General features: G+C 44.2%; 3 protein-coding genes across 3 annotated transcripts; 1 reads left to right on the top strand and 2 right to left on the bottom strand.

Moving 5' to 3' along the window:
- Positions 1–11,057: 11,057 nt before the first annotated feature.
- On the bottom strand, positions 11,058–13,611 carry fignl1 (fidgetin-like 1). The gene is made up of 2 exons (XM_080535692.1): positions 13,536–13,611; positions 11,058–13,148 (listed from the first exon to the last, which is right to left on the bottom strand). The coding sequence occupies exon 2, from the start codon at positions 13,129–13,131 to the stop codon at positions 11,263–11,265; it is 1,869 nt and encodes a 622-aa protein (XP_080391818.1). The 5' UTR covers positions 13,132–13,148; positions 13,536–13,611; the 3' UTR covers positions 11,058–11,262.
- Positions 13,612–17,027: 3,416 nt separating this feature from the next.
- On the top strand, positions 17,028–26,904 carry LOC308157083 (putative pre-mRNA-splicing factor ATP-dependent RNA helicase DHX32; the record flags this gene model as incomplete). The annotated part of the gene is made up of 11 exons (XM_080530562.1): positions 17,028–17,306; positions 17,655–17,848; positions 18,276–18,651; positions 19,441–19,674; positions 20,316–20,409; positions 20,675–20,824; positions 22,935–23,126; positions 23,598–23,738; positions 24,928–25,118; positions 25,579–25,769; positions 26,721–26,904. 11 exons carry the CDS (start codon positions 17,028–17,030, stop codon positions 26,902–26,904), a joined length of 2,226 nt encoding a protein of 741 aa, XP_080386688.1.
- A 1,942-nt stretch (positions 26,905–28,846) lies between these two features.
- Positions 28,847–47,526, bottom strand: edrf1 (erythroid differentiation regulatory factor 1; the record flags this gene model as incomplete). The annotated part of the gene is made up of 25 exons (XM_080530685.1): positions 28,847–29,416; positions 30,026–30,192; positions 30,476–30,591; positions 32,454–32,607; positions 33,668–33,817; positions 34,261–34,419; positions 34,961–35,187; positions 35,401–35,637; positions 36,052–36,252; positions 36,784–36,972; positions 37,413–37,563; positions 37,737–37,808; positions 38,325–38,609; positions 39,240–39,351; positions 39,566–39,673; positions 39,863–40,014; positions 43,443–43,554; positions 43,979–44,100; positions 44,246–44,350; positions 44,536–44,698; positions 44,887–45,011; positions 46,004–46,129; positions 46,435–46,501; positions 46,673–46,881; positions 47,431–47,526. 25 exons carry the CDS (start codon positions 47,524–47,526, stop codon positions 29,254–29,256), a joined length of 3,768 nt encoding a protein of 1,255 aa, XP_080386811.1. The 3' UTR covers positions 28,847–29,253.
- Between the last annotated feature and the right edge of the window lie 5,855 nt (positions 47,527–53,381).

Genomic DNA, 53,381 nt, shown 5'->3' on the forward strand with positions numbered 1-53,381 from the left:
ATACACTCATGTTATAACTCAATTATAACAGTTGTATCTATCTTAGGGGATTTTTCTCCCTGCTTTGTTTGAATGTTTGTTTTAAACCTCATGTTCTTTTTTATATGAACGTTTTATATATTATTTATGCCGTGTACACAAGCATGTTTCTTTTTGTAATTTATTATAGTCTGGTTCTCCTATGTTGGCTTTGTCGGTAGAATAGTGGAAATACTTCGTTTCCTCTCCACCATTCATCAAATGTGTTTGAGTTTAATAAATGACTGAACAAAGATGTTATTTACTGATTGATTTTTGTGTTTGTCTGGACACGAGGTTTTCTGATGAGTCCCAGCTTGTTACATTCATCGGTGCCCAGTGTACAGATTATCACAGTGTACAGATTATGTTACACTTAATTTGGACGGATCTTATAAAAATACAAATTAAAAAGTCAAATTGTTTCATATATGTTTGAAATAAAAGATATCTTACATAAACACAACACAATAGTTTCAATTCCAATGTTTATTGTCATGTGCTGGGAGACATCATCCACTGTGAAAGATACCAGTAATTGGCACGTTTTACTTTGCACTGCCAACAATATCTTTATTTCCCCACTAGACACAACCAATGTCATTAGCAACTTTCTTTTTTCCTTTTCTTTTGTTTTGCACTATTCAATTTCTGGATATTTAATTGGCAACAATATTACTTCCATATTCTTTTGCTAAACCTAAAGATATATTTATATATCTATGCTAGATGAAAAAAAGAAATATAGAATAAAAGACACTTAACCCCCTTAATGCAACCCCCCCCCCCCCCCTTTCCCAAACTTTATTAAGCTCACACTGTATGTCAGTCAATCAAGTTGCAGCTACTAGACCTAACTGTCAAAGGAAAACAACGAGACTGTGAATGATTGACATTCGTATTCCTGGCAAAAATAAACCATTTTTTTAAAAGTAAAAACACTGCGGTCAACTTCATTTATGCTGAATATATGAATATTACATTGCATTTAGGCATTTTTTATAACTGATGATGGACACCAATATTGATTTGCTATATCCATAAGGCCACATTTAGCCAATATAAAGCATTTGCATCTGTTCCAGTATTGTACATGTTCAGAATGGAATAGAATAGCACACACACTTATTTGGGTTATAGTATTATTAGGGAGGATGTTGTTGTTTGGAAATTCAAATAGAATTTCATTGCTGCAGATTTCCAAGAAACGTCCGCCCTTCTCCTTTAAAGAGAAGTTATAGTTCTTAGTTGTTCTAAATTATGCAGTCTCAGTCAGAGACCAAACACAGTGCAAAACCAGAATTGAACAGCCTAAAACAGCGCAAAAAACGTTTTTATTTTTTTAAATCTGTTTATTAGGTTTTGCAATTATTCAGGAAAACATAAACAATCATATGTCTGCATCGCTGCCCTCCCACATAACGATGTTGCTTATATGTTGTTGTTTGATGTCCTATGCACCAACCTCACCAAGTATATAATAAATATATTTATTATATTATATTATTAATATACTTACTGCAATAAAAACTGAAACGAACAGAAATGAACAGCAACACATTAGAACAGTCAAGCAGAGAAAGGAGTGCGAGGCACACACAGATGACTGCCAGGACAATGAAAATGAAGGAGCAAAGTATTAGAACACAAAGTTCAAGGGTCTAAAAATGCTACCTGAGAGTGGAGCACATCCAAACAAAGGACCAGAGAAAGGATTGTAAGCAGGGACTCAGAGAAGTACTGAATGGACAGCTAGTGCCGTACACAGAGGACCAGAAGCAGAGAGCTGTTACACCAAGGATCAGGCACTGGAGCATGAGGCTGGGGCCAGGGCTCAGAGGACCAGGCCTGCCAGGAGAGAGAGAGAGGCCGGCCCAGGAGCTCATCAGCGCCGTGCAAGGACAACCATGTCCAGATGGTTGCTATGTGACTCTGTGGAAACGGGAAGCAGCTGTGGCCAGCGCCGAGCCCCCACGCTTCACTGGGACCTAACAAGGGACGGAGGATAATCTGGCCAACAAAGCTGTCCCCTGCCAGAATCCCAAATCTCACTTCCCCCTTTCGGCCAGTTTACTGAAATACTCCACCACTTAATAGTCAGAGTAAACCAGTCCATCAGGGAGGATGGGATCCTGTTTGACCTTGCCAGATTATGTCCACTAGAGGAAGAAAATCAATGGAAAAAGTGTTTGTAGTTGTAGGCTACATAGATGAGTAGTTTATAACTCATTTAGAGTTCTTCAGAACTTGAGGGGAAACATTTATCATGAATGACCATTCAGCAAACCAGTATAATTCTATTCAATAGTGCATAAGAAACACTATTCCCCTACCAATTCACAGTATACAGGGATTAAAGCAAAACATCTCCTGACTGATTTTTTTTTCAGGCCAAATCATATTCTTATTTTTACCTCCACTATATTTGTTTCTAATAGTGTTAGCGTTTTCAGCTGATTTTGCATGACAGTGCCTGCTTCAGAAAAGATTATTCACTATCAGGCTAAATCCAAACTTTGATTTGATTGCAATCTTGATTAGGCTTTTTTTTTTACACTTTTTTTGTTTTCCTTAGAATGATAATAATATAGCATTTTACACTATAGACTGATAGAATGATCATAGAATGATAACAATTTTAACAAATAACAAAGTTAATTTTTTCAGTAAATTTTTCCCCCTTAGAATGATAATAATATATCATATTATACTATAGAATGATTTTAAGTTTAACATTTTTTTTAAAGAAAAATGTTTCACTTCATTTATTTTTTCCTTAGAATGATAATAAATATCATTTTATACTATATAGAATCATCATAGACTGATAAAAATATACGGTCCCTTATTTCATTTTTTTTAACTTTATTTTTTTCCCTTAGAATGATAATAATATATCATTTTATACTATAGAATGATAGAATGATCATAGAATGATAAAAATGATGAAAAAAAAAAGTTTAAAAAATGAAAAAAAGAACATTATACTATGTTATTTTTAAAAGATTTTTTCACTTCATTTATTTTTTCCTTAGAATGATAATCAAATCAAATCAAATCAAATTTTATTTGTATAGCGCATTTCTTACAAGATGCAACTCAATGCGCTTCACACAATGAACATTTTCAGTCAATCAGTCAATCAATCAATCAATACTGACAGAGCCGCGAGCAGGCAAAAGTAAAAACCTGTACACTATGTAGCCAGGAAAATTCCCTTGCAGCCCTCTACACATAGAGCGACTACTAGCCAGTTTGCCTACCAGTACCCAGCGGTGGGCCCCCACACCCCCCCCCGGGGAGCCCCCGCCGCCCCACCACCAGCACACCCGGCCCAGCCAAGCAAGCACAGACCAAAGAGGCCCAAGGACGGCCAAGCAGGTGCCCAGGCGGCGGAACAGACCAGGCACACGGGGCAGCCGGGGGGCCCCAAGGGGAGGCCAAGGACCACCGGCACAAAGCAAGCAAGCAAGGGCAAAAAACCTGTACACCATGTATCCAGGAAAAGTTCCTTGCATATAATCGGCGTACACACTGTCCATACATTTAGTGTTATATCTGCATCGTTCTGCATCCAGCATGGTCACAGGTCCTGCCAAAAGAGAATCTTAAGCACAGTTATGATGCAACAACACAATAAAGACAATAAAGATGACAGCAATACAACCTGATGGTGGTCCTGGTACACCCTTGTACCGGTTCCAGTACTGCTCTAGGTGCTACTGGGAGCTGACAGTGCCTCATCAGCACCCGGGTCCATTTTTCTGTCAACACAAATCTCAAAACACGAGTATGGTGTAATGGCCTAGTGATCCTAGTTCTATAATGTCCAATGTCTCCCTTAGTAGCAAAAGGCGACATTGAATATTGATTGATTGATTGATTGATTGATTGATTGAAAACCTTTATTGTCCCCAATGGGGAAATTTTGTTGTCAAACAGCTCAGTTAGGGCAGAAAACATTCAGTACAGAAAACAGAAAAACATTCAATAAAAAAACATAAAACAGTGCAGGCTCAATAAGTAAAAAGTTCCAAAAGTTCCATCTCCAGGTCTCCCCCACCCTGCAGGGCCTGGTTGTAGAGTCGGAGTGCAGCTGGAATAAAGGACTGTCCAAATCTTTTTGTACTTTGACGGGGGAGAACAAATCTGTGGCTGAACTTGCTCCTCATCCCTGCCAGCTCGCAGTACATCGGGTGGGAGGGATTGGCCAGCATGGCCGCCAGTTTTTTCCCCATCCTCTGTTCTGCCACCACCTCTAGGCTGTCCAGCCCGGTCCCCACCACAGAGCTGGCCTTCTTCACCAGTTTGTTTAGCTTCGCAGCATCCCTGGCACAGATGTTTCCACCCCAGCAGGCCACGGCGAAGAACAGAACGCTGGCAACCACCGACTGATAAAACATTTGCAGCAGCTTGTTGCAGACACCGAAAGACCTCAGCCTTCTCAGGAAAAACAGTCTGCTCTGCCCTTTCCTGAGAAGAGCCTCGGTGTTGTCAGTCCAGTCCAGTTTGTTATTAATTTGTACTCCCAGGTACCTGTAGGAGTCCACCCTCTCGACTTCCACCCCCTTGATGGTGATGGGGGCTGGGGTCCTTCTCTTCCTCCTAAAATCCACCACCAACTCCTTTGTTTTGCTGGTGTTAAGCAAAAGGTAGTTGGTGTCGCACCACTGCACGAAGCTCTCCACCAGGGCCCTGTACTCCTCATCCCTGTCGTCTGTGATGTAACCGACGATAGAGGAGTCATCCGAAAACTTCTGCAGGTGGCACTGGTCGGAGCTAAACTGGAAGTCGGAGGTATAGAGGGTGAAGAGAAAGGGTGACAGAACAGTTCCCTGGGGGGCACCGGTGTTGCACACCACCACCTCAGACTGACAGCCCTGCAGTCTCACATACTGACGCCTGTCTGTGAGGTAGTTGTGGATCCAAGCCGTCAGGGAGTCCTCCACACACATCACTGCTAGTTTGTCAGCCAGCAGTGATGGCTTGATAGTGTTAAATGCACTGGAGAAGTCGAAGAACATGGTCCTCACCATGCTCTGTGGCCTCTCCAGGTGTGTGTAGGCCCTGTGCAGCATGTAAATGATGGCGTCCTCCACCCCCATGCTCTCCTGGTATGCAAACTGCCGGGGGTCCAGGAAGTCCTTCACCTGGGGCTTAAGGTGTTGCAGCACTAGCCTCTCCAGGATCTTCATGACCTGTGGTGTCAGGGCGACAGGTCTGTAGTCGTTTGGGGTGCTGGGCCGTCCCTTCTTTGGCACTGGGACGATGCAAGAGGTCTTCCAGAGCTGTGGCACCCTCCTCAGTCTTAGAGATAGACTGAAGAGATGTTGGAATGTGTCCGCCAGCTCTCCAGCACACACCTTCAGAACCCTGGGGTTGATGTTGTCTGGACCTCTGGACTTGTTCACATTCACCCTGGAAAGCTGCCTTCTCACCTGCTCAGATGTTATAAAGCTGTGAGTACCGGTGTCTCCAGGTGTGAAGCATGCTCCCTGGCTCCTGGTGTTGGTAAGGGGAGGCAGTTGCTGCTGGGGTGCTGCTGGGGTGTCAGGGGGAGTGGGGGCTACTGTTGCCAGGGGTGCGGTACATTGGAGAGGGGAGGAGAGGGTCGGGGGCTGTGGGGGGTGACAGGGGGATGGGGGGGGTGACAGGGTCGGGGGCTGGGTCGGGGGCTGTGACAGGGTCGGGGGCTGGGTCGGGGGCTGTGACAGGGTCGGGGGCTGGGTCGGGGGCTGTGACAGGGTCGGGGGCTGGGTCGGGGGCTGTGACAGGGTCGGGGGCTGGGTCGGGGGCTGTGACAGGGTCGGGGGCTGTGACAGGGTCGGGGGCTGTGGGGGGTGGCAGGGGGATGGTTGGTCAAACCTGTTAAAGAAGCAGTTCAGGTCATCTGCCTGCTCTCGGGTCCCCTCCACCACAGGATGTGGCTGCTTGTGGCCCGTGATCTTCTTGAAGCCCTTCCACACCTCCTTGGAGCTGTAAGTAGGTTTTGAGGTCACGCTTAAAAAAGTCCTGAGTTTTAGACAACCTCAGGCCCTCAGGTAGGGTGTTCCACAATCTAGGAGCATATATGCTAAAAGCTGATCCTCCAAATCTCTTTGTCCTAGCCTCTGGCACTATTAAAAGTTCCGTGCCACTAGACCTTAGGGGTCTAGCTGGTGTGTATCTTATGAGCATGTCCACCATGTAATTGGGTGCATCGCAGTGGAGTGATTTATAGACTAGTAAAAGGATCTTAAAGTCTATTCTATAACTGACAGGGAGCCAGTGTAGTGATCTCAAGACAGGTGTGATGTGCGCTCTTCGTTTGGTCCTAGTAAGGACACGAGCAGCAGCATTCTGAACTATTTGTAGTCTATTAATCATTTTTTTGGGGAGACCTGTCAGGAGAGCATTACAGTAATCTAGCCTACTAGTAACAAACGCATGCATTAATTTTTCGGTGTCTGCCTGGGAGAGAAATGATTGTACCTTAGTGATGTTTCTTAGATGGTTGAAGGATGTATCTCGAATCGACTTCCATACTCCTAAAGTATAACATGATATATTATTATCATTCTAAGGAAAAAATAAATTAAGTGAAAAAATATGAAAAAATAACATAGAACTATGTTCTTTTTTTCACTAATTTGTTTTTTTAATCATTTTTATCATTCTATGATCATTCTATATCATACTATATGATGTATAGTATGATAATACTATATCAAACTATACTATATCATACTATAATACTAAGGGTATACTACGGGGAAAAATTATAAAGTGAAAAAATGCTGAAAAAAAGAACATAGTAAACTATGTTGTTTTTTTTAGTGTTTTTTCCACTTTATTCTTTTTTTCCTGAGTATGATAATAATATATCAAACTATACTATATCATACTATAATACTGTAACGATCCTATATGAGGCCCGTTAACAGCTCCTCGAAGGGAGTTAACTCGCTTGGTGTTGTGGTTAGCGCAGCCGGCGGTTATGCGGGAGGTCGGGGTTCGACTCCCGCATGGGGCGAGTTACACTACCAAGTTCCCGTTCGCTACAATGTATCGAAACACCATATAGAACAAAGGCAAATGTGAAGCATTACAGGTAAAAGAAAAAAATGTCAACATTTGAAATGTAATGATCCTGTATGAGGCCCGTTAACAGCTCCTCCAAGGGAGTTAACTCTCTTGGTGTTGTGGTTAGCGCGGCCGGTGGTTATGCGGGAGATCGGGGTTCGATCCCCCCGCATGGGGCGAGTTACACTACCAGTTCTCGTTCGCTACAATACTAAGGAAAATAATAATAAAGTGAAAAAATGAAGGAAAAAAAAGAACATAGTATATACTATATATATACATATATATATACTATATTTCCTTCACGTCATTCTTTTTTCCCTGAGTATGATAATACTATATCAAACTATGTTACGTCCGTAGTGTGTTTGTGTGTGTGTTCTGTTTGTTTCCTGTGTTTCTCTCAGGTGATTGTCCTTCCTCCTGCCATGGTGACGGCATGATTGGGCACACCTGTGCGCAATCCTCAATCAAGGGTGGAGGGAGGATAAAAGCCTGGGAGAGACACTCAGTTGGTGCCAGTGGGCCATTCCATAACTTCAGTGTTGTGTGCGCGGTTAAAACTTTAATTCTGTTACTGTGGTCTGTTACTGTGTGTTCAGCTGTAGTATCGTTCTGTGTTTGAGTTAAAGTCTGTCACTTTGTGTTCTTCTATAGTTTGCTACTGTGTGTTCTTCTATACTATAGTATAGTTCTGTTTGTTTCTAGTTAGCGAACATTCGGAAAGTATCGTAACTCGTACTTTCATTCCGCGTATCGCGTATCGCATGGTTATCACGCCGCCTCGTGAAAATTCAGTCCCGAACGACTCGTCGCTAAAAGGAAAAACAACACGTTTCTTTTCTCTGAAGCTTTCAAACGTTCAGACGTTTGTTTTACAGCTTCATTATCGCACCTCGACCCCTGACCCAGGGAATATGGTTGGGAATTCTATTAGAAAAAGACAATCAAAATAATGAGCTATTTAAAGTGATAGCCTACAACATCCTCTACCATGGTTGAAATTGAGGACAGTGACAACAGCAGTCAAGAGAGCAGTGATGATGATGATTAAGCTTGTAGCATAAATAAATGCTTAGGCTGTAACTTTTTGTTGAAAAGTTGATTTCAGTGTTTACAGAACAAAGCAGTGCTTAAAGAGATGTCAGTTGATTTCATTGTGTTTAAAGGAGTCTGACAGACTGTCATGCTTAAAGAGCAGTCATTTGATTTTGCATTTGTTTCTTTTGTTTTGCACACAATAATTTGTTCGTTCATCTTTATTTATGAATAAATGTCGTTTTGCTAATATAAGTTATCCATGTATCCCTTTTTTATCCATCCTACGGGTCGTGACTCGCGAGCTCGGGGAGCACCAAGCAGCATCCCTAGGTGCTCCTCTGAGCACTGGCCCCAAAAAGTTATGTGCACCCCTGACTATATCATACTATAATACTAAGGAAAAAAATTATAAAGTGAAAAAATGATGAAAAAAAATGTTTTTTTGTGTTTTTTTCACTTTATTCTTTTTTACTGAGTATGATAATAATATATCAAACTATACTATACCATATAATACTAAGGAAAAAAATTATAAAGTGAAAAAAAGAACATAAACTGTGTTTTTTTTCACTTAATTCTTTTTTTCCTGAGTATGATAATACTATATCAAACTATAATATACAATACTAAGGAAAAAAATTATAAAGTGAAAAAAAGATGGAAAAAAAGAACATAGTAAACTATGTTGTTTTTTTGTTTTTTTCACTTAATTCTTTTTTTCCTGAGTATGATAATAATATATAAAACTATACTATATAATACTAAGGAAAAAAACAATAAAGTGAAAAAAATATGGAAAAAAAGAACATAATACTATATCAAACTATATATCATAAGGAAAAGAATAATAAAGTGAAAAAAAGTTTTCCTTTATTGTAATACAAAAGCACATGGACACACACATTTATAATATGATATATAGTATAGTATGTTGTATGATATATTATGATGTAGTATAGTAAGCGTCACAAAAAAACATAGTATAGTATGCATGATGTAGTCATACTATACTATGTTTTTTTGTGTGACGCTGACTATATTACATCATATATCATACTATACTATAACACTTGGGTTATCCCAGGATCTATACAACTGATCATGCCCTTAAATCATATCTACAGTATACAGTCCCCAGACTGAGTCCTCAATACATGTGGAGAAGAAATCTGAGGGGCTGCATAATGGTACACTTCATGTCCGACCGCATGGGCTATGGGTGGCCATGATCAAAGCCCCAACTAGGATGAGTGAAAGGGCTTGTAAGGCTAGTAAGAATGACAAGTATAAATCAACAAGAATTTAGCCAATCTTCAACAATCATGCAAGGGTAACTTTTCCTTTGTATGGTATACTGTAGGTCACATTTTAACTAAAAGCCCAATCTTATCTCACCATTTCTGGGCTTTACAGAGATGTAAAGATATGATAGATTATAAAAAATTTCTGAATGTCAGTGGCTGAATTTACCATCCCAGTACCAGAGGAATTCTGTGCATCTGTCCCGGTCCAGCTGTGGAGAGCCCTGCTGTTCTGACTAGCTTCCACCACCCCCTTGGGGATGTGCACACTACTTGCATTGCTGGCTAATTTTACAAAGTTTCAATACTGCGGCCAACCACAGAACTATGAAAAATTAATCAGCAACTTGACAAAAAGATGAAAAATACATGAAACCCTTTTTTCATGGTCTTCCAGTTTTTCAAAGATTGTTTCATAAAAATTACATGACCATTTTATTTCATGTGCGCACAATCTATAATCGGCGCCTTCTCAGCCAGCAACTCTATTTGACAAGAGAGGCATTCAACTTAAAAGGAGATCAACTACATTAAAATCCCTGTTGACTCCATATGTATTTGGAGGACTGAGTCTAGAGGACAGAAAGAGGGCAGGCAGCCTGTCTGAAAGCTCTGGGGTGAGCAGGATTAAACTGCTAGGTATTTATCAAAGCAATGTCATGCACAATATGTTATCTAGATAGATGCCTGTTCATGATAATTATAAGACATTAGATATAACAAAAATAAATCATGAATCGTACACTTTAATTTCAAGTGGAAAAAAACATTCTAGAAGGATTTCAGGTCTTTAGGCCTGATGAACAGGAAGCGTTTCTCCTGTTTTGTTGTCACGGTGACAAGAGAGTGCAGGTCTGTGGGTATGTCTTATTATGAGACCAGGGGCACTTTAAGTTGGCTAAACATTTTAGCAACGGTTCATGCTGTACGACATTCACTCACAGCGATGCACAATTCTTCAACTTTCTTTGAGGCATTTTTGCACAGCCCACCAGCACCCATCAATATGACTGATCGTTAAAATATCAGTTTCTATTCAATTAAGTGTTGTACAACATTTGTGCTGCTGAACCAGGATACAGTTACTCAACTTCCCCTTTCATGGTTAGCATATCCATTGCTTAAGACTTCAGGATATTTTGGAATCTCTTTCTAAGAACTTTTAAAGGATTACCCCATTTCCCCTTTTAGGAGATTACAACAAATTATAGGGAGTGAGGGAGACATTTAAGATCATCTTGATAAGGATTTGAGTTAGTCAGGCTAGTGATGCTGCAGGATTCCAGGCGAAGGGGAGTTGTTCTCCAGGCAAAGGTGTTTATCTGCTTTGGACAGATAGGTGATGGTGTGAAAAGAGAACAAAGTGACACATGAACCCATGGCCCCCATCCTTTGCAAAAGAAAAACAACCTTTGCCACATTTCCTGTGTTACAAAGAAAAAAAAAACATTGGTAATAAAATGCCACAGAAAATATTTGGAAACTTTTATTAGGAAGACATTTTATCAACATCCCATGTAGTAAGAATAATACATTTAACTGCATCAGGATCATATAATAATAATAATAATAATAATAATAATACTACTACTAATAATAATAATATAATGCAGATGATACAAAATTAATATATATATATATACAATTATATCACACCCAAAAGCTTACAACACACTTTTATATCCACAACTGAGATGACGAATATACAGTATAATTTCACTAATCATTGTTTGAGAATTACAGTCCGTGTTAATCATCCCATTCATTGAACATAGCGTGCTTGTATCAATGAGATTTCAGACAGCAGTAAATGGAAAATATAAACCATGCTGCAGCCTGATCAACGTCCACAACCGAAGGTCTTGTTCCAGTCCTCGTAGAGCTCCAGGTCCTTAGCCGAGACACTGGGGCGCACGTTCTTAAGGGCCTCCTGGAAGTCAACGTGGAGGATGGGGCGCACCTGGTCAGGTGTGATAGTAGCGATGTCGCTGAACTGGATGCTACGAATGGGGCCTAGTGCTGCCTCTCGACACAGCTGTGTCATATCAGCCCCCGAGAATCCCTCTGTCCCCGTGACCACATTCTCCAGCTCCTCCGCTCCCAGCTGGTTCTTCTCACGAGACATGAGGTTCACCACTATCTGTCGTCGGGCGACGGCCTCCGGAAGGGGGATGTACAGCCTCTTGGAAAGCCGGCGACGGGCCGCCTCGTCGATCTCCTGAGGGCGGTTGGTGGCGCCCACCACCAGGATGCGGTCGTCAGCTGAGGTGGCTGCCCCGTCAAGCTGAACCAGGAACTCTGTCTTTATCCGTCGGGAGGAGTCGTGCTCTCCATCTGTCCGCTGAGACAGCAGAGAGTCGATCTCGTCGATGAAGATGACTGCTGGCTGGTGGCAGCCGGCGATGGCGAACAATGCCCTCACCATTTTCTCCCCGTCGCCCACCCATTTTGAGGTGAGTGATGAGGCACTGATGCTGAAGAAGGTGGCCCCTGACTGGCAGGCGATACACTTCCCGATCAGAGTTTTGCCCGTCCCTGGGGGCCCAAATAGGAGGATGCCTTTGGGTGGACCACGGAGGCCAGTGAAGATGTCAGGACGTAACATAGGCCAAACTACGATCTCTTTTATGGTGGCCTTGGCAAACTCCAGACCAGCTATGTCATCCCAAGACACAGGTGGCCCGTGGTCCATGATTTCACTCATGATCAGCTCCAGGATCTTTGGCTCAAAGTTTTTCAGACGCTCATCCACTATCCCAGTATCTTGGGCTGCGTTGTTGTTGGGACCACCGTCCTCCTCCCTCGGCATGGGGGACACAAACTTTGAAAATGTCCCCCGTGGTCTATTTGCTCCCAGGGACTTCTTGGTTGCAGCTGGAATACTAGGTGGCTGAGCTCTGTAGGGCTGGTGCAAGTGTTTTTTTTGCTGATCAGCAATGAACTGCTCTCGGGCACTTTTAAAGTTAGAGCCACTCCGTGACTCCTGCCCTGACTGGCCTCCAACTGCCCCCCTAGCTGTGTGAGAGGAGTGAGAGGAGGGGAAGGAGACAGACTGGTGACTGTCTTCTTCCCAGAGGAAGACAGAGGCCTGGTTTGCTTGTGGAGGGGCTGAGGAGTGAGGGCCAAACAGAGGCTGTGCCCGTGCTGGGGGGTGAGCGGAGGAATGGGGAATGTTGGAGGCTCTCGGTTTCTCTGCAGCACCACCTAGTGGACTGCTGAAAGTACTGCTGCCCTCAGTCTTCGTCAATAGGGGCAGAGGCTCTGCAGAGGGAGCAAACAGGGAGATGCCTCTGCCCTCCTGCCTAATAGATATGTTAACATCTGTAGGTGTCAACAGGGAGTGTCCCCCGCTTGTCCCAGCCTGAAGCATCTTCTGCACGCATGGCAGCTCCCGAACACTCGCGACTGTCAGGGACGACTTCCATTTGTCACTGTGGTTCTTCTGACTGTGGGCCAGATGCAGTGCGCTGTCGGCATAGTTGTTAAGCCCAGTGTGAGGATCGTCCGAGTCCAGCACTGCGGCGTAGCGCTCTGAGTAGGTCCTGAACAGGCTGGCTGCGCTGGCCTGAGAGAGCTCGGAGCTCGCCCATGCATATTGAATGGAAAGGATATGCGCCCGATAGGCTTCTGCCGTCTGTTCAGGTGTGCAGGTGCCAGAGGAAATGTCAAAGGACCTCCTCTGCCACTCATCCAGGTGTGCACTAGTCATGCCTGGCGTGCTCCTGCCTGTTTAAAGAGCAGGAACCAGAGTCATTAAAAATGCATGATCCAAGAAGCTGCCAGGCAAACAATACACACACTCAAAGATACACCCATTTAAATTATATTGAATATAAGCTACATTGAAGAGAGCATCTAAATGCACAGAAGATACCCGTGGCGATATGAATATGTTGTATGTCTGTCACTTTCTTTTAATTAACTACTCTCTCTCTGTACAAGAAATGTACTATTTTGTGGTCAGTTGAATTTCAATTCAATAAATTCAAGAAGTAAACAAAATAACAACGATTGCAAATAGGGCAGTTAATTTGTAATTGATTTCGTAATAAACTGAAAATGAGGAGCTTTAGACATTAAAACATGTTTAAATTGTCAATTCAAATCACTTACTGAATTATCCCCAACAATGCTGCAAACCACCAACAAAAACATAAACCATGAAGCAAACTAACTTACATGGCACACGATTTACTACTGTGGGATACTAGGGAAAATGAGAAAAACGTGCTAATAAATACTAATGCCTATAGTTAGAGCTAGGGCACAAGTGTTGGTATGATGACACAAAGAAATTGCTATTCAGAATGGCTGGAAATCCTAGAGGGCTGTGTGGCTATCAGGTGGGTAGTAGACCTCTGAAAGCTCTGTGCTTTCACTATATGTTACCAATGAATTCCGACTAGTAGTCCTTCCTTTGCCAACTATGCCCCAAAGCTTTGGAACACATTACCTTTAGAGATCAGGGAAGCCAGCTCACTAAATATTTTTAAAAGAAAGCTAAAAACGCACTTCTTCAATATAGCCTTCAACTAGCTTAGTTATCTGCACCTGCCCACTGTAGTCTGTCAATAACATCTATAAGAAGTCTATTGATAAAGTCTATAGTAGTCTGTAAATCTTTACCTTTTCTTTTGACTGTTTCCCCCTGCTTTTATATTCATTCTATGCTTGTATATGTTTTGATATTCACTTTATGTTCTTATCCCTGTTGTAAAGCACTTTGAGCTGCATTTCTTGTATGAAAGGTGCTCTATAAATAAAGCTTTACTTACTTACTTACTTACTTACTCCTGCTGCTACCAAACTACTAGTAGCTAGCTGTGGCTGCTAGTTTAGCTAGACACAGTGTACAGACCCAGGGATGTATAGTTTAGTTACATTGCCAGCTGTCAGTCGTCCGGATTAGAACTACTCGACAACATTATGAGAGAATATGACGGTTGATCTCCAGGTTTTAAAGCTCGCGTTGATTTCCCCAAATGAGCACAATTCCGAAAATGCATCTAAAAAAGCCCCCCGTATCTTCTCTGTTGTCGTTTAATAGCGACTGGCAACTCATGTAAACGGCGCATTACCGCCACCTACTGGACTGGAGTGTGGATCACCAGGGACAGAGAAAGTCAACATGCTGAACCCTGAATGAATGAATGAATGAATGAATGAATGAATGAATGGTCTTTATTGTCATTAATATAGTACAGGTACCATACAACGAAATTTAGGAGGGGGGGCTCCCCTGGTGCTAGGAAAAAAAATACTAAAAACAAGAAGGGAAAAGAGCTGGTTTACATAAATAAAGGCTATATACACTATCCACTGTACTACTATACTCTACAAATAAAACACTGTGCCGTACTCTATGCTATGCTATAAATATCCTAACCTTTCCTATCTCTGAACCTGCTCGCTAGCCCTGCTGTACCCCCAAAAGATATTGACCAGAATATCCACTGAAGTTCACAACCAGGTTTTCTCTCTCCATCCTATTTCTTGCAGTGATGATAAAACCATCCTCCTCCTATGGTTGTTTGTACTGGTATGAGAGTAGTGTTCTCACACCATTTCCAGATGTAGCCTATCATTTATATTTCATTGAGTTTAGCTAATTAACATAAGCAGATTTGTTACAGAGAGACAAGCATCGAGGAGATTCACTTTTTACACCTTAATATTGTCAGATGGTTCCTCACCTTGACAGTAGTCCGTGGGTCAGGAGAGACTATATGCCTAATGCAGGGTTCAGAGCTCTTTAAACAGCCACTAGTAACTTCAGTTAACATTAGTCACTGACAAACATTTATGGGATCAAGAGACAATGGTTAACATTGCATGCATGGCCAAATCAACTCAAATGAACTTTCTGACTTTGGTTGGTAGTTACTTTGAGGTAATTTGGTCACAAATGTTGAAGTTTGTCTCTTGATCCCATTCACACCCATTGATTTGATGTTACCAATGTGGCTAAAGTGGGCTGAAGTTAGTAGTGTGGCTATGACCAGAATCCACAGGCCAAGTGAGAAATTAGTGTGGCGATCTATCTAAGCCAGGGGTATTACATTACAATTCAACAAGGTCCAGTTACAGAAAACGTGTATATTGTAAATATATAATCATGTTTTATTATATATATATTTTTTAAATATATTTTATTATATATATATATATATATGATATTAATGTCATGCACCTGTGTGTTTGTATTTCTTGGGACATTGAAATGGTTTGAGAACTTCACCCTAAAAAAAAACAATCCTGAGAACATTCCTCGAATGTTTCACAAATGTTCCTAAAATAACCCTAACCCTAAAATAAAATAAAAAGTTTGATAACTTAATTGATCTTCCGTAAACAACTTTAAAAACAACCGCGTGGGGGGTGAGGGAGGAGCTTTCTCCGTGTTTCGAAGAAGACCCAATCACATTACGTCTTTTATTTGGGTTTCCACCTAGACTGCCAATAGTATAACCCGTGTGGGGTAATAGGCTAGGTGCACGATCTCCACTACTTCCTGAAAGGCACCTTGCATGAACATATCCTGTCTCTCTCTATTGGTTTAATTGATTAATCACCTGTGCACTGTGTGTTCCAACAGTTTACCGCACAGCTGATTAATCAATTAAACCAATAGAGAGAGACAGGATATGTGCATGCAAGGTGCCTTTCAGGAAGTAGTGGAGATCGTGCACCTAGCCTATTGGACTCGCGTCGAGTTTAACTCCAGACCCAGTCTAGACTCCAGTCTAGACTTTTTGCATTTCTTTATTTTCTCATCTGACATCCACTCTTATCCAACAAGATTCAATAATGACCTCCACTTACCTTTCTGTCGAACTTCTAGCCACCAATTCAACATTTGTTATAGAGGTCCGAGAATCTGGAACACATTGAGCTCGCCACTGAGATCAACACCTCGATCGGCTTTCAGAAAGCAACTGAAAAAAGATCTAATTTCGTTATGAGCTGTTTATTTTATATTGTAGTGCTTTTCCCGTTGAAAGGTGGGCAAGATGGAAACTTTTTTTTTTTTTTTTTACTAATCTTACTATCCTTGTATCTATTTTCAGTTTTTTGTTGTTGTCTTGTGTGTTTGTATGTGCTATCCTACCTGTCTGCCCGATGGATATGCTTTTGTTTGTGGTTTCTTTTCTCCTATTGACGTGCAGTAAGTGTCCCTTGATTTTTATTTGAAACATAGATATTGACGTGGGGTGGAACTCTGTACAAGCCTTCTGGGCTTCGTTCCCTCCTTGCACAATCTCTTGTGTGCTAAATAAATAAACTAATCTAGCCCCCCGGGCCCACCGACCCAATTCAGGGGGGTTGGGTCATCAATGTCATCTGTCGGATTCTACTTGGGATTAGTGGTCACGTGACCACGTCCTGCCAGGCTTGACGGTCGCTGTCTGCCGCTGAACCAATTCTAATTTGTTGGGACTGTTGGGACAGAGATCCGCTATTTGATCAACCACTAAACAGCCGATTTCGAAACTCTTAAACATGGAATCACACAAATTATGTGAACATTTCGTGCGTCTGCTGGTGTGCGCTCTCTAGATTCTGTCTCTTCCTCCAGTCGGATAAACGAATTGAAATACCCGAACGATGGCGCAGGACGGTGCCCCTGCCACAGAGGAGTACTGGGGGGAGAGAATAACCTACGAATCCGAAGGAGACATTGCGGGTCTGGAAGACATAGAATATGATGATGTGTTGGAGCTTAATCAATTTGATGGACTGCCTTATTCCTCTCGGTATTACACACTGTTGAAGGAGAGAAAGGCTCTACCCGTTTGGAGAGCCAAGTGTGAGTTCATGGACTATCTGGTCAGCAGTCCGTTTGTTTTTGTCACTGGCACTGCTAAAACAGGGAGAAGTTCCCAGGTAAGGAAGTTTTTCAAATCAATGCTTATAAGACAATTCATATTATTATATGGATGGTATTTGGTCATTTGAGGAAGGAGCTTTGTTAGACTGTTTTTGGAAGTATTTCTCAGCTTTATAAAGAACAACAGGCGTGTATCTACATGTTGTCCCTGTGTCTTGGATGTCATTTATTTAACCCTGATTTAGTTAAACAGGTTAGAAGATAGAAATCAATTTTGCAAGAAGAGACAGCTGCTCTCATTCTTGGACTTTTTGCATGACATCTCTCATACTACTAAGGTTCAACTGTAGTGGGAAATGTGTTATGAATGTCTAACTGTCTTTGTGTCCCTGTGGCATCCACAGATTCCCCAGTGGTGTGCAGAATTCTGCCTGTCTGTTCAGTACCGAAATGGTATGGTGGTGTGCACCCAGATCCACACGCAGCAGACAGTGGACCTCGCTCTACGGGTGGCTGATGAGATGGACGTCAACATCGGTCATGAAGTGGGCTACAGCATCCCTCGGGAGACATGCTGTTCCAGTGACACTGTTCTCAGGTCAGCAAACACAGTCATGCAGGACACACACACACACACACACTCTCACACACACACACACACACACACACACACACACACACACACACACACACACACACACACACACCTAACCCTTGATTCCAATGCAGAGACCCTAGTATAAAGCAATAAAAACTATTGATTCCAAAATCACATGAACTATTTACCTTGCATTGAGATGGACTCAATTCAACTTACTGAGAGACATTTACTGCATTTGAGCAAAGGGTCTTGATACCTATGTAAATTAAGTATTTTTCAACTTTCTATAAATGTGTTTTCGCTTTGTCATTATCAGGTATTGATGGCAAACAAAATACATACATTTTAAATCGAGTCTATAACTATACCTTCTGATGCCACTGCATATTTTCACATCTAACCCAACTGTCTTTGACCATCCCAGGTACTGCACAGATGACATGCTCCTGAGGGAGATGATGTCAGACCCTATGCTGGAGCACTACGCTGTGATCATCATCGACCAGGCCCACGAGAGGACCGTCAGCACAGACGTCCTCCTGGGCCTCCTCAAAGACATCGTACTGCAGAGGCCAGAGCTCCGTGTGGTGGTCCTCACCGCTACGCCGCCGGGACCCAGACTCCTGACCCACTATGGGAACACCACCCCGCTGCTACAGCTGGAGGGGCTGGGGGCAGCTGAGGTGGTGTACAGTACCAGCAGTCGTAAGGACTACTTCTGCTGTGCCCTGCGCCTGGTCCTAGAGATACACCACTCCCAGGAGGAAGGGGATGTGGTGGTGTTTCTGGCCACCACTCAGGTAAGGTTTGGGGTGAATTGTAACTGTGTCATTAACCTTGTTGAGACCAGGTTTTCCTAGTTCGGAAAGCCTAGGGAAATCCTTTGCAGAACGTAGCTACAAAGAGGTGGAAACCCATTTGAAATGACTGACGTCTCGCCACACATTAAACCAAATCAAATACCTTGCAGAATTCGTTTTTTCCTTCAGGTTTTCTTCTATTTTCTTCAATGTTGCAAGCTAGCACGGGCAACAACTCTCTGCGAAATAGTCCTACTAGATAACAACAAGCACCCATTCTATGATCTTGGGGGGCGGGGTTCTCGGAATGTAACATCCAATGAAATTGCAAGTACATTCTCCCAAAAGTCCAGACCTGAAAGAGGAGAACAACGTGATTTGGAAGTAAGGCTACGTGAGCCTACTATGTCGCCATATGATATGGCTGTCTTAGTGTAGTCTTTACCTATTTTACACAATACACGTGGTAAGATTTACCTGGTAACGTTGTAATCTGGCAAGGTCCTACTGTGGCTTGAATTCCAGTTAGGGATTATTTGGAAATGACTATATGTACCAGAACACTGATTTGAAATTCAAGTTAACCCCATCACTTTTAATTAATTTAGAATATTTGCTAGCTAGATGCTTCTTCAGAAAATATTTTTATAATTTAGATCTTTGTTCCCTTGTTTTGGTTTGTTTACCACCATGTTGAAATGTCTCCTGGTCTAAACTCCAGGAATGCCACAGCCAGACTACTGTTGCTTTTAGAACAGAATTCCTTAAATATCTCTCTCTCTCTCTCAGGAGATAGATTTAGCCCATGACGTCCTCCGCAGAGAGGGGCCCAGTTTGCACCCGGCTCTTGGGGAGCTCCTGCCCATCCCAGTGCACCCTGGGGAGGGAGGGAGTGTACTTCTCCTGGGTGAAGAGGAAGGCAGGTGTAGAAGAGTCTTCCTTACCTCCAGCCCAAACGAGGAGCTCTTCTGGCCTCTTCCTACTCTGAGCTTCGTCATTGACGCGGGGGTCCAGAAAAGATATGTACGTAAATGTGTTATGGAGGGTTTTAAGCATACATTTGTACAGGTGCCTTACACATGGTAATAATGTTAAGAAATGGCCACAATTTACCCATCTTCTAATGGCTATTTACTATTTTAGGAGTTCAGTGTTCTTTAGTGACCTTCCCAGTCACCGGATCTGAATCCAATAGAACACCTTTGGGATGTGGTAGAACAGAAAATTCACAGCTTGAAAGTGCACCTGAAAAATCTGCAGGATTTTAAAGGAATGCTTCCAACATCTTGTGGAATCAATGCCACAAAGAATTGAGGCTGTTTTGAGAGGAAAGGGTTAGCCTTTTCAAACTATCAATCAAATTATCTATCTATCTCGTAAAACGGTGGGACCTAATATTTCCAAAAAGACACTTGACGGAACTGTCGTTCGGGATTACCGAACTGGATGTACCCAGTATTAGTATAGTGTTCCTAATAAAATGTTCCGTGATTGTAGATGATTCACTTCCTTAGACAACATTAATGTACTTGTTGTAAGTCGCTTTGGATAAAGGCTTCTGCTAAATGTCTAAAATGTAAGCTATAATATAGGTAAAAACTGTTAGTGTGCCACCATTCTTTGATGCATTGACAATGTGTCACTCTTTTTCTGACCTCTTACAGTTGTACAACCCCAGGATCAGGGCAAACTCAGTCGACATCCGACCAATCAGTAATAGCCAAGCGGAGAGCCGCAGACAGCTGCTAGGATCAACAGGTATGAAGACTGAACTCAGTCACCAAACCCGTCAGTGTTGAAGACCCTGTCCAGAAACAACCCCCAGCCCATTTGCCCTATACACTTTTAGATAGAAAACAATTAGATATAATCAGTGCATAGTAACTCCACCTTTCGTTACCTGGCTCTTTCACCTACCTAATCCTTTTCAGATCTACACCCGTGTCTGGGCGTTTCCTGACTGGGCCATATCATTCAAAGTAACCTTTTGCCTATGCTATTCATAACGTGTCACTTCCTGTAGGGAAGTGTTTCTGTCTGTACCCAGAGGACACGCCTCTGCCCAGCGAGACACGCCCACACATCCTGGAGTCTGACATCACCTCTACGGTGCTCTTCCTGAAGAGGATGGAGGTTGTGGGCCAGGGCCACTGTGACTTCATCGACCGACCAGGTATGACCTTACTGTAGGATAAGCATGGGGCTCTCTATCTCTATCTGGCCCCCTCCTACCTTGCCGACCTCGTCCCCCTCCACACCTCCTCCCGTTGCCTCAGGTCTGACGACCAAACCACCCTCAAGACCACCAGGACCAAGCTCCGGACCTGGGGTGATAGGGCCTTTTCAGCCGCAGCCCTGTCCCTCTGGAACGCCGTCCCCAACCACATCAGACAGGCCAATACCCTCCCAACATTTAAACAGGCCCTCAAAACCCACCTCTTCAAGCTCGCCTTCACCAGTTAACCCTCTCCCCCTCCCCTTCCCATGTGTCCCCAGCACTACCTCAATTAGGCCCCTATACTTTCTTCTATTTACCTTTTGTTTCTTTTTATTATTACTACTCGATCTTTTCAGTTTGTAAAGCGTCTGAGTGTGTAGAAAAGTGCTATACAAGTCTAATGTATTATTATTATTATTATTATTATTATCTTAGATACTGTATCGACCGGTGTGATATGGCAACTCAATAGATGTGTTGTGCCGATAATGCACACAGCAATGAGTGAAATATATTCAGTAAGCAACAAGCAGTTGAACATGTATCATAAGGACAAATATCCCACCAAGACTGCTGTGACCAACCAGATTTTGAGGGACACATTTCACAACAGTGAGAACATGGTTGAAATGTTGTGTCAATAGTGTTTGTTGCTCAATATTTATATATATATAAATGAACAAAATGACTTGTTGGGTAGATGGACAGGTACCCCTATGTGGGTGTCATGTTTACCACTCTGGTTCAGTGTGTATGTTTGTGACCTCCCCGCTCCTCCTCCATGGAGACACGGTGGGCTCAGCTCAATGGGTTTGGCCTGGGCGACCTGTTCTGTTCTATTGGCGGGTGGTGAGCCGTGCTTTAGCTGGGCTGACAGCCTCTGTTGTACAGCCATTGTTGGGGGGGGGTGATTTGCTTCCGTGTGCTGAGATCTGTGGGTACGATGATGTTGCAACGGTCTATCGGAGGGCCAACACTCATTAGCGATAAGAGCTTAGCCGAGCTCTGTGTGCGTGTGTGTGTGCGTGTGTGTATATGTGTGCGTGTGTGTGTGTGTGTGTGTGTGTGTGCGCGTGACTGGATGACATTCAGACTGATGTGATTATTTATTATCTTGTCGTTGTTTCTCATTCATAGGCTGTGATCATGTGATTATCACAACGGGGTGGTTTGTCAATAATCCATGTTTTTTATGCTTAAAAGCAAAGCTTGTCAGTTACCAAATTTTTTAAATAATCATACATGGCAGATTTAGAATAACATTGATATGTCTTAATTTTTGTGTCATCATGTTTGTATCTGTACCTATTCCAACAAACCACAGATACATTAAATAAGTCATCTAGAATATACAGTATACTATACATTTCAATACTAGGGTTAGGAAAGCATTTTTACTTATTTTCTTTGTTCCTGTTGACCAACACAGTTAAGGCCAATGCACACGGCCCCGATTTTGTCGCACCGCCGAATTCGATTCCATTGTTTTGAATGAGACAATGCACACGGCGTGCAATGAGATTTTGTCGCACGACAACATTCGATTCTCCATTCACACCCACTCACTTCGGTGGTGTGAATTGAGAATCGAATGTTGTCATGCGACAAAATCGCACGCTGTGTGCATTGGGCTTTACAGCTGATGTACTGCACCCTGTACTCAGTATTATACAACGGATAGATCCTGTCCATTGTCTCTATTGGTCTGTTTGCGTTCCAGCCGTGCCGATATCCATGATATACGCACGGCTAAAGGAATGTTGACACATCGTTTCATATTACTCCACGTTTGTATATAGCCTACCGTTATTGAAGTTACATTATTACCGTTGCTTAGCAACCAATAAACAAGTGTTCAGCGGATGAATACACTTGCATAGTTCCATTAAAATACATTAATTAAAAGTTTGTCTTGTCTTCCTTTTGTGAAATATTGATAGATAAATGTGGTTGTATAAAAGCGTTATGGAACTCGAACGCTTCTCGTTCCATAACGCTTAATTGACAGCCCGGTTATACACAGTGGTTATACTCAAAGTTTACACGTGTGTTTATGTCCCTGTAGACCCTGAGGGTCTGATGCAGGCCTTAGAGGAGCTGGACTACCTAGCAGCCCTGGATGATGACGGCAGCCTGTCAGAGATGGGCGTCATCATGTCAGAACTTCCCCTGGAACCTCAGATGGCCAAGATGCTGCTGGCCTCCTGCCAGTTTGACTGTGTCACTGAGGTGGTCACCATTGCTGCCATGCTAACAGGTGTGTGTATGTATGTGTGTGTGCGTGTATGTATGTGTGCGTGTGTGTGTGTCTTATCCTGGCTCCTTTTTCAGTATTGTTATTTGTGTCAAATTTAGGATTGAGTCTGTACTGCAGGGGTCACAAATTACATTCCTAAGCATACACTGTGGGGCCTGGACTTTAATATATATAATAATAATTTATTTTGAAAGTTTCACTTACGGAAAAGAATGAACTTTTCCAAGATATTACATTTTTAGATGCACCTGTATAGACCTATATATAAAATATATACCGGTATTTAAAAAAAATGTTATTATTATAATATATATTTTAAAATAAAATAAATATAAATAAACGTAATAATACAAAACATATATATATATTCTGCTGGCCGGATGGGAAGCTTTGGCAGTGGGCCGCCTATTGGTGATCCATGCTGTACTGTAGGCCATGTTAACCCCTTGTATCCCCCTGTCCCTCTCCCAGCACCAAGCTGCTTCCTGGTTCCCTCTGTGGAGTTGAGCCCAGAGGCAGCCCGGTGCCACATGAAGTTCCAGCACCCTGAAGGAGACCACTTCACTCTCATCAACATCTACAACGGCTACAAACAGAGCCAGCAAGACCCATGTGAGTTTACCCTCAGTGCTATCTGGCATGTTGGAAATACCAACCAATCACCATACCTAACCTTAATGTAAACCTCTCTGCTTGCTCATTACTTACTTACTTACTTAGGCCCTTAACTCCCAGTGGAGCATAGGCCATTGACGACTCTTCTCCATCCAGCACGGCTTTGGGCTATCTTCTCCGTCTCTCCCCAGCTGGTACCATGTCTTTTCGCCTCCGTGTCCCGCCTCCAGCTGTTTTTGGGCCTTCCCCTCTTCCGCTTCCCCTGGGGGTTCCAAGTCAGGGCCTAGCGTGTGGTGTTATCTGCTGGCTTACGTAAGGTGTGGCCAATCCATCCCCACTTCCTTCTCCGGATCTGGTTCTCTTACTGGCTCCTGGCTCCCTCTCTGCCACAGCTCCTTGTTGCTGATTTTGTCCGGCAACCTGATTCTGAAGATGCGCCTCAGACAGCTGTTAATGAATGTCTGGATCTTCTGTATCGTCTTTTTTGTCATTCTCCACGTCTCCGAACCATAGAGAAGGACACTTTTGTTGGGAGTTGAAGATGCGCACCTTCGTTGGTGTTGCTATTGCCCTTGAGGCCCAGATGTTCTTCAGGATGATGAAGGCTGCTCTAGCTTTGCCTACCCTGGCAGTGACATCGCTGTCTGTGCCACCTTGTTTATCGATAATACTGCCAAGGTAGGTGAAGGAGTCGACTTCTTTAATGGGTCTGTCGTCTATGGTGACAGGGATGGTGGTCAGGGGGTTAATCCTCATCAGTTTTGTCTTCTCCTTGTTTATCCTAAGGCCTGCTCCAAGGGATGTTGTCGCTAGCTGGGTGGTCTTGTCCTGCATGTGATTATGGCTGTGTGACAGGAGGGCCAGATCATCAGCAAAATCCAGGTCATCCAGTTGTGACCAGAGTGTCCACTGTATGCCGTTCTTCCTCTCTGCTTGCTCATTAGATAATACTTAATATCGATTAAGGACAATAAGCTAAAATATTCACACATGTTGAAGGTGTAGCTAAATGTGTCCTTTGAAGGATGGCCTTCTGGTCAATGCCTTACTTCACCATGAAGCATTTATAATGTCGTTTTTTTGCTGTTGATTGATGTGTGCATGATGGTCTCTCTCCTTTCTCTGTCTCTCTTTCTCTCTCTCTCCCTGTCCCTCCTTCCCTCCATCCCTGGATTGCATGCTTTAGACTTCAGTGTGGAGCGCTGGTGCCAGGACTACTTCCTGAGTTACCCTGCCCTGCAGACAGCCGACACCCTCCATTCTGATCTGATGGACATTCTGAGGAAGATCGAGCTGCCAGTCTCCCTGCCAGCCTTTGGCTCCAAGGCTAACACCCTCAACATCAAGAGAGCACTGCTAGCTGGCTTCTTCATGCAGGTACCCTAACCCGAAATGTACTGTAACCCTGGGCAACCATGGATGTAGCCCTAACTAACCCATAGATGTAACCCTAACTCTAACCCATAGATCTAACCCTAACCCATAGATGTAACCCTAACTCTAACCCTAACCCATATATCTAACCCTAACACTAACTCTAACCCATAGATGTAACCCTAACAGTAACTCTAACCCATAGATGTAACCCTAACTCTAACCCTAACTCATAGATAACCATAGTAACCGTAACCATAACAGTACAGTACAGTCATGGATGTAGTGGAGGGTAAGCCCACCTAACCTTTCACCTTTCAGGGGTGATTTGCATTTAGCCACCTTTTAAGTAAATGTGCATATTTGAAAGTTAGCGTTTAGGTTTGTAATCTTTTCTTGGTTGTCCATTGTTTACCTAGTAGTAGGGGTCATGGGTCATTAAACTGTGCGCTATTCCTGTCAGGTGGCAAGGGATGTGGATGGATCAGGGAATTACTTCATGCTGACACACAAGCATGTGGCCCAGATGCACCCTCTCTCTGGCTACGGGACCAAGAACCCCAAATTGGGCCTTCCAGAGTGGGTCCTCTTCCACGAGTACTCCTTCTCTGAGGACAACTGCATCCGCACCGTGTCCCACATCACACCAGAAGAGTACGTCCTCCCCTTCTACCATTGCCATCTCCATATCCTCCCCTTCTACCATTGCCATCTCCATATCCTCCCCTTCTACCATTGCCATCTCCATCTCCATATCCTCCCCTTCTACCATTGCCATCTCCATATCTCGGGCATTTTCTCCTTCCTTATTTTTTTGAATGAGTTCATAGTTTAACAGCAAACATGTACAAGTACAGCCAAGCAAATGACTACTTGTATCACTTGTCCAATAGGTAACCACGGATATTGAGTTTTGGGAGAGATCCGTATCTACTGGACTGACCAGATGCTTTACCATAGTTAAATGTACCGGAGGGGGTTTCTTAATCCTGCCCTCCAGTGTGGACTGGATTAGGGGATTAGGGATTATCTATTGCCCAGACTACCGGGAGAGTGGTACTGCATTTTAACGTAGAGGGCTCTATTTTCAGACGGCACAACACGTACACAAGTCTAAATGCAGCCAGGCATATTGGCAATTTGTGTTTGGTGGTAACCGTTGAAATGACCACAGCACTGTCTTGCCTGTGCTCAGGTGGGTGGAGTAGCGGTCATAAGCGGTCATGCAGTCAACTGCCATCAGTTCCGCTGAACAATTCTGGCCTTCAATATAATAATATGTTATTTTATAATAATACTCCAGACACATCCACTAGCGCCCCCACATTTGCACATTTTGCGACTGTTTTTTATGCCGTTAAAGTAAAGCCCGGAGTGTTAATGACAGAGAAAGCTCAATAGCCTTCACACGCACTCTTAGGTTACACACTCATTCCGAAATAGATTTTTAATCCACCAAATGGTGCGTCTGGCAGATGCCATCCAAACCAACCCAGAATGAGATGTGGGTCAGTTGTATTGAACAAAAGTTGGCATTATCATTTCCACTCATCATTATTTTTGATACGCACCAACAATGCCTCCCCCTCCCCTCCTCTCTCCCAGGTTCATTCAGATGTCTCCCCAGTACTTCTTCTACAACCTCCCGCCAAGCGAGAGCAAGGACATCCTCCAAGGTTACCTGGACCATGGAGTGGCTGCACACTGCAAAGGGAAGAAGAAGAAGACTCCCACCCTGCAGACTGACGCCCAGGAAGGCCAGGCCTATGAGAGGTGTGTCATACAGTGACGGGCATGGTGAAGGCCTGGTTGGGATCAGACATTTCCTTTTAATGACCGGATTTAGCTTGTCCGATGTAAGGGGTCTGCAATGTTACACACCAAGCAAGCGAAATCAAACACACTCAAAGTAATCAAATGCGGTTCTGGTTGAGATTACTTATATTATATTATTCTAATTTTATTCTATAATATTTTTATAATATTATTATTATATTATATTCCCTTGTATCTCCTGGTCACCAGTGTCACCTTTGAGTCAATGAAACTTAGCATCATGTCAGTCTTTGTGTTAATGAATATAATATCATTGTGTTCATATTCTAGATGTTTATAGGACAGTTGGTCCTCTCCTGTCCCTCTGTGTTTATAGAGCTCTAAAACACATCCATGTCATTGTTTTGGAACTTGCACTTTATTAATAAATGACGACAAATATGTTGGAGGAGTGCTTATCATCAGTTCACCTCTAACCTGCTGATTTTATTGATTAGTTTAATTAAACAGTTTTACACCCGTACTGGGCACCATTTACAGGTGTAAGTGAAGTCATTTGACTGGTGTTAAAACATACAGCAGCGTTTGATTGGTGTCTCATTTTGGAAGGTGGGTTACTTTATATGGCTTTCCTACTGTCACAGAATACAGACATGATGGTACAATAACACTATTCTTTACCTTACATTTACAATATGTAATACTTACAATACATCTTACAATAAAGACCATTCATTCATTCATTTACATTTACATTTTTGGCATTTAGCAGACGCCTTATTCCAAAGCGACTTACAATCAATACATTTGAATACTAAGCATGTGAATCAGCAATCCACCATTCGTTGGGGCCCGGGGCCACTGAAAGAAGAAAAAACCTTCTCCCTATCGCCTTCTACTAAAACGTTTTTTTCTTTTTTTCTGGAGAAACTGAGAAACAGTACAAGGGGGGCAATATAAGTTCTTAGGGACACAGTAGAGGGGAAAGCGGGTGTCTTTAGGAGCCGTAGTGGTGAGGGTCAGAAGATGTAGCTGCCCAGTTGATCCGTCTGCTCTTCCTCTTCCTGGTCTGTCACAGTAAGGGTGCAGTGTTCCTAATGGATGCCCCAAACAGCTTACTAGGGGTACAGGGGAGCACAGATCACCTGGTCGCTCCGGGCATGTTTGTGCTGTAAGACAACTTGACAACAAACAGTAATACTTAGGAGTAAGCTTAGCTGATAGCACTAACCCGATCTGGTGGCAACCAGGCAAGCATACAGACATCTGCAACGGGGCATCCAGGGGAAAGGTCTGGGCTTACTGCTCCATCTGGTGTGGAGGGAACAACGTGGTGAAAGTCAAAACATGTCAGAGTGAATGTACTTTATAGAGATGACATGACTCACCCGGCCACATAACAACCACTCATACCTGTTCTACTCAGCACATTTCTATGCGAAAGTTCTGTACAGGCCCATGGAGTAGGGAGGGGTGACCCAGTTCAGAGGCAACAGGGCCTTACGTGACGTATTTCAGCACCCGGTGACCACTTTAGTCCTGCCCTGCATTACCGAGACACCCAGAGACAAGACATGCCAAGATCCAGAGTACTGTGTATAACCTCTGCTTGCTGAAATAGGCTAAACTGCCTGGCACAGTGGAACACTGCATCAAGAGATGTTAATACATTGTATCAAGCTTCATCCAGCTAAAATGTAATTGTACACAAGCCACATAGTAGCTCTGAGTATTCCATTGCTGGCTATTACTGGAAGTGTGACGATATAAGACAAATGACACAGCAGTTAAAAATAGCATTAAAACCTTTTATTTCAAGTCAGGAAAAACATGCTGACATACACACATTCCAACATAAATACAGCAACCTGTTCAATAAGATTCAGAATAGTTTTCTATGTTGTAAATCAATGAGAATAAGGGCCTACGGTACATTCCTCAACTTGTCCAATAAATAAACTGATTTTACACAGCAAACCTTTTTATTACATGATGTCTTGAAAACTATAGCTGGACACACCCGCCTCTGAAGAGATACTGTAATATTGTAATCTGCTGTAAGACCAAATCCTTGAAATACAGGTACAGTACACCAACAGAGGCTCAAGTAACAATTGAACCCCAAATCAGTATTCAAAACTATATATATAATGTTTTCAGAATTTTTCCGACCCCCTTTACATAAAGTGAAATGTACAAATGAAAATGTCACGGGGTCGATGGAAGAAAAAAACAAACTAGTAGACTGGTTGATTCTAGTTCAGTTTGGTAGTAAGGCACAAAGCTGGTGGAGTCATTCAGGTGTAGGGAGATGCTGTTGAGGGAAGAAACACCTGAGAGTCTGTTGTCATTTCTGTTGTCGTCATGACGACGTCCCGAGGTTACCACTTCCTGTGTGTGGGGTCAGCTGTTGCAGGAGGTCGAGGAAGAGCTGGATGCGGCCGAGGAGCGGACCGGTCTTGTCGGCCCGCAGTAGCTTGGAGTACACAGACTTATAGGTCTTCATCAGCTCCTCGTCCTTATTGCTGTCGATAAAGACTCTGTTAGTTGTCATCTTTCTCGGCATCTTGTTCTTGTACGCATCATTTAACAGTTGCTTGCATGTGTCCATGGTATGGGCTTCAGCCAACACCTGTCTTTTGTCTAGCTAACCATTCATGTACATGTAAGTCATTGGCTAAAGTTATACAAGTCTGAGGCCATGCTAGCTATTTCATTTATGTATCTTTTAATTAACCAGATAAGTCACATTGGCTCAACACACCTTACTTCATCCATACATAATATGAAATACATGAATATGCACTCTCTTTATGGTTCCATGTAGAACCCTTTTAGGGGTGGAAGCTAAAATGGTTCTTTTAAAAAGGCAGAGGCACACATAAAGAGGCTGTTTCTTCTAACAGCAGACAGATCTAACAGCAGACAGATCTAACAGCAGACAGATCTAACAGCAGACAGATCTCCTCACCTTGGCTTCTAACAGCAGACAGATCTCCTCACCTTGGCTTCTAACAGCAGACAGAGCTCCTCACCTTGGCTTCTAACAGCAGACAGATCTCCTCACCTTGGCTTGGTCTAACAGCAGACAGATCTCCTCACCTTGGCTTCTAACAGCAGACAGATCTCCTCACCTTGGCTTGCGTTTCATGGACGTCATTAGCTTGACCAGCTGCAGCAGCAGGAAGGAGAAGCTGGGCTCGAACACGCCAATCAACTTCAGCACTTCCTGCGTGTTGAGCCCTGAGGAGGAGGGGCTATCTGCACCATGGGGGCCCGACGACTCTGCCTGGGCTTCAGTCTACCAATAAGAACCACAGTGAGGGAGGGTTTAAGAGTGGCTGCTTCGAGACTGGATGATCGAGTCTTTTCACAGAGAAGATGCTGCTATCAAAGCACCCTCATCTGCCATATAGAGTCATATATGTATCATCATGTATCATATATCTCTAGAAGATTCTGTATGTCATATGACAAAGCTAAAAGATTTTGTAGAGTCTTTGTCTTAAAGGGATATAAGATCCTGTATATATATATATATATATATATACATATATATATATATATTTCTGTCTGTATTGTACCCCTCTCTGGTCCTCTAGCAGTTGTTTGTGGAGGAGCTGGAAGGCGTGCTGCGTCTCCGTCATGACCTCCAGGGCTCCGGTCAGAGTCTTCAGCTTGGCACCACTGCTGCTCTGACCTGGGGCAGTGTCCGTACACACACACACACACACACACATGTACGTACACGTACACGTACACACACAGTCAATAAGGTGAGGCGCTCCAGATATAAGAGTTTGACATGACTAATTCTGACATGTTTGACTAAGTTTGACATGACTAATTCTAATTCCTAATTCTATACGCAAGACATCAATACATGTTCTTCAACACATTTACAGTGCCCTCCATACGAATTGGAAAGAGGAAGTATATTGTCTTGAAGTATATTGACTCCATCAGTTTGGATTTGAAACAATTACTATGGGGTTACACATCATCAGATTTATTAATTGAATTTGTTTTCTTTTTCCAGATTGGTTTCACCATTTACAAATGATATTCCCTTTGTATACATAATCCCCCTTTTCCCTAATGGGAAGCAGTGGTATTGGAAAATTGGCGTGACAAGTGTGTCTCGTTAGTCAGGTGTGTTCCATTTATGCACAGTACTATTTTTAAATGTGGTTTTATGGCATTTCTGCTTTACTGGGATAGAGACAGTAGAGATTGACAGGAAGGATGGGTGAGAGAGAGAGAGGAGGATAGAGACAGTAGAGATTGACAGGAAGGATGGGTGAGAGAGAGAGGAGGATAGAGACAGTAGAGATTGACAGGAAGGATGGGTGAGAGAGGAGGATAGAGACAGTAGAGATTGACAGGAAGGATGAGAGAGAGAGAGAGGAGGATAGAGACAGTAGAGATTGACAGGAAGGATGGGTGAGAGAGAGAGAGAGAGAGAGAGGAGGATAGAGACAGTAGAGATTGACAGGAAGGATGTGAGAGAGAGAGAGAGAGAGAGAGAGAGAGAGAGAGAGAGAGAGGAGGATAGAGACAGTAGAGTGACAGGAAGGATGGGTGAGAGAGAGGAGGATAGAGACAGTAGAGATTGACAGGAAGGATGGGTGAGAGAGAGAGGAGGATAGAGACAGTAGAGATTGACAGGAAGGATGGGTGAGAGAGAGAGGAGGATAGAGACAGTAGAGATTGACAGGAAGGATGGGTGAGAGAGAGGAGGGATGACATACAGGTTCTGCTGCCTGTGATCTAGATGCAGAGACAGCCCAAACCAGATGAATAAACTCAAGACATATCTTAGAAAACGATGGATTATCACTTAAGTCTGTACCTCCTACTGTGTTTAGGTTTTTACTTAAACAGACTCATGTAAAAGGCCCAAGCTCGATCAATGCCAGGAATGAGAGAATTTCTGTCCCAATCCCAGTAATAAAGATCATGTAGGAAGCCCAGCTAGTCAAATGCTCAATGTCCTTTGGAACCGTGGTGTTTCTCACTCCTGCCCACAGTGGTCACTAACATCATTTGGGAAAACAACACGTGCAGTGTATTTATGAAGTGCACACCTGGTTACAATCTGGAAAGAACTCTTTGGGTTTGGACATGTGAGTGCATTTGGACCATATTTACTTATACAATATTGACATACAGTATATCATGACATTTTCTAAAGTAATGTGGATATCCCTATTTCTATAGTTTGTGGGTAAGGTGACTGAAGTACATCTTATTTATGTTTAATTATCTGGATATTTATGTTGTATTTAGTTTTAGAAAGTGACACTTGAAATTGTGTAATATTGTAAAGAAGGGGTCAGGACTAGATACGTTTTAACTTCCTCCTGTCCCCTCCTAAACACGCTAGTGTAAATTGCACGAGGTGAATTTGTGTTGGATAAAACTTTTTATGTTTTTATATGTTTGTGTTTGGGACAAATAAAAATCAAATCAAATCAAATATGGCTCAAGGCTCCAGTCCAGCAGCGTACCTGCCATGGTGAACTCAGTACCGTACCTGCCATGGTGAACTCAGTACCGTACCTGCCATGGTGAACTCAGCGAAGGCCACCCTCTCCAGCAGGGTGCGGAGCAGCTCACAGGGAGCGTCCTTCAGGCTGAGGAACAGGCGGATAGCCTTGCTGTAGTGAAGCTCGGCCAGGCTGCGGTGCTGCTTCCTCAGGTGCTCATCCCCCACCTACAGACAGAGAGGAGGAGAGGAGGAGAGGAGGCAGCGTTACATCACAGAGTATAGTCTCATAATCAGTCGATGAAGGTCAATGCGTCCCAAATCTGCACCAAGAGAGAGACGAGACACACTGCTACAAATGTCAATCTGATTACAAAATAGGCTATATTTCATAAAAGGAAGATATCTGAAAATAACTTCAGCTATCCTTCATAATGGGAGGCTATATTCTTGAAGCCTCAATAACTCATCTGCAATTTAAATGATTTGAAGTAGCTTATACCTGCATGACATCAAGAATTGGGTCAACACTATTTTTTTTTTTTTTAATACAAGCATAAAATGCGATACCGAACCTTTCAATGTGTGCAGGTTAATTTGAGCAATATTAGGTGGTTTCTTGTATTCTCAGTTTTAGGATGATTGAGATTATTTGTGAATTCATATTTCATATGATGTGTTTATTTCTCAGCATCTACGTTTCTACAACACTCACTACAGGGGAAGATAGACTTGCTTCAAAAGAGCCTCGCTTTGCAGACGTGCTGCTTTGGCATGCGTGTCTCATATCGCTGTGACTTGTTCAACTGTGACTCAAGGTACAGAGACGTGCCATAGCGGTGTAGGTATAGTATGGAAGTGTCTGTGTGTCAGTGTGTTTGTGTGTCAGCGTGTGTGTGTGTCAGCGTGTGTGTGTGTCAGCGTGTGTGTGTGTCAGCGTGTGTGTGTGTGTCAGCGTGTGTGTTTGTGTGTGTCAGTGTGTGTGCGTGCGTGTGCGTGTGTGTGTGTGTGTGTGAGTGTGTCAGCGTGTGTGTCAGCGTGTGTGTGTGTTTGTGTCAGTGAGTGTGTGTGTGTGTGTGTGTGTGTGTCAGCGTGCGTGTGTGTGTTTGTGTCAGTGAGTGTGTGTGTGTGTCAGCGTGTGTGTGTTTGTGTCAGTGAGTGTGTGTGTGTGTGTGTGTGTGTGTGTCAGCGTGTGTGTGTGTCAGCGTGTGTGTGTGTGTTTGTGTCAGTGAGTGTGTGTGTGTGTCAGCGTGTGTGTGTTTGTGTCAGTGAGTGTGTGGAGCCCTACCTGGTTGCGGAAGCAGCTGTGGTACATGGAGGCCAGGCGGTGGTGGATGGTGGCAGCTCTGTACTGGTAGAGCGGCTGGCGGGCCGACTCTGTCTGCAGGTCACAGTACTTCAGAGACTTCAACATGGCCTCCGTCACCTCCCTCTCAATCTGGACACACACACACACACACACACACACACACACACACACACGTTGATAAGGGCTACTGAAAGCTCCCTCTCAATCTGGCAAAACACGGGAGAAATTACTTAAATATGGATTTAATCCTATTCACATGCTCATGTGCTCAGGTGACAGCAAGACTCATTAAAACCCTTGGATGTGCTGGCTTTTCCTCCTTTTGTTTGGCTATTCTTTTGGCCTACAGAACCCAAAGTTATGGATGTGTGCATATGGTAGATGTTGTGTGTTGAAGTGGGAGCCTTGGGACAACCATACCCTAACCTCAATGATAACCCTTACCTAACACTCCCCTAAACCCCAACCTCAACCATAACCTTAACTGTTTGAATCTTAAACTTCAATAGGGTGACGTCAGAGTCGGGCTGTCCCACGCATTCCACGTTACCATGGTTACCATGTGCCTGTACCTGTTCCTGAGCCTTCCTGGACAGAGGAGCGTAGTCCTGCAGCAGAGTGGCCAGGGTGAAGTAGGTGGTGGACAGCTCCCAGGTGACGGAGTCCCACACTGCACAATGGCTCCCTCTAGAGCCCAGCGACCGCATAGCCCTCAGGTAGTAGTCAATGGCCTGGAGATGGAGGGAACGAGGGAAAGATAAAAGCAAGGGGACAGAGAAAAGGAAAGGTGAACAGAGAGGGCGAGCACAGGGAAGTGGTAAGACAGTAGACTAATCTTTAATGTATTCATAACATTCTATATGGTGTATATGTTACGGTACATGTGGGAATACGGTACATGTGGGAAAACTAGGGTTAGGTGCTAGGGTGCTAGGGTTAAGGTTAGGGTTAGGGTTAGGGTTAGGGTTAGACATGCCAGCATGTACCAAGTCACCCTAGCACCTAACCCTAACCCTAGTTTTCCCGCATGTACCGTATTCCCACATGTAGCGTAACATATACAGTATATCATTAATTCCAAGTCCAAAAAGTGATAACAATGACCTGGGGGGTATTCTATCAACATCACTAAAGAACAAGCCAGGCTTTTTTTTCTCTCCAGACTTAAAATAAGCCTGGATTTTAAAATAAATCTCACGGGATTTATCAAAATAAGCCTGGATTGTCCTTTAGCGACGTTGATGGAATACCCCCCTAGTAGTATTGTAGTACCTTGTTGTAATAGAGGGCCTCCTCAGGAGAGAACTCTCCCCTGCTCTGGTCTGCAGAGACGGCACAGTGGGCCTGGGCGCAGATACGCATCAGCCTCCCCGTGTTGCACAGCAGCAGGGAGGTGTTGGTGCTGTCTGAGATGGCCTCAAAGTCCTTCATCCCCTTCTCGAAACACGAGAAGCTCTTCTTCCAGATCTCCTGCTCGGCCACAGACACCGACTTGTTGGCTGTGTGGGTAGAAGGAGAGGGAAACATGGAGATCATGGGAAAGAAGTAGGAGAAGTCAGACACCCATCTACACCATACCATCCCACTGACAGGGTTGCCAGATTGGATTGACAATTTCCAGCCTAACCACAGTAAAAAAAAAAAAAAACGCTAAATCCACCAAAAACCAGCCCATCTGGCAACCCTGCCCACCGGCCTCCAAAGCGACCCACCCGAACCAGACTGACCTCCTTCCTTCTCCGTCTGCATGGCGGCCGCCTGGTTCATGTGGAAGACGCCCATCTCGTTGCGGATGTTGCCCAGCCTCTTCAGCACCTGGGCCAGCTGCTCCGGGTCCTGCTCCTTCAGCGCCCCGGAGGTCAGCAGCTCGTAGGCGGCCTCGTAGCACTTACTGCTCACAAACAGCTGGTACTCTGGGTCCGTGGCCAGGTCTGTGGCCATGTTGAAGGCTATGGGGGGGGAAGGGGGGGGATTTAACAGTTGACACATGTTCAATTAATTGTTATAGTTTCCAAAATGAAGTTATAGTTATAGTTGTAATCAATTGTGTATCGTTGTGGAGGCCTCTACACTGTGGAGGCCTCCACCTTTAAATGTATAGTTAATTGTTATAGTTTCCTTATGTAGCACGTATATGGTAATGAAGATGACTGAACTGTTGTCTTGTGAACAGATCTGGGCCTAAATAGTGTTCACGTGTTATTTTATTTTATTTTATTTTCTAGCTTGTCAGACTATTCCATTCAGTTCAGGTGTGGTTGTTGTTGTTGTTGTTGTTGTTGTTATTATTGTTGTTGTTGTTATTATTATGATGATGATGATGATGATGATGATGATGATGATGATGAAGAGTGGGCTCTGACCCTGACAGCTGCTCTCTCGGTGCAGGCAGTGGAGGATCTCCTGGTCCTCTTTCGTCTGGTAGCTGTACTCCTCCAGGTAGGCAGCTCGGTTACTGGCGTTCTGGGCCAACATCAGCTGGATGTCCCCACAGAGAGACAGACACTGGCCATGGAACGGCAGCACCTGCGGGTGCAGGGCACTGCTCACGGAACAATAGGCGTCTGGAGAGAGAGAGAGAAAGAGACCAAGAGAGAGATAGTGTGAGTCTTGAATGGGAGTGCTTAGTATCAAGTGCTGTATTGTTCAACATTAGGGCATGTACTACCAACATCCTTCACTGGGCCTTCCTTGGATGTAACTGAACATTGGGTCAGAATACATTTTTATAATAGACTACTCACATTTCTGCCTTGCCTTATTAATTAACCGAACACACTGTCTCTTCAACAGTGGCCTTTGCAAAAGGTGTTTAGGAGTCACATGACTGGTACTTTACAGTGTGAAACACACACTCCCAGTGTGACGTGAGGCCAAGAGGAAAATGTTCTCTGAAATACCTACAAAAACCTGACCCAATTGCTTTAATTTATAATATGGGACCCTTAAAGATAAAGTTTGCTTGATTGATTGATTAATTGATTGATTTAGCCGTTGGAAGGTGGAGTGGAGAGAAAGAGGTTGGTGATTAAGAGGGCACTCGCAGAGATACTGTGGGGTCAGTTGTGTGTATGTGTGCATATGTGTGTACTGACCGTGGCACTGCAGGGCCAGTTTGATGTAGCGCAGGGCTCGTCCGTATTTGAGCAGGTTGGTGGCGGCGTCAGACAGGACGTAGTAGGCCTTGGAGGCCTTCAGGAACAGCTGCAGCTTCATGCGGTGCTGCCAGGACCCTGGGATCATCCCTGAACGACTGGCGTGCTTCAGCTCCTCCTGTAACGGACCTGCTGGAGACGCAGGGAGGGTCAATAATAATAATAATAATAATAATAACTTGGTTTAATATAGAGCCTTTCTCAAACCCAAGGACGCTTTACAGATTTTTACAGACAGAAAGTCAGAACAAAAAAAATAAGAAAACAAAAAGACAAAACTAGACTTGGGGCTAAAGGCCTTGGTGAACAGATACGTTTTGAGGGCTGATTTGAAGGTGTCCAGGGTAGGGGCATTGCGGATCACTGTGGGGAGAGAGTTCCAAAGGGTGGGAGCTACCACACTGAAGGCTCTGTCCCCGAAGGTCCGTAGGTTGTTGAAAATGAGAGTTACAGTACCGTATGTGAACTTAAACTAATAACTTATGCCAAATCAACTAATATTGTATGCCCAATGTATTCCCTATCATAAGCTGTAGCTCAGAGCAGCCGTGGTAGCAGAGGTGTTGTACCTCTGTCCAGGAGGAGAGCGATGCCCTTCTCAGCGCCGCCGCAGGCTCCGGTCTTACTCCCGTCCTCGTACTTCAGAGGGATGGGGGTGTTGGGGTCCGCCGCGGGGAGGTCACTCTCCTTCTTAATGCTGCCGTCCACCGCTTTCAGACCCTGACAAACACACACTCTTCATTAGACCGTGGACTGAAGACTACGACTGCTTCTGTTGGATTCTCTACCTACTCGTCTGTCTGTTTGTCTGCCTATCCTTCTTTCTACCTGTCCAGTTATCAACAGGTTTTTCAGTAATGCCTCGTCTTTAAAGACATCCTGGAGGCCTCTACCTTTAAGACGTAGCTGAGGACGTGGCGACACCTCTCCTCCTTGTCTAGGGAAACAGGGAAGGCGTAGCTGGGCTGCAGAGGAAACAGACATAGGATTACATTCACTTCTTGAATTGAAGATACAACTCTGAACTAATTATTTACATTTACTTTTAATTATTTATATGAATATTTTGGCTCGAATTTTGACAGTATGTTCATCGATGTCTTTCACATTAGACCACACAGGCCTTTGTTTAAGGATAACAACATTTTGCAGAATAAACCCAGAATAAAGCTTTAACAGAAGCCTATCTCCCGTTTCTGTAGCGTGAGGCCGCTTGATGTACAAGTACACTCACTGGATATGACACTGGTATGTCGCAGGGTCTTACTCCCAATCCAAATACCGCGGTATACCGTATTACTGCCCAACCCCATCCCCCCATAGATCGAAAGTTCCATATAAATACTAAATACTTCTTGACTGACTCCTGTATTAATTCTAGGTAGTGGCCAGTTTCAGTCTTCACAGCATAGTCCCTCAAGCTGAAGAAGAACCTCTGGCCTGGGTCTGGGCTGGGTCTGGGCTGGGTCTGGCCTACTCACCCTGATCTGGTGTGTCGACTTGTACTTCTCCGGTACAGACAGCTCCCTCACAGACTTAATGACAGCTATGGCTTTACTGTCGTCTGTGGCGTCTGAGCCGGTACTGTAACACCCGTTCTCGTCGCTGTCCTCAGGAAGATCCTCCTCTTCATCCTCCTCCTCCTCCTCCTCTTCGCTGTAGCTGTCCTCTGAGCCGCCCGCGCGTAGGGACTCCCCTCCCTTCTCCTCAGGAGGCTCGTCCAATTGGAACAGCTCTGACAACATGTAGTGGGCCGAGGCAATGATCTGAGCCAATCAGAGATGAGGGGGGGGGGGGATAATACAGGGTTAAACAGTAGGAACTGGACAGTTACAGTGAGGGCACAGGTTATATGTCATTAACCAAGGAGGGGTCTGTGAGGGCCCAATCCAAATGGACCTATCGCTAAGCCACGCCCCCTTCCAAACAAACAACGTTTCACTGACAGTGACTGACTGAATGACATTCAATGACTTACAATGGCAGGAGTTGGCAAAATTCTGATTTCTGATTTACCACAGCAAGTAATAGACATATAACAAGAATATTTAGTCTGGAAGCTTTTCACCATCAGATATTAGCGAGTTGTTTGTCCGAGTTTTCTGCCTGTAGTGACTTTTGCTGTGATATGATTGGACAATTTCTATTTTGGGGCGTGGCTTAGCGATAGGTCCATTGGAGGCTGCATTTCTTCATGACGTTCTTGTAATACTGCTATTTTGACAAATGTCTGTCTGACATGATAGTGACACTTAATTGATTGTGAAAACAGCTACCAGTAAACACTGGACTAGTAAACTCTGGACTAGTAGACTCTGGACTAGTAAACTCTGGACTAGTAGACTCTGGACTAGTAGACTCTGGACTAGTAGACTCTGGACTAGTAACATGTTTACCTGGGGGTGTCTCTCCTGGTCCAGAAGTTTGACACAGTTCAGGAGCAGAGTTCGAATCGTACCAAAGTGTTTCCTGTTTTGGTTCTTTTTCAGTATCATGTTGCTGGCCACTCTGCAGGGGGAAAACACACACTTTACCATAGCCTTTACTGTTTGGAAAGATGACCCACATGTGCTTTGTGATAGTTTCAGATGTATATATTTTAGTTTGCTCTGCATTACGTGTACTTTGTATTCAAATGTACTACTCGCCTCAAATAATAAAAGAAATGACTAAAGTATCATATCAAGTATTATATTAAGTATTGCATGGTAGCGCCACCTACTTGTACAGCAGCACAGCCACAGGCAGGGTGAAGGGGTTCTGGCATTTCTCCTCCGCTGCCTCCTCACACAAAGTGGTGAGGTCATACAGCTTGACGATGTCACTTCCGCTGGCTGAGGAAGTACAGGGACAAGAAGGGCAGAGTCAGGCACACGTGGAAGGTTCCATTTATAATCATATTCCTACATTCTGCATCATGTACTACCATCTGTTGGAGTGAAGAAATGATGATGGCAATACAAAACCTACTGATAACACACACAGACACAGACACACACACACACACACACACAGCCACAGACCTTTAAAGAGCCAGTAGGTGTGGCCTTCTTTGGTACAGTTTGACTTGAGAAAGGACAGAATATTCTGGGCGATGTCCTTCACAACCCTGGTAGAGAAGGTGGAGTTCTCCAGATCAGGGATGTCCTCTGTTTTAATCATCTCGTATTTCTGCCCAAAGAGTAAACACAATGACCTTCAGAGTCAATGAAACAACTTGCAAAATATGACAGGGTCTGGTTAAAAAGTCCTCAAGTAAGTGTTTTCCAGATTATGAAAGTGCAGATTGTAAGCTTTCAAATGATGTCATACAAGTTTGCTAATTTGCACGACTTCAGAATTGTCAACATGCCAACCTTTTTCAGTAGGCCATGTCACAAATGTGAATAGCGAACTCACTCAGCCCCTCTCCTCCCCCACTCAGCCCCTCTCCTCCCCCACTCAGCCCCTCTCCTCCCCCACTCAGCCCCTCTCCTCCCCCACTCAGCCCCTCTCCTCCCCCACTCAGCCCCTCTCCTCCCCCACTCAGCCTCTCTCCTCCCCCACTCAACCCCTCTCCTCCCCCACTCAGCCCCTCTCCTCCCCCACTCAACCCCTCTCCTCCCCCACTCAGCCCCTCTCCTCCCCCACTCAGCCCCTCTCCTCCCCCACTCAACCCCTCTCCTCCCCCACTCAGCCCCTCTCCTCCCCCACTCAGCCCCTCTCCTTCCCCACTCAACCCCTCTCCTCCCCCACTCAACCCCTCTCCTCCCCCACTCAACCCCTCTCCTCCCCCACTCAGCCCCTCTCCTCCCCCACTCAGCCCCTCTCCTCCCCCACTCAGCCCCTCTCCTCCCCCACTCAGCCCCTCTCCTTCCCCTGCAAATGATCCCAAGTCATCGCTGACCAGGCTTCCCCTTACCTCAGGGATTAAAGCAAAAAAAAATCTCCTGACTGAAAATGTGTTCAAGCCAAGTCATATTCTCATTTTAACCTCCACTATATGTTTGTATTTTATAACGTTAGCGTTTTAAGGGAAGAAGATTCTTTTGAACAGCTTTTCTATTGCCAGTTTGCTTTTATGTGATATCAATGCTGTTTTCAATTCATGAAATAAAATTGATACTTATTGCAAGGGTTGACTCTGACATACAAATAATCAACCATCTACATAACTTTTCAGTGCAAGTTTTTTATTTACATTGTGCCAACGGAGCAAGCTTACAACTTGAACAAGGAACTAAAAACACAAAAAAACACATGAACTGAATGTGTCTTGTATTGCACTTAATCCACACGTCTTCTGCATCCAGAGGTTCCTCTAGTCTTTGGTGTCTGCAATCAGCCAGTTTCTGTGCAGGTAAAAGAAACATATGATGTTAAGACTATGCAATGCTACTGTATGCATACTGACATTTTGAGATGGCAGCTGTCTAGTATAACACCAAACAAACACAGTTTTTGTTTTGAAGTGAGTGATCACTGAAAAAGACCAAAACAGCATTAAATAATAATAAGTGTAATACTTACTATAGTGCTTTTCACTTTTTCTGCTTTTTGGCAGTGAAGTGATATGCCTGAAGCTTGGCTACACCTGATGTCCGTTTCAGGGTTTCTTCTGTGGGACCAGCTTTGACTCCAGGAGTGGAGGAGGGGGAGGAGGAGGAGGAGGAGGCTCTAGATGATGAAGTGGCTCTGACTCCAGGAGTGGAGGAGGAGGAGGAGGCTCTAGATCAGGGGTCACCAACTACATCTGTCCAAGGGCCAGAATTTTTTGAAGCATACACTGTGGGGGCCGGACTTATATGTATTTATTTTATTTAGGCATAATTAGCATATTATTGTTTAATATTTTCACTTTCTTTCAAAATGTATGTTATTAATGGCTTATTATCAGTGTTAACAGGCTCCTGACACCTATACTGCAGCCAGCCAGCAGGGGGCGATCAAGATATTTTGGCTTCACTTTGTTATTACACATTGTAATCATTTTCAGTTATCAATCATGCAAAATGTCACTCTCAAACAACCTGAAGCGTAAAATTCACGTGGAAAACCGCAGCTTTATTGAGGAATGGACTGACAAGTACGCATTCATCTTGCCAACATTTAGTAAAGCAAAACTTGTATGCCTCATCTGCACTGAAACGGTAGCTGTTGAAAAACGATACAATCATCGCCGTTACAATTATACAAGGCATGCAGCTTTCAGAGAATCATACCCTGAGAAGTCATACCCTGAGACCCGTCGCAGAAAAATTGCAAACTTAAAAGCTGGACATGGATATGCCAGTGGAATTATTAGCAGAACGTTATCTGAACGAGAGGGCAGCTAGTGCATCTCTCCCGGCTGTCTGGGTTCTACAAGCATAACAAGCCATTTACCTCATTCATGTTTTGACTGAGAAGTTAGTTGTTATTTAAGTCACTATAATGTGCATGTGAAAAAATACTGCATTCCATTTAAAAGACGGGAATTAGTTTCAGCTTTGCTACTGTACTACTATTACATACTAGTATACTATACGGCTATTTAGATGCAAGGTTGCAGCTTTGTGAATGAGTTAGGTCTGAATCGTCCTGCATTGGAAGAACGATATGAATCTATGCTACGGCCGCGTTCGTAAATTCGCTCTGAGAGAGTCAGAGCCTCCACGTGACTGCCTCTAGTCCAATCAAATGACTTGGTTCCATGACGACGTTGAATCCAGTGTGCGCATCGACGAATTTACGAACGTGCCCTATATGTTCTAAACGGTATTTCCTATATATTATCCTCATCACTATTATCACTATCATCATCGTCGCTTTCCACAGCCACATGAACGGAGCCAGCTGTAGGCCTATGCTGTTCATTCTCCCGAGTCCGACCCGAAGACCCACTTACTTCGCTAACGTTACTGCTAGTGGGAAACTGGCCAGGTGTGGAGGGTTGCGTTGAGAAGAAGTTTGTGAGTGGAACACATGAGGCCACCAAGTTCTTCCGCTGTTCTTTCTCGGGTATTTTAGGTAATTGCAATGTTACACTCTGAAGGTCACGTAAATCACGTTCTCTCAAATAAAATGACGCTCAGGTCGCACGTACAGTAAACAATATAAGAGTGAGAATGAGATTGACAGCCAATCATCTCCCCGAGTCTGAAAGATTGACTTTTTTTTTACATTGCCATTGCATTTGGTACGTTAATGATCATCACCTCTTCTGAATTCAAACGCTCATCTTGACTCTTTTGTTTTATTTTACAAAAAGACAGCGAGGGAAAGAAATAGGCCTACAACAGACAGGCTAGGTGTTTTAAATATCGTCGCGACCGTAAAATCTTCTCTCCTCAGAGTGACGGGGGGCCCTGCTGAGGTGGTACTAAGACGGGCGGAATCGACAATACAAACAGGTGAACAGGGCCCTGCGGTTGCGGCACTTGGCCGTCAAGAACCCCCTCGTCAATGGTGGGCCGCCCCCCTCGCCCCCACCCTAGCTCCGCTGTTGACCGATATCATAAGAGACTGTATGTCTACAAATCATATTACACCAGGTAGCCAATTGACGGAAATCCGTTGCGACTTGGAAAAAATTGACGGAAATCCGTCGTAGCGACGGAGAACTTTAATCCCTGCCTTACCTGGACGATGCCATTGACATGAAAGCACATGACGAGTTCTGGAACATTGCACATCAGATTGTCCAGCCAGTAGTCGATACCCGTGAGGATGTTGATTGGCTTATTGTTATCCCTGAAACAGAGGGAACGTGTATGTTATACAGCGTGTTATATATGGAGGGCACTGTATACACACATACCTTATAAGTATTGGAAACATTTTGCCTTCTTTTAGGTCTATACGGCAACTGTTCAGATTTGAAATCAGACAACTCTGTTTTCTGGAGGCAAAACAACATTAAGGCAAAGATCACCCAAAGAAAAAACACATTCGCATAACTCCCTGGATGTTGTAGGGGAACACCCCTGTGGAAGAATGTTAATGCCATAACTGTAGAGAAACATAAAGAAACCACTCTTCTACCCTTTCCACAATATTGTGCTAACCCAAACCACACTAGTCTGGCTCAGATATTCTCTTTTCACATTTCGGCACAGTTCCAGCAAATGGTGGAAGTGTTAGCGGTCCTACACAGTACCGCTTGTTTCAGTGTCACCTGAGACGGAGACTGACAGCTGGGTAGCGTCCTCCTCCAAATATGGGCATGTTCGAACCCACCAACATGTGGATGTCCTCAAACGTCCACAAGATGTTACGCACAAAGTCATTCCTCATACCCTGTCAACGCAGAGGACACCAACAGTCAATAAGACAGTTAGCAGTCGGACCGTCACCAGTAGAAGTACAGTCAGGACAACAGCAATGACTTACAACAGATCCTTGATGTGCTGGTGAGAAACCATGACTTAGTTTGGATCAGTACCTGACTGTTCTCCCCCTCGTTGAAGAGCGTGTTGAGGTTCTGTTCTTTGTTGGGGACCGAGGCCACCGGGCCCAGGGCATACTTGTTCTCCATAGGATCCCTCTCCTGGAGAGAGGGAACACACAGGTACAAAACAAATAATAATAAGAGAGCATTTCATCACGCACGCACGCACGCACACACTTTAAGGCATCTGCTAAATGCCCAAAATGCAATATTGATAGAACAGCTAGCATTCAATTTAACCAATTCCCACTGCAGTCTGTCTCCATTGGCTGGACGTAGCCTACCTCCTTGGGTGTAGCGGACTCAGAGACTTCAGAGTCGGAGGCCGTGCTGGTGAAGGTGGCGAGCCAGGAAGGGCTGAACTCCTCCTCCGCTCCACACTCCTCCTCTTCCACCCGCTCATCAGGATTGTCAGGAACAGGCTCCGCGGCCCCATCACCATTTATACTGATATCATTATAAGGAGAGGAGAGGGATTAACTATGAGGTATACCAGATGTAAAGCAAATGTCATCATGGAATATGACATTAACATGTGTCCAAAATGTTGTATTTATTTATATTATGAATTAGTGCAATATTCTGGAAACTAAATAACAGTCTTGCGCACACTGCCCACCATGTATTTAACTTACCTGTAGTAGAGAAACTTTGACAGAATTGCTTTTTGGTACCAGTGTTCCTTACTCTTCTTTTTCCTTTGCCATTTTTGGTCGATTAGCCTCTGGTAAAACTCCTTCAGCCACGTCCAGTCTCCTGTCTGTGACCAAGCAGAAGACAGCAGACCAGGGGTCAGTCACACAGGGGTCAGTCATATGTACCAGGGGTCAGTCATATGTACCAGGGGTCAGTCACATGTACCAGGGGTCAGTCACACATACCAGGGGTCAGTCACATGTACCAGGGGTCAGTCACACAGACCAGGGGTCAGTCATATGTACCAGGGGTCAGTCACACAGACCAGGGGTCAGTCACACAGGGGTCAGTCACACAGCTCAGGGGTCAGTCACACAGGGGTCAGTCACACAGACCAGGGGTCAGTCACACAGGGGTCAGTCATATGTACCAGGGGTCAGTCATATGTACCAGGGGTCAGTCACATGTACCAGGGGTCAGTCACACATACCAGGGGTCAGTCACATGTACCAGGGGTCAGTCACATGTACCAGGGGTCAGTCACACGTACCAGGGGTCAGTCACACATACCAGGGGTCAGTCACACGTACCAGGGGTCAGTCACATGTACCAGGGGTCAGTCACATGTACCAGGGGTCAGTCACATGTACCAGGGGTCAGTCACATGTACCAGGGGTCAGTCACACGTACCAGGGGTCAGTCACACAAACCAGGGGTCAGTCACATGTACCAGGGGTCAGTCACACAGACCAGGGGTCAGTCACACATACCAGGGGTCAGTCACACAGACCAGGGGAGGCTCGTGGAGACAGAAATCAGACGATGGGCTCATTGTAATGCAAGGAATGTGTTTGATAGCGTTCCTAATTCCATTCCATACATTACAACGACCCTGACACATGATGATACATCACTGTAAAACGCTTTGGATAAAGGCGTCTGGCTAAATGCCAACAATGTAATGTAAATGTAACAATAAAAACGGAGAAATGTCCTTCTTTCTTTCCTATCTTTCCTACCTTCTTTTATAAGTAACAGACATGTTAGATCACTGACTCTTTCCGACACTACTACATCAGCACAGGGGGTTCTTTTAATGGCTGTCTGGACTCTGACCTGAGAGGACCTCATGAAGAGCTCTTGGATATCCAGTTCATCCAGGAGGAGAGTCCTCCCCACGCGGTGTACGGCCATACTGACATGGGACTTACTGTAGGGGATCTTCAACAGCTTCTTAATGTTCTGGGTGGGAGGGAGGAAAACAGCAGTTCAGTCTGTGTTGACTATTGGGAAAATGCAGGTTGTAAATGTTGAACATGAGAAATAAAAATGGAGCGATTCATATTATTCATTATGGACGTAATTATTGCACATTGCCTCTATCTATCTAAACTTCTAACCCATACTGATTAACCTCAAAATTTTTATCTATGTATTGTGGCAGCGGGCAGGGAGAGGTGAGGGGAGTTCCCATGACATTATTGCATCTCTTAGAAATGTATTCACTTCACTTCTCAAAAGTAGTTGGGTAATTGTAATATACCAACCTCTGAGTCTGACACCACATCAACACCATCCCCGATGGAATCAATGAAGTCATATGCCATCCCAAAGCTGCAGGGGAAGAATGACTGCGTAAACATTCATTGGATTCAAATGAGAATGATAAAATCAAGCAGATCTAGGTTTGATCAACTTGGAAGGCTCCCAGGGTGGATTTACAACAAGACACAACTATGAGATATGACAGAGAGTATATAGAGCGTGGTCCTAACAGAGCTGTACCTAGAGAAGGGTTTGCTCTTGCTGCTGGACCCCAGTACCGTAGTCCCGGCTGTCCCGAGCTGCGGGGCTTCTCTCAGCCAGTTGGCGGGGGGCAGCTTCAGGTCCGTCTTCTCCTGCAGGAGTGCATAGGTGGTGGGAGGAGGAACAGCCGAGTACTTGACCACTGCGGTGCTCTTTATCTCGTTGTTGCCGAGACATATCTCGGACTCCTGTGAAAACATACAAACAAAAGGTGTATTAATGAATGATTATGACTGATCTAAGCAACATTTCACTTAAACCAAAAGCTGTCTACTGAAGCCTTCTGATCTGACAAGTCTAGTACTAGTCCCCTACAACATGTGACCAGGGTCATATCAAATGCTTGCATAAGGGAAACACTTGCGTAAGTAAGTAAGTAAAGCTTTATTTATATAGCACCTTTCATACAAGAAATGCAGCTCAAAGTGCTTTACAACAGGAATAAGAACATAAAGTGAATATAAAAACATATACAAGCATAGAATGAATATAAAAGCAGGGGAAAACAGTCAAAAGAAAAGGTAAAGATTTACAGACTTTATCAATAGACTTCTTATAGATTTTATTGACAGACTACTATAGACTAAGGTGTATGTATGGCATTAATGTAGCACCCTATTTGTTGTCCCCATTTACTCGTAGATGCTACTAGCCAGCGTGGTGTGAACCTCATCACAGATCTGTTGTTGCTAGGTAAAACTTGAGCTTAAAGCTGTCATGGTTAAGCAACCACTTACCTGTCTACTGGTGGTGTCACCACCGTCATCCACTTCTTCGCTGACACGGTCTGGAGGAGCGCCATCCTCCTCCCTGCTCCCAGAAGGTGCGCTCATTATGTTGTGAAGAGAGTCAGCAAGTAGACAACAACAACAACAACAACTAGCCTAGCGACTGATGGCCAAGCTAGCCATGGTGGCCATGTCCTTCTGGCTAAAGCGAGTTTTACCGGCGAGGGAGTTCGCCACGTGAGAACAATAAGTGTCTAAATAAGCCGATCAAATAAGTGCTGTTACCTTTTTGTACATGTGTGATGCATAGTTAGCTGAAGAGCCTCAGGAGGAGCAGTCACATCACAACACCACTGGTGTTGGATCACACGTGTGTATCACGTCAGATATAATAGAACGCTGAAAGACTTCCGGCTTCCGGTTTGAACCAAAATAAAAGACCGCGTGCGCTCATCTCCATTTTTGTCAAAATTGAGTTTTTTTTTTTTACATAATCTGATCCATTAGGTGTTTATTAATGCCTGTGTGGTGTTGTTTTTAAAAATGTTGACATTTTGTAGTTAGTAATTCATAAAATACAAAGGTTCCATCTCATAAAACATAATGGTATGTAAAAACTTTGACGCTCAATATCTCTGAACTACCCTAAACGGAGATAGAACCTTATCATTCTAAGCTCACGATATGATGAATACAGCCGAATAAGTGCGACTTTTAATTTGATAAAATGTTATAGGATGCCGTCTAAACATTTTCGACATTTTTTCTGCTGCTGCTAGCTTTGATCGCTTTCTTAGGACCCGGATATGATCAAACGTTACTTCCAGTTTCTAGAAAATGCCAGAAAAAAAACACATTTTATTATTACTTTTTATGTTTCTGCATTCATTACATGGAATTCTTATCTCGTTCGTTTTTTTTGCAATCTTATTCACTATTCTTCTTGACCTGAGTAAATGGCAGAACTTGTGGGGCTTATGCCTAAAACCAATAAATTGTACACATAAATACATAATCAATTTGATTGATTTATTTATGTGTGAAAAGTATTTCATAATGTTATACAAAAGCCTAGGCTGACCTTTTTCAAATTCCCCAACATGATAACCATGTCACCATGTTTAGCCCTTCATCTCTCTGTCCTACCAAACACTTCAACTACTGACTCAGCAGACCCTAAACCAGCCCCCAGCCCCCCACACCCTAAACCAGCCCCCCCAGCCCCCCACACAAAGAACACTGACTTGTTACAGACCCAGGCAACCAGATGATTGACCCACAATAACCCAACACACAACTAATACGTGATTTGCCAGTACTCACCACTGGGTGGCAGCATTCTCTGTCAAATCTGAACATGCAGGAACTCAATGAATTGCAGCCTGCAATTACACTCTGTTGGACATTTCCCAGAGGTCCACATTAACCAAGCAGAGGATTTGAATTTCATTTAATCTTGATGATCCTGAACACAGTGAGCTGGACGAATGATACCAATATGTATTATGCTTATGGGGATGCCCAACTTGCAGTTTTAGTTTCGGTGCCTCTGCTGCCATTACTTGCACACAGCTAGATTATGTAATTGATGTAAACAATTTGGCATTATTTCTCAAACTGAGGGAATCTATACCATATCTATCCCTCTCTTTCCCTCACCCTCTTCTCTCTCTCTCTCTCTCTCTTGCCCACATCCCCCCCTTCCTCCCTCCCACTCTTCATCTCTCTCTCTCTCTCTCTCGCCCCCATCCCTCCCTCCCTCTCTTCCTCTCTTCTTCTCTCTCTCTCTCGCACTCTTCCTCTCTTCTTCTCTCTCTCTCTCCCTCTCTCTCGCCCCCATCCCTCCCTCCCTCTCTTCCTCTCTTCTTCTCTCTCTCTCTCGCACTCTTCCTCTCTTCATCTCTCTCTCTCTCTCGCACTCTTCCTCTCTCTCTCTCCCTCTCTCTCTTTCTCTCCCTCTCTTCCTCTCCCTCTCTTTCTCTCCCTCTCTTCCTCTCTCTCTCTCTCTCTCTCTCTCCCTCTCTTCCTCCCTCTCTCCCTCTCTTCCTCTCTCTCCCTCTCTTCCTCCCTCTCTCTCTCTCTCTCTCTCTCTCTCTCTCTCTCTCTCTCTCTCTCTCTCTCTCTCTCTCTGTGCTTGGCGGGTTTCCTCTCCTCAGGGGCCTTTGAACCTTTCAGCCCAGTTAAAGGGAACAAAAGCAAACAAATCACATTGTTCTTTCAGGAATTTGTCTTGTTCACCGCCTTTCATTACCTCTTTTTTAGGCACTCTCTCTCCCTCTCTCTCATTCAGGGATCCGAAGTCAATGGTTCCTTACATCCCAGCTTGACAAGTCAGGAGGATACACGCTAATCCCCTTAATCTGGCCTTTCTCCCGTGCGCAGCCACAGGGAGAGAGGGAACACAGAGAGTAATCCTGTAGAGGACACAATAGGATTAGGCTCCGACCCTCTGAGTGACAATCAGGTATCTACTGACTGATCTGCAAAGTAGGGCCCTGACTTTCTTCAATCTGACTTATTTTGGCAGGGAAGAGAAGGGAGGAGGGCTGCGTGGAGGGGAGGGGGGGGGGTCTGTCTTTCTTTGAGGGGCTGCTGGAGGTCCCTCTCTGACAGGCCTGTGTTCCTCAGCACCAGGGTACCCTGGATGACTGACAGGTGAGGGTGGGGTCAGAGTTGGGGGGTGTCGGAAGGGGGTGTTAAAGAGAGATTGGTGCGGCGTGGTGGGAGATGGCTTTGGTTGCGGCTCTCGCCAGAATCTTTTACAATTAAATACTTTTTGCATGACGGTTGGCTGAGGGAATAAAATTACATCTTGCAATATAGATCATTTTGTTTTAAAGTTTGGGTCATAGTGCCATTACACTGGCTAACAATGCAACTGTAGTATAGTGTGTGCATCCATCATCGTCACCAGTAGATGGCAGCATTGGTGCAGTATTCTTGCTCAGGCCCTCTTTTGGAAAGATGTTAAAACTGAGCACTTACAGTATTCAGTTTTCTCCAACATCAACATCTTGATACATGACTGCACACTAGTGAACGAAGATAAAAAAACTCATCACACCACCATATCATTCAGTTCATATCGACCACAGCCCCGACACCTCCAAAGAACCACCAAAAACAAACTTTTAGTCGTGAGATGCACTGAGGCTCAACAGCATATCCTTGCTCTGATATCCGATACACACACTATGGTTCTCCATCAGCCCCGGCCCTCTGTGGCCACGGATGCAGGGCTTCACCTCCACTGAAAAGGGAAGGCCCTCCGTTCCATTCAAGTCCAATGAACTTGGCCAAGAAAAACACAGGTTGGTTCTTCACGTTCTCATGTTACCGTGCTAGCCTGGCTAAGTGCAGAGGGTAAATTACAGGTTAGCCATTGTGTGAGTGAGAACAAAGTCGCAGGAAGGTGGATTTTTCAGTGTAAGACAGGTGCCTTGTGGTAACTGTGTGTTTATCTAGTGTAAGAGGAGTGGATAAGATGAAATCCCCGTTTCAAGGATTGATCCAGTCCAGGGGAGGCTGGTTGGGGGAGGCTGGTGGGGGTAGAAATCAGAGGATTGCTATGCTTCTATTTTTACCCAATAAAAATATTAAACAAAAATAAAATACTTATTATTCTCCTCGGACCTCATCGAGAGAAAGAGAGGGAACGTGTGATGAGGATGTGTGTGTGTGAATGTATAATATGTGTATACTGTATGTGTATATGTGTATGTATGCTATGCAAGCGTGCAGGCATGTGTGTGAGAGAGTGATTTATGCCTTACAGCGGGCCGCCACAAACCCACAGTTTTATCACGATGCTCCTCTTATGGTTACCCTGGTTACCCTCTGCTAAATATACCGTCCATCTCAGTTGGATGTGTTACAGTTGGAGTCACAATGGTTTGCCCTATTCAAACTTGCTAGATCTCAGATCAAATGCCTAGACTCTTCATTTAGAGGTAGTGCCAAACAAACAAATGACACAATTTTGTTATCATTGTTATCATATCTAAAGTGCACAGTGGTGCGTTATGGCACTCAAAGCTATCCAGGAACTATATACTTCATAAAATGTACACAGAAGAGAATACAAAGTAAATCACTATAATGTAACTTGTTTGCATGGCTGGTTGACGTGATATTTGTTAACCATGTCAAAAGAAATAAATCTCCACATTATTTATAGTGTAGTGTTTCCTCTCGGCCTACAGAGCTGTTACTAACAGTAGCTTTGTAGTTTGGTATGCATGTATGTATGATGTCATCAAAACAAAAGCGTCATGGGATGAGAGGGTGAGGTGGAATCTTTTGTCCCCTGTTAAGCTTCCATCACCTTAGTGAACTTCCCCAACTTCAAACTGACACTACAGAGGGTGAGAGACACGTACGGGCAGGAACCACATCACTCACTCCCCCAGAGTGTGCAGAAGAGAATAGTTGATAAAACGTGTGTGTGTGTGTGTGTATGTGGTGTGTGGTGTGTGTGGGTGTGTGTGTGTGTGTGTGTGGTGTGTGGTGTGTGGTGTGTGTGTGTGTGTGTGTGGTGTGTGTGTGTGTGTGTGTGGTGTGTGGTGTGTGGTGTGTGTGTGTGTGTGTGGTGCGTGTGTGTGTGTGTGTGTGCGTGCGTGTGTTCATGAGCGTTGTGTGTGAGAATAGAATGTGTGTGCACATGTGTAAGTATGTGCCATGACTGTGTTTCTGTGGAGTCCTTAGCCAAGGAATACCACAAATACCCTTCTGGTCACTGTATATACGGTTAATGTGGTGTGTGTGTGTGTGTGTGTGTGAGAGAGAGAGAGAGAGAGAGAGAGAGAGAGAGAGAGAGAGAGAGAGAGAGAGAGAGAGAGAGAGAGAGAGAGAGAGAGAGAGACTGTGTGAACTGTTAAGGGGAGACAATGTATACCGCAAATATCAAATATCCTTCCTGCAACCCAAACAATCCAAACAACCAAAACCCACCTCAAAGCCCCACCCTCCCTCCACCACCTTCATCCTGTCAGGGATCTTCATTTCAACCTCTTCCTCGGGGGGGGGTGGGGGGGGGGGGGTTCGTACGCCCTCACACATTCAGCTACAGGCATTTCAGATCACGCCACAGGGCTTTTAGATACAGTCCGCTGCGATGACATCTTCATCATCCTCATCGTAACCGTTATCGTCATTGTATCATTGACTCCAAACAACATCACCAACCCTCTCCCACAGTATCCCCCCCCCCCCCACACACACACACACACACACACACACACACACATACACGCCCCACCCCCGGAAGGCTGCTGACTGAGTAATATAATAAAAACACTTCTCCTAGCCTGGTTTCTGCTGGGCCCCCCCCTGGGTGCCTATGATTAATTCAACCCTGTGGAGGGTCCCCAGGGACCAGATATCTCCTGCATGGTTGTGCAATGTCTGTCCGCAGCCTGCCCAGGCCTCTCCTCTGCCTACTGAGATATTAGCTAATGGATGGCCCCGCGCTACATATGATCTAATATATGCCATTAATGACCAGCAGGGAGGGTCTCGGGGAACACACACAGAAACATGCACGTGCACGCGCGCCATGCTCAACCTGATCTGACACATCCACACCAACCCCCCCCCAACCTAACACAGCCACACAATTTGCCCCTCTCTCTCTCTTTCTTTCTCTCTCTCTCTTTCTTTCTCTCTCTCTCTCTCTCTCTCTCTCTCTCTCTCTCTCTCTCTCACACACACATACACACACACACACACACACACACACACACACACACATCTACTTGCCTGCTGACAAAACACATGACACTGAGGAGTAAATCAGACATATTTTTTGCTGTATCTATAATGTACCAGGTGTATGCATGTTTGGATATGTCTATAACTTTGAGTCTGTGTGTGTATTTATGATTTAGATATAATGACTTTTAGAATGTGTATGTATGTTTGGATATCATGTCTATAACTTTGAGTATGTGTGTGTATTAATG

Source organism: Nansenia antarctica, assembly GCF_963989245.1.
Source record: "Nansenia antarctica genome assembly, chromosome: 1".
Lineage (NCBI taxonomy): Eukaryota > Metazoa > Chordata > Actinopteri > Argentiniformes > Microstomatidae > Nansenia > Nansenia antarctica.

Coding starts and splice junctions, on each gene's coding strand:
- fignl1 (XM_080535692.1), bottom strand. CDS start 13,131: ATGACTAGTGCACACCTGGATGAGTGGCAGAGGAGGTCCTTTGACATT.